Source organism: Pipistrellus kuhlii, unplaced genomic scaffold, assembly GCF_014108245.1.
Source record: "Pipistrellus kuhlii isolate mPipKuh1 unplaced genomic scaffold, mPipKuh1.p scaffold_m20_p_12, whole genome shotgun sequence".
NCBI lineage: Eukaryota > Metazoa > Chordata > Mammalia > Chiroptera > Vespertilionidae > Pipistrellus > Pipistrellus kuhlii.
The window spans coordinates 46789878-46861966 of NW_023425427.1; positions in this window are offsets into that span (position 1 = coordinate 46789878).

The following is a 72089-nucleotide window of genomic DNA, read 5'->3' on the forward strand; positions in this document are numbered from 1 at the left end:
ATCTGCAGTGGGAAGCGCAGGGAAGGGAAGGGAGATGCCTTAAAGAGGAAAAGTAACAATGCTGACGATCTCACCATGAGCCCTTCCAGTTAATAATTGAACATAAGCTATCATGAATTTGCGTTACAAGACCACCTGCTGGCAAGACCCCCTTGTTGTGTGTTGTTTTATTGAACTATGGGGTGGTCTCCATTAGTGGATTTCACCGTACAGATTTAGTCAAAGTCATTATTATATTTAAATTTGTGAAGCTGGAGTTTTAGAAAAGATTTATCCCCAAAGGAAATCGACTTAACTTTGTGTATATGTTCATTTCAAAATACAGTATCTTGTCTCATTAAATCCCAAAGAATGAGGGATTATAACAAAACAAAGCACGCCCTGCTTTTAGTAAGCAGGCCCAACACTGCACGGTGAAGACAATGAGTTTCCTTTTCTTCCTTTGGGATTGCATAATTGGACCTGAGCTGATGTAAAGAAAAAGATTTCTGAATGAGGCAAACTTGAAAACAGTATAATTTTTTTTAAAGAAGTTTTTTTTTCTCTCTTTTTTTAAAGTTCTGATATTAAATAAGAGATTTTCTTTCTAGTGCTCCAATCTGCTATTACAATGAAATAATTTCCAAAAGACATCTCTTGTTGTTGGTTGTCATGAAAATAGCTGTGCTCCACCCAAAATTGAGCATTAAAATGTCACAATAAAATTCACAGAGAAAAGAGTACCTGGAGAAGTCTCTTTAATTTTAATCTGTGTGCATCTGGTATTCACCACAAAGATAAATGGTTACCATTCCCTTTATCTACAATTGACCTCAAAGTTGGGCAAATCAGAAGGCCCTCTTCTCTTTTGTACAAATTGTTGGGCCAGAAAATGATCTCATTTAAATAACTGAGACAAAGACATTCAATCAGCAGATGATGCTGAAAGTAAATGAGTGTAGGAAATAATAATTAAGGAAACACATTTTGAGGGCTGGTTTTGTGCTAAACACTGTATTAAGGCTTTTGCATATTTCATCTTCATTTCATCTTCACAGTAGCTCAAGGAGTGGACATTGATATTGTACCCACTTCACAGACGAGGAAATACATAATAAGTCCAGCATCTTGCTTAAAGTCACAAAGCTATTAAGTAGTTGAGCAAAGACTTGGAATTGGGTCTCTGAGATTCTCTGGCATTTCTTTGGTATTTCAAAGGAGGCTTCTCCCAGAAAGAAGTTCTACTGGGTAGGGGTGGAGGAAATGATTTTACATTGTTTACAGAATGTAAAATTATTATATAAAACCCAGAATTGGTGATTTAATCAGGTGCTAGAGGTGGAGTGGAGATGGGAAAAACATAAAATCAGAAATTAGGAACTCTAGGATCTCACTCCCTAATTCTTAAAAAACACCAAGAATGTTAGGGTTATTTGTTATATGAAAATGACCTGAAAGTTGGTGGTGAAGGCATAGGATCAGCTGGTATTTAGCATTTCAATAGCATCTCTTAAGACATTTATAGATATCCTAGAGGCCTGGTGCATGAAATTTGTGCACTTGGGGAGGGGGAGATGGGGTCCTCAGCCCAGCCTGCACCCGCTCACTGTCTGGGAGCTCTTGGGAGATGTCTGACTTAGACCCGCGCCCCACAGGTCTAAGAGACATCCTTAGCTCCTAAGTGCTGACGCAGAGGCGGGAGAGGTTCCCACCCCCGCTACTGGGCTTGCCAGTGTGAGGCTCAGGGCTTCTGTCTGAGTGGCACTCCCCCTGTGGGAGCACACTGACCATCAGGGGGCAGCTCCTGCATTGAACGTCTGTCTCCTGGTGGTCAGTATGTATCATAATGACTGGTAGTTTCACCATTTGGTTAATTTGCATATTAGCCTTTTATTATATAGGATTGTCACATTACATACTTGAGCTTAAACACACATAAATGCAATTTATCTGGCTTAATAGTGGGCTACTGATATGCTATATATAGTGCAATCAATATATTCACATAATAGACTTTTAAATAATATTTTAAAGCATTTCACTTAAAAAATTAAAAATATATTTCACATTTACCTATCATCCTTGTTTACAGAATATATTAATTTAATATTTCCTTAATGACTCCGGTAATCATCAGAAACATTATGTATTACCATATTTAAAAATTTATATCTTGCCCTAACTGGTTTGGCTTAGTGGATAGAGTGTCAGCCTGTGAACTAAAAAGTCCCAGGTTCAATCCTGGTCAAGAGCATGTACCTTGGTTGCAGGCACATCCCCAAAAGGAGGTGTGCAGGAGGCAGCTGATCAATGTTTCTAACTCTCTGTCCCTCTCCCTTCCTCTCTGTAAAAAATCAATCAAATATATTTTTAAAAAATTCATGCCTTTACGTCTCATTGATCCAGGGGACTCTCTGCTCCTACATTGTACACCAGGAGGAGACTGTGCTCTTGGAAACTTGCATATAATTTTGCAGGAGGGGTTGGGGTTGGAGCTGGAGCTTTAAAGACCTGGAATTGACTCCCAACTGCGTGTTCTTGTTTAAGTCACTTAAGTTCTGTGAGCTTTTCTCATCTATAAAATGGAGGTAAATGGTAATATTTACCTTAGAGCATTGTTGTAAGGATAAAAGAAAATGTGGATAAAGTGCCTGGAACAAAGTTAAAAATACTTAGTAAATGGAAATTATTTTAATTCTCCCCCCCCCCTCCCTCTCTCTCTCTCTTGTCAGTATCCTGGCTTCCTACTGTTAGTGCTGTTTACTCCAGTAAAATCCCAACTCTTAATTAGCTTACTCTTTCATGCTGTGGAGTGATAAATCAGATGGCAGCTGATAAAGCTTACTGGAATTAAGCGCACAGTAAGAATAAATAGGCTGTGAGCAAATAAAAGGCATAGTTTTCATGACTGCTCAAAACCAGACTCCCTGCTCCCAGTCAGTGTTCTAGAATCTGGGACAGGGATGATAAACAGTTTCATCTTGGATGCCAACTCTCATCTCTTGCAAGTGGCTGCCGGAATGTTGGGTTGAAGGGATTCTGTGCCTGATTCCTGGGTCAGCGCGAAAGAGGGCAGTGGCGGATGCGTAATGTCGGCCTTGGGCAAGGGATGGGGTGAGGTGAGTGGCACATGTGCATATATTTGCTAAACCTCATGTAGGTTCTCAAGCTTTCCAATTCAGTTACTTTCATGTAAATGAGGGGGCTATTCATGTGTGAATATATGTGTGTATAAATCCATATACATATGTGTTCATAGAAGTATCCACTTTACTGAAAAACCTAAATACAATAGGAATTCTAACATGAAATGGTTTTATTTTTCACTAATTGCTGCTCTCAACTGTTATGTCAGAGGCCTCTTTGGGCATACTCCATTACTCCTTGTTAAAACTTACTTAAAAAAAAAATTAGTTCTGTCCAGTTTGAAAGTTTAATACCCAAACTCTTACAAATCTCCTCTCCTTTTTCTCTGCAGCACAGGTTTGATCCATATTTCAAAAGACTTGCAGAAGTCAGCGCAAGCAGGCTTCTCCTTGAACCCCTCTCTTTCCTTCCTCTCCTAGGTCAGACTCTGGGATGCCATTTCCTCCATACCCACATCCGCTTCCAGGTCTCTGGATCCTCTTGGAGGGGGAATGGGGAGAAGAGCAGGACCCTGGCTACCTGTCTGAAATGGGAGGCATCTCTGGTCTCATTGTGGCTTGGCCTCGTTCTGTTTCCACTGGTGCCCTGTGTGAGGGATATTCTACACATGGTTTTACAGGTGATGTTCACCTCTACTCTCTATTGCTCAAGGGTAGCTGCATCTCACTTTGTAGACACAGTTTTACATCTCCAGCCTCAGCTCCAGATGGGGCAACCTTCGTTGGTAGCCATCTGGGAAGCTTCATGCCTTCTGCCTAAGGAAGTTCTCTCTGTACTCTCAAAGGTAAGGTGGTGGGAGTTTGTTGCCATCTTCTTCTCAAACACGCTAAACAGTTGTGGGCCAGCCGTTATCAGAGGAGGTCTGTCATTATCAGAGACCTCCAGGAAAGAGATGGGCTACATGTTCACTCTTGCCCCAAACTTCAGAGGATACAGCAAGTTCTCCCATTGACTCCCTCTCTTCCCTTTGCTCCCCCACAGAGGCAGGAGCAAGGACAGTCTTCAGGTTCCCAGTTCAAAAGAGCTTGCAGTCAGGGTGGAGAAATGGTGGTCTTCCCTTCATGAGGGCATTCTCAATCTCTAAGTAATTCTCTTGAATGTCCCTTCTTTCTGTTTATATGGTTTACCTACAGCTGTGGTTTCTGCAGCTGGTGCTAGCCCTAACATCAGCAGACCAGGCAGTCAGAAGGGAAAGATGGATGTAAAGTGGGCAAAAACAGGGGAAAGCTTGCAACCCACCAGGATGGACTGGAAACCTGTGTCAGTCTCTCACTGCCTCAAGTCTCCAGCATCTTGTAGAAGCTGGCTCCTTTGTCACAGAGATAAGCACACATCTGACTGAGGAGTTGAGCTGAAGGAGGAAAGCTAATGAGAAATTAAAGGGCTCTGGGTGGGACTGCTGCCTTATACCTGTCATAAGCTAGTAGGTTCCCAAGGATATATTTGAGTTGCCAGAGTGTCTGGCCTTTGGAGAGCTAAGATAGCTGCTGCTTCACTTGTGCCTTCATGTTCTCATGAGAAGTTTGCTCGTGGCCAACCTGAGCCCAGACCATACTGAGAAGAGAATTCTGGGAAACACAGTTCCAACTTGTCTAGGCTGACATAGTCCCAAATATCCTAAGGCCTACAACTTCTAACTCCAGTGGTTCTTTCTTTCCCACCCAATTCTAGTCTTCTCATATAAACTCAGATGCTGATCAAAATTGGGGTGAATAGTGACAGCAAAGTTAATCTCTTAGTAGTCCTGGATAGGAATTTAGCCCCAGTTGTTTGAATGTGGGAGGTCCCTCATTCCTCCTATTCTTAGCCTCGGGCCCTCATCACCATTTCCAAGGCAATAGAAAATGTCCCACTGCACAAGATTATATTTACATAAATTGTATTTTATTAGATTATATGAGATGCTATTTTACAATCCTTTTACATAAGATTACATTTTAAATGAACCATCTGAGAGGGAAGGGATCAGAACTGGACCATGCTTGTGTAGTGTTAGCTGTCCAGACATTTATTTCTGTCATTGCCTGAAATATGTTCACAACAGTAATGAGGACTATGAGAGGAGTGTACAAATGATACCAAGTAGGCCTGTGTTTATCTTAATTATATAATCCATCCCTTTCTTAGAAATATCATGTTTCTCTGGGACTAAAATGTTATTCTTAGCTTGATTTTATTGTATTATTAAAGAACTCAGAATCCTTTCACTATTCTTATTAGAAAAAACATGAAAATTTAATGTATACGGTATTGATTGATACATACAATATCTAATTCTAAGGCTTGGATTAGAAAGGCATCTACTCAGGACATAAACATAGATGTACAATAGCAAAACTTATGAAATAGTTTATAAGGTTAAATGAACTGTGTTCTACATTGACTCAAAAGTGATTTCCTGAATGTGTTTTGCTTGTAATTTATGCTGCATTTACCCATACCCATGCACTACCAAAAGGCTCTGAGGTGACTGATTTTCTAGATTTAACCTAATCCTATGAATAATTCAAGATAAATAAACTATGAACTGTGTATGATTTATTTTATTCTTCAACTAAAGCTGTATAAATATTTTCTCTAAGTACTAAATATTTCCAAATCATAGAGGATATATTTAAATTCAGTGACTGATTTGCAGGAAAAAAAAAAGTAATAAAAAACTACTACACATGCACGTTCACACACACACACACACACACACACACGTTTAGAAAAGTGTGTGGGAGGATGTAGTCCCTAATATGAGCAGAAGTTCATTCTATAGCAAGTGAGACTGCAGATGGAGGAGGAAGAGGGATAATCTGGTATTAGGGGAGATAAAAAAGGGCTTTACTTGCAATTTTTATAATAAGTGTGTGTTTATGTACTACTTGTATATTTAAAGAAACAAACACTATTTTAATTAAAAGATGATAGATTTTAATTTGAAAAGGCATATAGATTGGGGTAAAAATAAAATTAATCAAAACATTTATAATACTGTATGCATGTTAATAGTTATAGTCATAATGAGCTTTTCTATTTTGGGCCATGAAAAGATCTTGATCATACATTTTAAGTGAAAAAAAGAATTGAAAGCATGTTTTGGGTGATTGCAGTTTTACAAGTCTATCCTTTCTCTCTCTACCTAAAAAGTGTGTCTGTTCTTGTGTTTTGTATGCATGGGTAGAGTAACTGGCACAAGGATAGTCCATGCACTGAAACATTAAAGTCATCATCTCTATGTGAAGATTGCAGCTGGTCTTTCTCCTCTTATGCTGCTTTTATCTTTAAAGTTTAGGAAGTTCAAATGAGACATTGAAATCAAAGAGTCTGTTAAAATCAACATCATTTAAATAAGAATATATTGAAAGAATATCATGCATGGCTCTTTCCCACTAGTCTTTATTTTTTATTAAAGGCCCAATGCACAGAATTCACTCATGGGTAGAGTCCCTAGGCCTAGCTGGCAATCAGGGCTCATCAGGTTCCCTGCCTCCTGGCCTCCCCACCCCCTCCTTCCCTCACTCCCTCAGTTTCCAGCCATAGCCACTGGTAGCCTGCCATGTTCTGTGTTGCCCCTTGGTGGTTAGCACACATCATAGCAAGCGATCGAACTCCTGTTCTCCTGGGCTAACTCTCCGGGAGACACTTTGCATATTAGCCTTTTATATATATAGATTTGTCCTCTTGGAGTTCAGGAGTTTATCCATCTCATGTACACTAATATGCTTTTGAGATCACATATTGTATGCATAGACATAATATATAAATATATATATATTTATATGCTATATGTATATATGTATACACAGATCCAAATACAGAAGTAGTAGCCTAAAAAATAAACAAATTTACATTAAAATAAGTAACCATATTTACACAAATAACTGAATAATTTTCATTTTTTAGTTACAGAAACTAAAAAAGAAGTGTGTATGTGCATTATATTTGTTCTTAAAGTATTTAATAGATTGTGGAGATTTCCCCCTCTTATTTATATATTAAAGCTTTTATGAGTGACTGTGGGAAGCATATATCACCAAAGCCGCAGCACGAGGAGAATGAGCTCTGGGTTTCCTTGTCCTGATTGTTTTCCATGGTGCAAAGGCCATCAGATAAAACGGACGAAGTGATGAGGCAACATGGGTTAACACAGAACTTTCTAGCATACGGTAGGTTCAGTACAATCTCCTGTATGGACAATCCCTTGTGCTGTCTTCCGTCTACTTTCTAACCCTCTCCCTAACTCCAGCTCAGCTTGTCCTCCAGTGTGTTGGGCTACTCCTAATAGCCATTTACTTGTTTCACACCTGTTATATCTCATTACATTATTATTAGTGAGGAGCCACTGGTCCCCAGTGCATCAGCATCACCTCCCACCATGTCTGGCAGGAGCTGGGAGAGAACAGTCCATGCCAAAGCCCGCCTCCCCCCCACCCCAGTCTCAGAGGACTCTGCCTCAGTTGGCCAAACACCAACCATGACTCAAACTCACCTCACTCTGGAGATCCCAGGATGAAAACAGTCTATATTCATGGCCTGCTAGTTCCTCCCAATCTTCCCTAAAAGACAGGATTTAATTTATTTATTCTATATATATACCATGGAAACCTGATACATCTTCCTCTTCTTCAGCATTACTATATTTAAAGTATCTTTTTTGGCCAATACCTCCCAATACTTTATTCAACAATTGCTTATGTTTCTAACATGTCCTTCCTCTCTGCCTCTAAAAGGAAGCGCATCTCTGTTTTTCTTTACATTCTTTTCTTCTCCATATAACCTATCAAATTTCCTTCCACTATTTACCACAGAGATGAGGGCAATTGAAAAAGATAATAATATAACAAATGTACGCAATCCTTAGCATACCACAGGTGTTTTATGTGCATATTAACTTATTTAATCTGTATTCAGAAACCCTCATGGTAAGTACATGATTAGCCACAGTTTATAGATGAGGGACTGAGGCACAGAACCATTAGACAACTTGCCCAAGTTTTCACAGCTTTTAAATGGCAAAGGGGGGATTTGAGCCAAGTCAGTCTAGGACCAGAGGCCAAATGCTCAATGACTGCACCTCCCTCCCTCTCACAGTCCACGGACGTGTGGTCCCTCATCCACATGATCACTTTCACACACAAGGGAATTGTGATGGCTAAGTTATATTCCTAAAGAAGAGGTTTCTGCTGCTTCTCTGTTACCAATTCCTTCCTGAGATCTTAGTCCAAGAACTTGGTGGTAAGAAATATGATTGACTGTTCCTAAAAACAAAAGGTCAAATCAACTAACCAACCAACCTGGTCCATTACTACTATCCAACCTTGACATTCCCTCGAATGACCATCTACTTGCTAGTAAGAGGATCACATTACAGATATGCAAGGGATAAAAGCATGCACTGAAATACCTACTACGTAGCAGTCATTATTCTAGGCATGTTGACTTGAATTAACTGGTTTGATTCAAGATGATGATCAGGTACAGGTATGACTGTGGAAAGAGTAGAGATCTGGAGTCAACAGCAGGAATAATAGAGAGAAAAAGAATATTAAACCAAATTTAAATGGGGATAAATAGTTTAGTTACTAACCTAAGAGAAAATGAAACGACGGGGTGGATCTATTGCCATTTAGACACTGAGTCTGAAAAAACCAGTCCACTCAGTTATAAAAGCTACAAGGAACTATAAATCACATCCAGTATATATTTTCACAATAGATTTGAGTGAAGACCTAGAAATAAAATGCATGGTTCAAAGGTTTGAAGTGATTCATTTAACCTGATATCAAGCTGGTACAACAGAATGTAGTTAATAAGATCAACACACAAAGGATAGATTTCCCAAGCCTGCTTTTAAAGAATATGTCATGTAAACCACTCTCAATTACCATGGAAACACAAAGGGAATTCTATACTGAGGTGAGCAGGAGGTAGTAGAGAAGGGGACAGAATTAGCAGCCTTGGTTACTGTTAATAATTACCTGTGTAGCAATTGACTGCTTTTGGAAATTGTACATTCTTTGCAGCTGTCACTCATTCATGACCTCAGATTTCACTAGGGCTGGAAACAAGGGGTTTAGCTTATTTATTTTGCTTCCAGAAAATCCACCACCAATCCAAGATACGTTTCACTACCTTTTCTCTGATCTTGCTGAGAAAGAACACTCATCTGTTAGAGAAAACACACAATCTGTTTAGCCTTAAGGTTCCTACTTTCCATTTACCTAGCTCTTGACTCCTAGTGATTTTGTTCAGATTAGAGTTCTCCAAATGTCCAGAGAGGCAGCTGTTCCTCAAGAACAAGCCGAAAAGGAAAACAATTGGCCCTCCTGCCCCTCAACTGAAAAAGGCAAATGGCTGGCAGACATGTTCAAAAATGAAGTCTTTTAGGAGTGCCTGCCACTCTATTTGATAAAATATTTCCCAACAAGTTAAAACCACATGGACATTCTGGAGTTGGGAACTTCTGTCCTGTAAAGGAATATGGTGCTCAGGCATAAGGAAGAGCCAAAGAAGGCCGAGCTGGTCACTCTAGCCTTTAATTAGCTGCATCTCCACAGAAACGCTTTCCCATTTTCCCAATTGTCTCTGTAAATCAATTTAGAGCCTCTCTGCTCTGGCTCCAGGCAGTCAGAGTGGAATCGCAGCCCTTCCCAGAGGTGTGAGTTTCTCCCATTTATCATCCCAGAGTGCGTGCTTCAAAGCCAGGTTGGAGGACTACTTAAAGGAAAACAATTCTAAACAAAACAGAACTTTGCTGTCTGGATTTGGTTGAAAATCTTGAGCATGTGTGGCAGAAAATTCCAAACATAGACCTGGAAAATGATTTGCAAGAGTCTGCACAGAGGGCTTAGAAAAAATAAACAATCGATGAACACACACACAGATACACACAAGTGATGAGACTGGAATAGAAACATAAACTTGGTTGGAACCCACATTTGGCACAGGAATTGGTTTTCCTGGCTTTGGTCTTCAGTAAGAAGGTTACTACTGAATTATTGACAATGCTGCCAAGCTTGACAGCCTTTTTGCATTTACTGGTTCCCTCTCAACCCTGTAAATATTTAAACTATCTGTGATAGTGGGAATGTGATTACGTGATTAAATTGGTAGACTCTCTAATAAGAAAGCCTTGGAGCTTACACATTTTTTAAAATTATAAAAACAATGCGTATGTGTGAGTGTGTGTGTGTGTGTGTGTGTGTGTGTGTGTGTGGCTAATTTCAGGCATTATCAAAGGGAGGGAGAAGGCTTGAAGGCCAGAAAATAGTTCTAGTCCCAAAGCATAAAGCATCTGAAGTTTGGACTAGTGTTTTCAAGTGTTTTTCAATCTGTGGATGTCTGTTGATTTACGGAGAAACACCTGAGGGGCAAAGGAAACCCTGGTAAGGCAGCCATCTGGTCATCTTCTATTCAAGCATCTGTTCTTCTGTGTCATCCTCTCTGGACCATCAGACCAGCGGCTTTCAGTGCTGTTTGATCTTTCAGCCTATTGTAAGAAATGCTCTTTCCGATGCCACTCAGGATATTCATAATGCATTCATAGATGTTATGGAAATCAATTCATAATACAATACCTGAAGTTCAGTTTAGTACTTTCTATTCTATTCTCTCTCCTTTTTTTTTTTAAATTCTTGTCATGATTCACTAAATTAATCTTATGTCTCACTACTGAGTTGTGTCCTGCTGTTTGAAAACACGGCATAAGAATGTATTAACCTTAAGTACTGAAATTCTAATCTCTCTGTATCCCAGCTCCTAATATTGGTCATTTCAATAAGTATTTGTTGATTAAATGAGTGGTAAATAAATCAATGAATACACTGGAGCTAATATTCTATATTCAATATATAAAACAGAAATATTGGCCAACCTGGGAAATTATTTCATTTACAAATTAATTGGAAAAGATACTCATAAAATAAGAGGAAAATGTCACTCTCAAGTGGTAGTTTTAGGTATTTGGGTGAATGTTACTATCTGTTAGTTCCTTGATAGTAATAGCAACAATAATAATAACAATAGCAATAGTGATGGCTCACACTTGTTGACCAGCTGCCATGTACCAGTTTCAAGGCCAGGGATGGAGTTATGAAGGTGGATGCCACTAGTTCCTGTTCTTTTATTTATTTATTTATTTATTTATTTATTTATTTATTTATTTATTTATTTATTTTTATTGATTTCAGAGAAAGAAAGGAAGGGGGAGAGAGGAGAGAGGGAGGGAGAGAGAAAGGGAAGGAGAGAGGGAAAGAGAGATATCAATGATGAGAGGGAATTATTATTGGCTGCCTTCTGCATGCCCCCTACTGGGGATCAAGCTCGAAACCTGGGTATGTGCCCTGATTTGGAATCAAACAATGACCTCCTGGTTCATAGATCAATGCTCAATCACTGTCATGCTAGCCAGGCCTAGTTTCTGTTCTTCTTCTTCTATGTCATACTTCTCAAGCATCTCCCAATCCAGAAACCAAATGCCCTAGAACTCTACTCACAAGTGAGATGAGAGAGAGAGCCTTTGGTAAAGTATAGAAAAATGGAAATGATCCTTATAAGAGAGGTAAAGATAGGAGGGATATCACCCACATGCTAATAGTTTTTAATAGCTGTTCAGTGAACAGAGAAATGGAAAGATGAATGATGCAGGACAACTTTTCTTGTTCCTAAAGGAACACACTATATCATCCTGTGGAAACCTCACCATGGTAGTAAGGAAATGTAGAACATTGGTAATGAGCTTGTTCTCTGGTAAAAAGAGCTTTTTCAAATCCTAGCCTACTCACTAACTTTGGTCAGGGTGCCTTTGGTCAGGTTGCATATTCTTTTTTTGTCTCAGCAATAAAATGGGGGTCATATATGATCAATGTCACCAGGCTGTTTTAAAGCAGATGTCACCAATACAACAGCCAATAAGGGCCTGGTTATAAAATAAATGAATCAGGGGATCAAAATTAGGGAGTGGTGTGCATTGCAGAAAATCAAAGAGCACAGAGCCCATTTCAAGACATTCAAATTTATAGTTAGAAAAGAAAATTTCAGGAACACTTTTAACCTCTTTTATGAGGACAGCATTATCCTAAATCCAAAACCAGATAAAGACATCACAAAGAAAAAAAATTATAGGTCAATAAACATAGATGTACTGTATAAAATTCTCAGCAAAATATTAGCAAATGAGATCCAGTAATATAGTAAAAAGATCATACACCATGACCAAGTGGGATTTATTCCAGGGATGCGGGACTGGTACAATATTTAAAAATGAATAAATGTTATACATCATGTAAACAAATTAAAAGACAAAAATCACATGATCATATCAATAAATGAAAAAAAGCATTAGACAAAAATCCAACACCAATTTTTGATAAAATCTCTCAGCAAAGTGGGAACAGGGGGATCATACCTCAACATAATAAAGACAATATATGATAAACCTACAGCCATCATACTCAATAGGTAAAAAACTAAAACTATTTTCCCTAAGAACAAGAACAAGACAGGGATATCCACTTTCACCACTCTAATTTAAAACTGGAGGCCTAGTGCATGAATATGGGCCAGGCTGGCTGGGGGGAGGGGCCAAGGGCAGTTGGCTGGCCCTGCCCCCTGGTTGAATTCCTGGTGGAACCCCCAGGTTGAGGGGACTCCTGGGTGAGGGGACAATCTGCATATTAGCCTTTTATTATATAGGATAGTACTGGATGTGCTAGCTACAGAGATCAAACAAGAAGAAAACATAAAAGGCATCCAAATAGAAAAGTAGAAAGTAAAACTCTCATTATTCATAGACGACACAGAAAACCCTAAAGACTCCACCAAAAAACTATTAGATTTAATAAATGAATTCAGCAATGTAGCAGGATACAAAATTAAAACCAACAAATTGATAGCATTTTTATACACCAATAATGAATTCTCAGAAAGAGAAACTAAACAAACAATCCCTTTTATCATTGCAATAAAAATTTAAAATATTTAGGAATAAACTTAATCAAGGAGGTAAAAGACTTGTACTCAGAAAAGTACAGAATGTTGAAAAAAGACATAGAGGAAGGTATAAACAAGTGATTATGGATTGGTAGAATTAATATCATTAAAATGTCCATACTAGCCATGGCAATCTATAGATTCAATGCAATCCCTATTAAAATACCAACAGCATATTCCAGAACAAAGACTCCAAAAAATTATATGGAACCAAAAAAGACCCCAAATAGCCATGGCAACCTTGAGAAAGAAGAACAAAATGGAGATGTCACAAAATCAGATATCAAGTTATACTACAAAGCAACTGTAATCACATCAGCCTAGTACTGGCACAAGAACAGACACATAGATCAATGGAACAGAATAGAGACCCCCAGAAATTGGCCCAAGCCAGTGTGACAAAGGAGGCAAGAGTATACAGTGGAGTCAAGAGAGTCTTTTCAGTAAATGGTGTTGGGAAAATTGGACTGCAGCATGCAAAAAAATAGTCCACCAACTTATACCACACACAAGAATAAACTTAAATGGATAAATGATTTAAATGTAATATATGAAACCATAAAAACCCTGGAAGAAACCATGGCAGCAAAATCTCAGACATCTGTCAAAGCAATGTGCTCATGGATACATCTCTTAGGGCAAAGGAAACTAAGGAGAAAATAAACAAATGGAACTATGTCAAAATAAAAAGTTTCTGCACAGCAAAAAAAAAAAAAAAAAAAAAAGGGGGGGGGAGTTCTCTGTATGAGAGAACATATTTGCCAATGATATGTCTGATAAAGGTTTAACATTCAAAATATATAAGGAACTCATACAACTAACAAAATGAAGACATACAATCCAATTAAAAAACGGGACTTAATTAGACACTTCTCCAAAGTAGACATACAGATGGCCAAGAAGCATATGAAAAAAATGCTCAAAGTCACTGATCATCAGAGAAATGCAAATTAAAACATCCATGAGATATCACCTCACACCTGTCAGAATGGCTACCTTCAGCAAAGCAACAAATGACAAGTGCTGGAAAAGATATGAAGAAAAGGGAGCCCTAGTAGTTCACTGCTGGTGGGAATGCAGACTGGTGCAACCATTACGGAAAAACAGTATGGAGTTTCCTCAAAAAATTAAATATGAACTGCCTTTTGACCCAGTGATCCCACTTCTAGGAATATATCTTAAGAAACACCAATCAGAAAGACTGTATGCACCCTTATGTTCATAGAAGTCACTTTATAATAGCTAAGATTTGGAAACAGCCCACATGCCCATCAGCAGATGAGTGATTAAAAAAAAAGTGTTACATTTATATCATGGAATACTATGCAACATTAAAAAAATGATCTTTTACCCTTTGAGACAGCATGGAGGGACCTGGAGAACATTATGCTAAGTGAAATAAGTCAGTCAGAGAAAGACAGTATCACATGATATCACTCATATGTGGAATCTAATGGACAAAATAAACTGTCGAACAGAAAAGATCCAGAGACATAGAAGCACAGAACAGACTGAGGGATCTCAGAGGGAAAGCTGGGGAGTGTGGGTGTGTGGAAGGAGATCAAAGAACTTTTATGCATGTATGAATAACCCATTGACACAGATGATAGGGGAGAAAGGCTTTGGGAGGGTAGGTAGAGGTGGGCTAGAAGGAGTTAATGGAGGAGGAAAGGGGACATTTGTAATACTCGCAACACTAACGATTTAAAAAAACAAAACACCAAAACAGATTTTAACTTACAGTCTAGATTTTCCTGCATGCCTCCAGTACCAGTTTGCAATCAATAAGACAGTGATCATAAAACACTTCTCACAGTGCCTAGCACATAGTAAGCACTCCGTAAACTGGAGCTATTATTAGCATTTTATCACATTTTAAAATCTCTGGAACCATTTGCAGATTCTCTTTAAAAGACAAAATAAACGACCTCAGAATCACTTCTTTGCATGCCTCAATTAAAGGCATCATTAAAAATAAGTGGGCTTTAGGCCGATGCAGGGACAGAAGAGCCTGCTGTCGATTGCTTGCAGATGAGAGGATGTGAATAGACTCATGTTTAGTGTGCCAGAATCAACCTTGGGGTGAAGGAAAATCAAGAGGAGACCCTTGATCCCACACTTTGAGTATCCCCCTACCATTGCAACAAGCAACAGCAAGGCAGTCACTTAAAAGAATCAGAGAGGAGCAAATTCCTGCCAGCTGGTATTAAATTCCAGCCCATCCCATCCCAAAGCCAAGTATTAGAAGGCCTTGGAGTCAGGTGGACTTGGGTACAATCTTCATTTCCACCTCTTGCAACATACAAGATGGAGGAACCAGTCTGTACTTCAGGCATCTCCTCTGTTAAGGGTGGTAATGGGTTAGCACAGTGGTAGGCAAACTGCGGCCCGCGAACCTCCTGCGGCTCTTTGGCCTCTTGAGTGTGGCTCTTCCACAAAATACTGTGGCCTGGGCAAGTCTGTTTTGAAGAAGTGGCGTTGGAGGAAGTTTAAGTTAAAAAAATTTGGCTCTCAAAAGAAATTTTAATCAGTTGTACTGTTGATATTTGGCTCTGTTGACTAATGAGTTTGCTGACCACTGGGTTAGCATTAATTGTCCAGCAGGCACTCAACAGCATAAGAGGAACTCAATACTTTCAACCTTTCTTTCTCTCCCTTTCCTGTGAGTGGTTTTAAATTGTTAAAGGTTATTTTGTGCTCAAACATCTCGATTTCCATCTGCCTAAATATGGGGGCCGGATGGTGCTCGAAGTCTTATTTATCCTGCAATCCTCACCCCTGATTAATTCCCCTGAACTCTAAATGGCTCTCCCATACCCTCCCCTCTGCTGTCCTTCACAGAAATAGCTCAAGTTCCCACCCTCACCCAACAGGGTCCATGGGGCTTACTAGAAAGTTTCCCAAAGGGCAATAAAAAGTTTATGTCAAGCTCAGGCCCACCTGCAGCATCTTCAGTACACATCCTCCTGTCCATCCTCCTCCTTTGATTCCGGGCTTTGTAAATCTTTTACCACATGTTGTCAAAAGCCTGGCAGATCTCCAAATCCTTCCCCGATAACACTCATTCTCTTTAAACAACCTGGCAGCACTTCTAAGTGAGAAAAAGCCCTAAAATAAAATGCACAGTGTTTAGTCTCTAAGGTCATTTCCTGGCTTTGTCCTGCAGTTTCTGTTTCCTCCGACTAATCACCAAGCGACAGTCCTGGATTTATTGTGGGGGCTACTTGAAAGTTTGGGTGAACCTCTCAGCCAGACTACACATGCCCTCCATCACTCTCTCTCCCCAGCAGTTTACCACTCGCTGTGATTTAGTGTGGGGGCTCTAGGTGCAAATGTAGCAGGAGCCAGCTCTTTGTCACCAAATCTCTTCAGGAGGCAAAGGGGCCAAACCAGCATGACCTGCACAGCTGAGCACTGTGGTCACAGTGGAGCCCATGGGTCACTGCCTGGTCAGGGGGCAGCGCCTCTATGTCTCAAGCAGTCAATGACAGGGGGAGCTGTGTATCCACCTTGGTGAGCTTCAACTTTATAATGATACTTTTACTAAGTAATTGAAAGGACAAGGCGAATTGCTGTACTTCATTTGCTATTCACACCAATCCTATGAGATTAGAACTTTTGTTATACAACTAGACACCCAATGCACGAAATTCATGCAAGGAGCTCGGCCCTCGCAGCCATGGTGGCTTGCCTTGGTCCTCGCAGCCCTGGCTTTGTCCAGAAGGTCGTTGTGCAGAGAGACATCCAGAAGGAGGTCAAGAAGGTCATTTGTCTTTCCAGTCTAATTAGCATATTACACTTTTGTTATTATAGATTTTTAGAGTTGTCCCAGCTCAGCCCTGCAAGCCAAGCCCGGGTAATTACAGAGTCTACACTCTTAAAAATATAGATAGTTTTATTGATTTCAGAGAGGAAGGGAGTGGGATAGAAAGGTAGAAACATCAATGATGAAAGAGAATCATTCATCTACTGCCTACTGCACACCCCCTATTGGGGATCAAGCCCATAACCCAGGCATGTGCTCTTGGCCAGAATTGAACCTGGGACTCTTCAGTCCACAGGCCAATGTTCTCTCCACTGAGCCAAACCAGCTAGGGATTTATACTCTTAATCCCATTCTTTGTTGAGCTGGGCTATCCTTAACCCATAGTGTTGATCCTACAGAGTTGAATGGTTCCTGATCACAAGGAAAACAATCATCAAATTTACTGAGCACTTATAAAATGTCAGGTAGCATTTAGAAACCTACATATATTATTGCATTTAACCCTCACAATAATCCTAGGAGTGATTACTCTTATGAGCTCCATTCTATAAATGCGGAAAAGTGATTCCATCTAGAAGGGAATTTGAACCCAGACAATATGACCTTTATTTCTGATGTTGGCTAAATTGCTAGGACGTACGTGTGTGTGTGTGTGTGTGTGTGTGTGTGTGTGTGTGTGTAGGGGAGTGGGCTGAAACAAGCAAACAGTGTGACAAATTTAACAGGTGGCAAACACCATGCTAAAAGTTATACAAAGGGTGTTTTTGATGCATAGAAAATAGGCCTATTGTTTAGTTCGTTCTGGCTACTAGAACAAAATACTGTAGACCGGGTGGGTTATAAACAACAGAAATTTATTAAAAAATTCTCACAGTTCTGGAGGCCAGGAAATTCAGGATCAAGGTGCTGGCAGATTCCATGACTGGTAAGGGCCCACCTCCTGGTTCATTAGCTGCCTCCTTGATGTGTCTCCCATGGTAGAAGGGGTATCTTTTCTAAGGACATCAATCCCAGTCAAGAGGGCACCATCCTCATGATCTACTCACTTCCCAAAGGCTCCACCTCCAACTGCTATCACATTGGAAGTTAGGTTTCAACATATCAAGTTGAAAAAGACAAACATTCAACCTACAGAACCTATATTAACCTGGAGGATTTTTGGATTGGCATCACAGAGTAGGTGATGTTGGAGGTGAACTTGGAAGGAGGAGGAAATTCACCACTTTCAAATGTGCAATAGGGCTCTCTGGAGAGCACATTCCAGGCCAAGGGAAGAGCATGTGCAAAGGCATAAGGCACCTTGGGCAGGATTAAGATGAAGCACAGGTGCAGTGTGGCTGGAGGGAGGAGCATGGCACAAAGTGGCTTTAGAGTGGATCAGAGGCCAGATGAGAAAGGCCTTTTCATTCTGAAACTTATCAGGAGCTTTGAAGGGTTTGTAGGAGAGGAGTCAGGTGGTCACATGTATGTCTCAGAAAAATCATGATCTAAGGAGTAGACCCGAGAGGAAGCCGTATCTGAGGTCTGGGGAGAGAAGCAAGGAAGCAGCTGCTGCAGGGACGGCTTAGCAGTGGGAGGAGGACCTGAGCTTCTCTTACACAGTCACACAGAAATGCCTTGGGACAGCACAATAGCTTCCCTTAGACGGACTTCAAAGTCCATGTGATGAGTGGGGAGGGACCAACAGGCTGCACCCACATGGTAAGCCAGTCCTCTGGCCGCTCATTGCATTTCCTATGCTCCTGTGAGATCTGAGGGCCTTATACAATGTCTTGGACAAGCCTTATTCTTTCTAGCCCCATACCTTTGCTTAGGCTGACTTCTTTGCTTATCATTGCTCATAGAGCTGTCAGTATGTGCAGGCACTGTTGTCAGAGCTCTGCAAACATTAACTCATCTAATTCTTAGAAGGTAGGTATGAGGTAGGTGTGATCATAATCACGACTGTATATAGTCAACCAAGCACTAGCAGAGGAATAGAGGAGGGAGACTGGCAGCAGCAGACATATGACCTCTTAGAATGCGATGCAGTGTAGCTAAGTGACAAGTTCACCCAGTGGAAACCTACTCCCTCCTATGTCCTCACTAGCACTTCTTGCCAAAGGAAACCCCTTCTGTGAGGAAAACGTTTGTTAGACTGCTCCATTAGTCCTCAACCCCTACAGAAACATTATGGCTGCTGTTTTCATGCCACTGAGATGGGCTGCAAAGAGCTGCCACAAGACTGCTCATAGAGCAGACTCAGTTAACGCGATCTCTGTTCCCAGGTTCCCAGAGACACAACACCAGTTTGCAGGCCAGCCTAAAGCTGAGAAAGATTCAAGCACTTGCAGATAGATAACCTAGAACTCAGTCACAAGCAGCCTCTGCTGCTCTAGTATAACAATAAGCACTTGACAGACATTTTCTTAATGAAAAAGAAAAGGCTTTGATTTGTAGTGTGTCCAGTTTCCATGGTGTAAATTCTCCCACAGTGACTGCAAGCTGGGAAAGTGATGTTAAAGAATAAAGTTGGAAACAGCATCATAAAATTATCTCTTTTGAGCCATACAACTCGCTCCCTCAGACTCTGCTTATGTATTCAGTTTGATGGGCTCCTGCATGGCTCCAAGGACCTAATTGATACCTTGAACAGCCTTCTGTCAATTAACCACCTTGTCAGGTTCTTTAGTGTGTGTTACCCTGGATTGAATGAATTCTTTGAATGGATGTTGAGGCTGGAGCTGCTCTTGTCTCTTTCACATGGGTCATACTTCAATTTCAATTCCCTACCATAATTCTCCTTATTACAATGATTTCAAATCTTTTCACTGTTTAATTAAGAGAGGAGAACTTTCTTGTATATTTGGCCCAGAGCAATTAAGCCACCAGCAACGTTAACAGGGAAAGGAAGGATGATCATTTAATTAGACATTAAATAATGAATTATTAATTATTGAATTGAGTTAGTATTCATTAATTAGTTTATAAAGTGCAATAATTACATCTTTTGTGTTCTAATCCAGAGCTGTGTTTTATAATTATCTACTAAGTCAATTATGTAGCCATTAGCAGTTTGCCCAAGGGTCAGGTTACTATTGGTTTTTTTTTGTTCTCTGCAGACCGCCAATTACAAATACCGTAACTGAGTTCTTTCACAGAAATGGCATCCTGTTTACAGTAAAATATGAAACAACGTGGGTCACTGAGTCAAGTAACTCAGTGCAGTTAATGGAGACAAGGGAACAGAGCATTCTGCTTGTGCTATAGAAGAAATTCTGTCAATAGGGATACTTTCCTGCTGTAATGAGGTGGCACTGGGAGCTGGTCCTGCTAGGGACCAGGAAGGGTCCAGCCAGGGGGCTGTGGGGTGAAATGGGGTAAGAATAGGTGTCAGGATGGGGCAATACACACAATGTGAAGACTGCTTCTATTTCAAGCTTCCTTAGCCATTTTTCATTCCCAGTAGTAGATAAAAAACTAAAAAAAAACGACAAGACACAATTCCAGTTTTTTTTTCTTTCAGAGCTGGTGTTCTTTGCCTTTCTAGGGTCAAGAACCCTTTTGAGAATTCAATGAAACATATTCTCTCAATAAAGGTAGAGAGGGCACTTGCACAAAAGATTGAATATATTGTAATTTCAGAGATCATAGACCCTAGTAATCCATTTGTGAACCCCAATTTAATGATTCTCAAGCTTTAGTGTAAATGGGGGTTGTTTGAGGACTCATATTAAAATGCAAACTCCCAAGCCCCACATCCAGAGATCAGGATTTCCTGGGTTTTGGAATCTGCATTTTAAATAAGCACTTAAGGGAATTTTGATGTGTCTGAGAAACATGACCAGTGGTTCTGCATGTTAAAAACCCCTCCTAGTGTTTCAAAAAGACCTTGAGCAGAATGTTAATAGTTAAAAAAATAACAACAGAGCATCCAACTCAGACAGACCTGGCTCTGAAGCCAAGCTTCTCCACTTAATTGCTGAGCATGTCATTTAATGTTCTTGGGCCCAATTTTTTCATCTGTGAAGTGGTTATAATACCTAACTTAGCAGCAATAAATGAGAAAATGAATTGGAAAATGCTGCCATAATAAATGTTTGTGATCTCCCTCAAGCTGGATACTTGATCGAAAGCGTTTATAACGATGGAAAGAATTCTCATTTCAGAGCCTGTGAAAAACTGCATAGTTGCTGAAGACACACATGACTTTTAGTGTGTGTTGGCAGCATCTGCTGTCCGAGTAAATCATTCTCGCCTTGATACAGTAAATTATAACTATGCAGGCCAAGGAGAAATGGCATTAAGTTGGAAAAATTAGGAAACATCTTAGCACGGTAGATATTTTGCTAAACCAGACTGGAATAGTGAGAATACATTGACCAAAGGACTAAGTTACTGACATGGGAGTGCTTTTGTCAAAGATATAAATACCTCAGAAGCAATTTCAACTCTCTGCCTGCAGTTTTCTATTTGGTTAACAACATGGTCCTTCCTTACAATTTTTTTCTTTACTATGGGAATATTGGTCAGGTTTCATAACATAACTTGATGTAAAAGCATAAGATTTGCTCTACATGAGTTTTATTTGTGAACTACATCTTAGATGAAATCAAAGATGCCTGTATTAATCTTGGGACCACGCTTTATTTAAGGCCTTGCATTACATTTGTCTTCATCCCATTCAAAATGTTTATAAGTTGACACAACTGCTGGGAAAATGTGCTTATACCTAAGCACTTTGGCCCTTTAAGATTTAAGAACTTAGTAGATAGTGTTTAAAATGGAACTAGCATTGATCCTACAATTGTCTGTGAATGCTCAATAGGAAAAAAAAATCTCCATGTTAAGGGAGCTTTATGGTGGAAATGGATATTTAAAATTCATACTACATTTCCTCTAAGGACTATCATACATCATGATATTTTCCAGGTGTTCTCAAATAATTCATTTTTTTCTAGAATTTAGTTAAAATATACTCTATGAGGGGCACGTAGCAACATGGATTTAGTGGAATACTGATGACCAGGGCTTGAATCTTCGGTCCAACTTTTCCTGACTTTGTGAAAATCATTTAAGATCTCAGAATGTCCACAATGCTTAGCTATGTAAAACTTAACTCAATGTCTGGAATGACATAATTTCTGGGAAACTTTATTAAGTTAAATCTTGATGATTAAATAAGACAGTACTTGTAAAGCACCTGGAGTGCTCATTGTACCAATATTATTCATTTTGTTTTGTTGAAAATTTAATTATGATGTGTAGGTTTGCTATGAATATGCTAGAGCCTATAAAAGAAGACTTGCAATGAAAAATGAAACTGCAGGAAACACTTCTATCAAGGTATTAAAAGGGAAACCTATCCACTTTCCAAAGGTTTAAAGCTTGATGATGCTAGGGTGTTCATCTCACCCAATTTCATGTCAAAAACATCTGCCTTTCCTTTTCCTGGAAAGGGAGTTATTAATTGCAGGACAGTTATTCCTGATCCCAAATGGCTAGGCTATATTTGAGCTCAGATAGGAATAGAGAGGGAGAAGAAAAAGGAAGGAAAGGGGAGAAATAAAATGACTTATAAAGTAATTAGAAAAGTGTCAGAAGAGAAAAAGGGGCACACATCTACACAATGGAATACTATGCTACAGTAAAAAAGAAGGAATTCTTACCATTTGCAAAAGCATGGATGGAACTGGAGAGCATTATGCTAAGTGAAATAAGCCTGTTAGAGAAAGACAAATATCACATATCTCACTCATTTATGGAATATAATGAGCAACAAACTGATGAACAAAAACTGATCCAGAGACAGAGAAGCATTGATCAGACTGTCAAACTTCAGAGGGAAGGTAGGGGAGGGTGGGGGTAAGGGGAAGAGAACAGCCAAAGGACTTGCATGCATGCATATAAGCCTAACCAATGGACATAGACAACAGGGAGGTGAAAGCATGAGTGAGGGGGTTGGGAGGTAATGGAGGGATATGGACACATGTAATACCTTAATTAATAGAGAATTAAAAAAAAAGAACAGAAAAAGGGAAAGGATGTGGGGCCAGCAAGAGGTTGGTGAGAGCTGAGTCTCTCTGAGGTGCAGAAATTGTGAAAAGCAAGAGAAATAGATGGAAACAGCTGTGCACACCATATCCCAAGTGGAAAGAACATTTTGGTTAAGCTCTGGGCAAGGATGAGTAAGGCACCAGTCCCGTACAGACCATATCCAAATTAAGACCATGATTGGGGCAAGGTCTAACACAATAGTTCTCAACTGCGATGACTTTACCCCCGTCCCCAGGTGATATTTGACAATATGTGGAGACATTTTTATTATGATGACTTCATGACTGTGGGAGCAGGGAAAAGAAGGGTAGGGGATGGGGTGTGTTCCTGGCCTCTAGTGGGTAGAGGCCAAGGTTGCTGCTAAACACCCCACAATAAGCCCAGCCTTTCACAACAAAGAACATCAAGAAAAAATGTCAGCAGTGGCAAGCTCAGAAGTCCTGACCAAATGCAACCTCAAAATATTACTTTTGGCTTATTCATATATGTAATATCACCCAATTAAAAGACGAGGTCTCAAAATATGGAGCAAATATGATAATTCTCCATTGTCTGGTAATGTAAAGGTTGGATCCTGCAGGGTTACAGCTCTTGGGTCTCATCTTAACTCCAAAGTATGGTAAACTATTTAAAATCAAGTCTCCCCAAAGCATTCTTGTATGATTAGGGGCACTGGCTCTGGACTAGGCTTTCCAGCACTTGAATACCAGCTCTGCCTTTTACTAGCTGTCCAAATTTGGACAAGTCTCTTAAACTCTAAGACTCAACTTCGTCAGTTACATGGATTTAATGAGAAGACAGCCCTTAGGAGGTCATGAGAGAAGAACAAGCTAATCAAAGTTCTTGGCCTTATATCTAGTAGAGTATAAGTGCACCTGCAATATGAGCTATGACCCTTTTCATTATAAAAGTGCCTTTGTGTTCAATACCCTGGTAAGGACTTTGTCTGTTCCTTGGTTGCTTCTAAGGCTAGAACTATGCAGGGTTGAAGGTGGAAGGCCAAGCCTGGCAGCTTGACTCTGAATGCAGAGCCCAAGGCAGTGGCCCCATGAAAAAAACACCCCAACAATGCATGTTTCAGAAATGCTGAGTGTGGGGCACTTTCACAGTAGAATCAGTAAAGATACCAGAAAAAAGGGCTTTTCTCCAACATAAAACCAGGAATTAAACTAAAACCACCAGTCTCCTCATTTGCATTGAAAAACTACGAATTTCACAAATAATAAGCTAAAATGAATTGTTAGATTATAGGCCTGATATTATAGGGCACGGATAACAGGAGCAAAAACCACATGGAAGCAGAGAATAATTTGTGCTGCTGAGGAGGTAGGAAAGATAAGCCAAGAAAGGTGCTAGAATGAAAGAATCAAACTGAATTTTAAAAAGTTATATAAAAATTTTTTAAAAGCAGACTCAGAATGTGTTTTTTTTTAAGTACAAAAAAATGAGTGGGTCTTAAATGGAAATGGAAATTCAACATAATATAAAATGTCACAGAAATAATGGACTAAAAGAGAACAGATGTTAAAACTTAAATTAAAAAGGTGTGGGCTAGGGAGAAAATGAAAGCAAGAGGAAACTAGAGACAGAGTGAGGAAAGGAAGCAGCATGGTGTGGTGGGAAGATGCTGAACCAGAGGCTGGACCCCTGAGTCCTAGCTCTGGTGGGTGTCCCTCTGTGACCTTGACAAAATCCCTGAATTTCCTTGGCCTTTGATTCAAATGAAGGGGGACTAGATGGGTTCTGCTATGTCTAGAGATACCCTGTGCCTGTCCTGGTTAATTTCAGGAGTGTTGGTGAGATCCAGTAGGAGCTATAATCTGGAATTGGGCTAGAGTGGGGCAACTAGGGAAAGGTTTGCATGAAAGGGTAGAAAGGAAGTACAGTCTGGGGTGGAATCAGGAATATCGAGAGTGCAAGAACAATGAGGGGCACTAGGAGGCAGAAGGTGCAATAACAAAGATGTTCCTACAGGTAATCCAACTTTAGAGCAGGTGAAACAGACAATTAGGGGGTTGACATTGTGGTAATTGGCAGCAAGACCCCAGTTCCTGGGTTTGGAGGCACATTTTCACTACCTAGAGGTGGCTTACTGGATCTCTGTGCTGGCAAAAACAGAGGTACTGAATTCAGGGGAAGAAAATGGTGACCTAGTTAAAGAATGAGATAGGTACTAAGTCATAGAAATGACTATCCCACACCAGGATATGGCCAGGGCTAGAACTATAGGGAAGAAATAGCAAGGAACCTGGGTGACTTACATGGGGATGTTGACAAAGTTCTGCCAAGCTGTAATATTCATCCATCCTTCACTCAGAATAGGGCAAACATAAAATATTGTGCTGACTTGCAGTCAAGTCTCATATCCTCCATGTTTCCAGCTTTGTGACATTGGGGCTAGTGATTTTACATTTCTTTCTATTTATTTATTAGAGGCCTGGTGCATGAAATTCGTGCATGGGGGTATGTGACCCTCAGCCCAGCCTGCACCCTCTCAATCTGGGACATCCCTCTCATAATCCAGGACTGCTGGCTCCAATTGCTCCCCTGCCAGTCTGATTGCCCCTAACTTCCTTCCCCTGCAGGCCTGGTCACCCCAACTTCCCTCCTCTACCAGCCAGGTCACACCTAACTGCCTTCCCCTGCAGGCTTGATCACCCCAAACTGCCCTCCCTTGCAGACCTGGTCCCTCCCAACTGCCCCCTCCTGCTGGCCATCTGGTGGCAGCCATCTTGTGTCCACATTGGGGCAGCCATCTTTGACCACATGAAGGCAGCCATCTTGTGTTGGAGTGATGGTCAATTTGCATATTACTCTTTTATTAGATAGGATTTATATTTTAAAAATATACTCTTATTGATTTCAGAAAGAAAGGGAAAGGGAGAAATATAGATAGATATATCAATGATGACAGGAAATCATTATTTGATTGCTTCTTGCATGCCCCCTACAGAGAATGGAGCCAGCAACCTGGGCATATACCCTGAACAGGAATCCAATCATGACCTCTTGGTTCATAGGTGGACACACAACCCTGGAGCCACACTGCCAGGATTATTGAACATTTGTAACACTCAATTGTATAATATGTTGAAAGTATCTCATAAAGTTGTTTTGAAATTTCTAAATATGTGCTTGGCACAATCCCTAACACAAAGTATGTGCTTAATAAATGTAAGCTATCATCATTCATTCTGTCCAGATTTACTCAACACTTACCAGCTCATGAGTCTAAGTCAAGAGAGATGGAACAATTTTGTAGTTTTTACTTTAGAGAAATATTGATGCTATATACAATAAAAACAGGTAAATGTGAGAAGTTTTAGTGATATTTTGCTCTTGATGAATGTGAAAAGCAGCCAGAGGAACACATGCTAATGCATACAGTACAGAATGATTCCAGGTTTAGGGTGGGAACGAGGGTGGGTTACGATGAAATAATGAATCAAATGTTGGCTGTGCTGTTGCCAGGAGCTCAGAGCTGACAGCAAGACAATGAGAGGGCCTTGCCGGCTCCATCCCAACGTGCGTCATCCAGTTCCTTTGAACTCCCACCAAATGACGGAGGCAAAACATGCTTAAAGGACAGGAATCTGAGTTCTGTTTGGGTCAGCTTCCCAGAGTCCCACTTTCATGATTGTTCTTCATGGTTGCAGGAAAATATACAAAGTCCAGAGGTTCTAAGTGGTTCCAGAACTATCCAGGGATTGTCCAGTATTCCCCATGGCATGTACTCATCATTGAAGATGCAGGTCAAGTCTAACATCAGGACTCTTCACTATCGTCCTTCCTGGCAAGCTGAGCTGGGGAAGGGACAGGAGGACTCTATTTGGAGCTACCTGAGGTGCTTTCCACATGCACTTGCTTGTTTCATTCTCAAAACACACCTGAGAGTTAAGTCTTTTGGCCACCGGTGGCAGGTGAAGTGTACAGGTGTAATCATTTTCTCTCAGTCAGACAGCCTATAACATTGGGAGACAGGACTTGAGCACTAGCTTAACTCCCATGGTGGTGCTTTCATTGTCTCCCACAAAAGACATTTCTAAATTTTTAGGACACTTACATTTTTAGAAGCAACATCTAAAGGTGTGTGCATGTGAGCATGAGGTGTGTGCGTGTGTGTGTGTGTGAGAGAGAGATTTCTTTCATGTATACAACAGCCCCTCCACACTCTGTTTTACTTCAGTGTAATCTATGCACATGCAAAATAATTACTTCTTCCTGTAGGAAGTGTCAGTCCTCCAAGCAAAGAAGAAAAGACTACAGCATATGTTACCGACACATGTTTTTGCTAGTCTTGTCTCTGTTCTGCCTGCTGTGGCAATCAGCTTTTGCAAATACTGTCACTTACCAAATACAAAAAGCATGTGAATGCCCAGCCAATGGCCTGGGCTAAACACAACCAGGCTTTCTGACTTGGAACATCCACCCAGAACAGAGGCTTTGTTTCAAAAGAACAAAACCAGCCTTGTATCATCAAAACCGTTGGTGGGGAGAGAGGGGGCAGTGAGGGCAGGGGGAAGACATGGACCCAACCCAACACACTGCTTCAGGGTCAGCCTCATGCATATGAAGGAAAATGGATAGTATTTGATAGTGGGTCTGCTCAATCCAGCCAAGCCAACGATGGGTGGGGTTCAAAAACACTGCTGGAAACCTTGGTATCTGGCCAAGTGGCTAAGTAGCCAGTTGGGGGTCTGAGAAGCACATGCACAGAAGGGCTTTGAGCTCTGCCTCTTGGCAAGATGCCCACCCATCAAGTTCTTCCAGGGGGAGTGCTGGCAATGGGCACTTCTAATCCTAGAAGCGCTTGACAGGTAGGCTGGCTGCCGAGAGCCCCCCCCCCCCCCATTCCTCCTCAGATGCCAGACTCAGTACTTTGGCCACAGCAGCTCTGAGCATGATGCTGAGACAAAGGAGGGGTGTCTGGCACTTATTGTGAGGAGCCTGTTGTTTTGTGGTGGGGCATTTGTTTGTGCTTCCTGGCTTGGCGAGTGTGGCCCCAAGGGGTGCCCTGTCCCTGGTGGGCAGATGGTGACAGGAATTGGCTGGGGTCAAGAGGGCACAGCTCTGGGCATCTCCAACTAGTGCTCCACTAGTCCAGCATGATGATCTTGAGGGCAGCCTCTGAGCATACTTACATAGTGAACAAGGAAGAGATGGTGTAAATCTGTAGTGTCAGCGAAAGGAAAAGCTCGAGCTAATTTATGGATAGGGACCCAGGAGACATCAGAACTAAGCTTGCCCCCTGCAGAGCTCTGGGAAATTGAGAAGGCATCCGAGATTCCATTTGTATAATGGACATTTGAATCCAACACTGGGGGGCACTTTTGGAGCCAACTCTTAAGTTCTACAACCCCTAGAACTAAGGTCCCTGAAGAAAGAGAAGAACCAAAATTTCCTAACCCTTGGGGACTGAGTTCTGGGAGGAGGTCCCCCTTCTTCCAGGTAGGAGGAAAATGTTGCAGACTTCCTTCTGGATCCAAGGACTCATTGAAGAGGTCTTTCAACACCCCTTACTTCAGTAATGGGTAATGTGTTAAGGACTGAATGTTTGCGTCCTCTCCTCCTCCCCATTCATACACTGAAACCTTAATTCCAAGGGGGATGGTATTAGGAGGTAGGGCCTTTGGGAGGTAAATAGGTCATGAGGGTGGAACCCCAATGAATGGTATTACTGCCCTTATAATAAGCAGTCAAGAGATCTATCTAGCTCCCCTTCCACATCTGAGGATACAGTGAGAAGTGAGCAGGCTGCAATAAAAAAGAGGGCCCTCCCCAGAACCCTGACATGCTGGCCCCTGAACTTGGACTTCCAGCCTCCAGAACTTTGAGAAAGAAGTGTTTGTTATTGAAGCCACCCAGTCCATGGTGTCCTTTGTTATTTTCAGCCCAAAGTGACTAAGGCAATATGCCAAGCTTTCGCAGAAAGGCCTTTAGGGCCTAATGAGCTAAAGCCACAGAGGGGAAGCCTACCATCTCTGGCCCTGGCAGGAGCAAGACTTGTGAGAGCAGGATCCTGAGCAGGCAAGGAGGCAGGGTATGCTGCGGCATGCGGAGCCATCTCTTCCCCAAGCCAAATTCTGTTTGCTGGGTCCCAAGAGGCCAGTTGGTCTAAGAGGAGAAGTCTGGCCTTAAATCTTCACTGAATTCTTGAGAAAGTTTTCTCCCATAAAAAAAGATCATAAGAAAAAACTGATGTGGAACTACAAAGCTATACTCCAAAGAAACCCAAATTATTATGTTTTTACTACACAATTAGAATTCTCCTGATGGTTCTGCTTTATTTGTTTGTGTACTTGCCGTCATGCCACCACACATACATCTACGAGTAACACATTAGGCTTTCATAATGTTCAGTGAAGCAAAAATTATCCCAACAACTCCTACTCCTATCTGGCTGTTGTTAGGACAACTTGCACACGGTGGAGACACGCCTTCTACAGGCTTCATCGCAGGGTGCTGCGATTTACCTGATGTATGGCCCTTTAGCTCAGACTGGGTGTTTTGAGGGCAGGAACCATCTTTTCTATCTCTGTCTGTCCAGCTTCTAGCACAAAGCCTGGTATAGAGCACATGCTCAGTGCATTTTTGTTGATTAGATAAAAGTTACTGATTTAGTTGCTTTAACATGTCTATGGGTGGATCATTTACTCTTATATTTGGTAAGAGTTTGTTAAGAACCTAGAATGTGCTAAACACTGTGCCAGGCACTGGGTATATAACGATCAAAGGGAGCTCACAGCCCAGTGGAGAAGACAGGTACACACTGAGTTCATTTAGAAACATAAGATTGCAAAGCAGGACAGATTTCTGAAAGCGTGTAGCAAGTGAGGTGGGAGATTTCCTCTAGGAAGTGACACTTACCCGGGGATCCTAAGGAAGGGTGAGGACTGACATGATTAAGGGAGACATAAAAAGGAACAATTACATGCCATCCCTACGTGCCACCCATTGTTCCATTTGCTTTACATAATCCTCATTTCATTCTCACAGGACCCTGGGATGAAATGACTATCATTAGGCCTAATTACACAGGTGAGAAAATCAAGGTGCAAGAGGTTAAAAACTCGCCTGAGGTCACAGAGTCAGTGAGTCATGGAGTTTAAAGCTGGTAGGCTGGCCCTGGGGGCATGCTTCCCACAGGTGGAGAGAACAGCTTGTGCCAAGGGCCTGTGCCCTAGCGGGCAACATGGAACAGGTCCACTCACCTCCAGGCTAGATGGGCTCCCAGCTGCTATCATATCAAGTCTTTCCCAATATTGACAACGCTCCTCTCCTGAGAATAATTCTGGCGTGGGCAACGGCCTCCACCGTGTTCTATCTGAAAGGCACCATTCACAGTGCTAACCAACACGGGTTTTCAGAGCCAAGGCGGTGAGGATGAATGGCCAAGAATGAAAGAGTAAAGACAAGTGCCCGCTGTGTGGAGTGGCCAGGAAGTATCTCAAAAGGAGGCTTGTTTGCATCCATCTCCATATGTCTAATCGCTTCTGGAGAAAAGAGAGGGAAGAACAGGAAAGGAAAGGGCTGAACCAGCAGGTTTCTCTGTTCCATCTGGTGCCTGTGAGCCACAGAGTAAGGAAGTACTTAGGCGGACAAAGCAGGACCTTCAGCCAAGATGGCAGCACCAAGGGCTTTTTCATGGGCACTTAAAATGGGCTGTCAACAGACATGCAAATGGAGCCCGTCTTTGTCTGGAGCCATATGTCCTCTGGGCAGGAACATCATTTTTCCTGCTGGGAATGCTGCTCAGGATTTGCGTGGTTACAGCTGAGCAAGTCCTGGATGGTAATTGAGGGGGGCAGTCAAGGAAAAAGAGAACACCCAAAGAGTTACAAGGGAGCCTCCACAATCTTTAGAAAGAGAGAAAGGATTTGCAAGCTGAGAAGCAGCCTATGTCACCCCTGGTGAGAGAGGGAAAAGCTACTTTGCAGTAATCTCCACTCTACTTCCGTTCCCAGAGTCTCGTCTGCTATTTGACCTCACTTTTGCCTTACAATTTCTTCAGGTTTTCTCTCTTCTGAAAACAGGGTGTCTTCACAGTAAATCTGTGGGTTAAATGTTAGCCATTATGCTTATTAAGATAAGGGGATTAAAGGCAGTAACTGAAACCAAGGTTTAAGTAGATAGGTTAGTTAGTAGATAGATAATAGTCAGTGTTAATATAAAAATAAGGTAGATAGGTTGGTTAGAAGTTAGGTTAAAGTGGAGAATATAGGAAGAGAACATAGGTAGGGGCAGAATCATGTGGCACAAATGCTTAGCCCAACTTGATTACTTAGAGCAGGGAAAACCCATGATCTGGATATAAGACCCCAGATTATTAACAAAAACAACATGCCAGGAAGAATGATAAGTGATTTCAGTAATTCATTTAAGCATAATCTCCATCATACTGTTATATACTTGGAATGCCTAGCATAGTGCTTGGCACATAATAGATGCTCACTAAGTATTTGTTGATTTTGAAACATTTGGCAGCATTCTTAGATTATCCCTTTTGAATACGTGTAATTTGCTTGGCAATTCAAACACGGAAGCAATATTACAGGCATTTGCTTTTTAACCACCTGAAGCACCAGAGGACATATAAAATATACTAAGATCTTTCTATATTGGTGAGAAGGCTTTTCAACATTAGCCTGGATTAAAAAGAAAAAAAAAAAAAGCAACACAGGCCAGTAATGTGTCAAAGAGGATATTATTTAGAGAGACCGCTTCAAGTTTTACAGTAACACAGGCCTAGACTGAAAAATGTTCTTTTTGGCAAATGAATAGCAGAATAATTAAAGGAGTCAACATTCAAAACAGGGAAGTGAAATTGTGTAGTGGGCACTGAGACAAATAAAACCTGAGTGCAGCTTCGCCTGGGCAGGGAAATGCCAGTTAACAGCGCTATCCCTAAAAGAAAAAATGGACTTCTCTAACGTGATTCCTCTCAGTACATTTGTCTTTAAACGGGATCTCAGTATTTCTAATGGCAGAGAATTTTATAAGGGGCAAAAAAAGGTCTAACAATCCTCCCAGAATAATTTAAGTTTGGCCTTTCCCCCACCTCAGGCCTATTTTAACTATTTAATAATCTTTCATCAGCAACCCCAGGTGCCCAGTTGGAATTTATCTTCTATCCCAGTTAAATGACAGCTGTCAGTGAAAAGCAAGGGCTTCCCTGGGATTATCTAGCAGTAGAAACAGTATTAGTATGAACATCAAATTCTATTTTCTTTCAGAGAATGAGGGGATAGTTCAAGCAGAAAAGGGACTGTTTTCTATTTATAATAGTTATTGTTCTAGAACCATCATATCAACCAATCAAGAACTGTATGTTTGAGCCTATGAAACTGTTCATCAATTCATGGTGTCATCCTTCACTAAATGGGGACGTTAGTAGCTTTCATTTTTTGGGAGTGCATAGGAAGACACAGTTAAAAGTGGGTGACTCTAATTTAACTTACCCCTAAATATAATCTCTCTCTCTCTCTCTCTCTCTCTCTCTCTCTCTCTCTCTCTCTCTCTCTCTCTCTCTCTCTCTCTCTCTCTCTCTCTCTTTCTCTCTACACACACACACACACACACACACACACCCTCTCACATGGTTTTGATCCTGGCACAATCAGGAAAACTGAAGCCACAGTATTTATAAGTACCGCGTGCTAACCGATTGCGCCACTGGAGCTCCCACAGTGAGTATTTATACAAGAGGGTGACAGGTTATAAATATGAAGGAATACTTGAGAAGTCACATGGGTGACATGGAGACATCCAGAGATTAGCAATAGGAGGAAGTTGCTGCCATTCTAAACTGGAGGAATTAAAGGAGGCTTACCAGAGACCAGAGGGAGAAATCACCAAGTGGAAGCTAGAAATGTACTGCATCTGTTCAGAGGCCATCTGAGCAATGGCATAGATGCCACCAGGGGAGATGGTTCCAGATGCAAAGACAGAGGGGAAAGCACTACATCTCCTTCCTTCCTTCTGCCCACAATCTCATTGGTCTAACCTAGCAAGAAACCAGCTGACAGGGGATGCTGAGAAAGGCAGCTTTCCGTTATTAGTCACCATACAGGACAAAGCAGAGCAGGAAAGGGGCATGGGACATACCTGGTATCAAAAAGCCAAGAACTGACATAAGCATATGTGTGCACATTCACACACAGACATACACACACACACACACACACACACACACACACACGCACACACCTTGGTTCCCATATCAGAATTCTCCCTTTTTAAATTTGAATCTAATTGAATCAATATAAAATAAATAAGGCCAGCCATTTACAAAATCATTTAACTTTTCAGGTCTACTTGACTCTATGAATTCAGGGTTTTGTCTTTCACTATGATCAGGAATCAGCTTAGAAAAAAGAAAAGGGAGAATAGAAATCTAATGCTTACCATGTGTTAGAATCAGTGTTTGATGCTTTTCAAACATTATCTCACTTTACACCAACCCCATTAGTTTATTATGGAGTTGAAGATTATAATGCTACATCAACTTTATTGCATAAGTGAAGAAACTCAAGGAAGTGACTACATTGTTCAGGAAAATACAAGTAAATATTAGAGCCCATTATATAGGTGAGTCTGACTTAAAATTTTCACTGACAACATACACCTTGAGATGCAACCGATACAAAGCTGAAACCTATTCACTTGCTTTGTGTTCTGCTACTTATTGTCATGTTAAAGTGATTGAAAAGAGAAAAAGAAAACTTGAATAAAATAATAAAAGGATATATGACTTTTAAGTTAACAGAAAAATGAAAAACTTTTTTTAATAATCAAAATAAGAGAAGAAAAGGTAAAGAAAATAAGTAAGATAATAAATTTTAGAAAGTACAAAGTGAGATTATAGATTTAATCCCTAATCACATTAACTGTAAATGGACTAATATACCTACTAAAAGATAAAGATTATCAAAGTAGCTAAAAACACAAAACTCAGCAATATGCTGTTTATTAATAACACAGAGAAAAGACTGAAATAGTTTAAATCTGAAAGGATAGAAAAGGGTATACCATGCAAATACTAATCAAAATAATAATAATAATATTAAGCAAAAGGCATTATTAAAAATAAAGACTACTTCATGATAACATTTTAATCAGTATTAGAGATCAGTCTAATTTTTTGTATACTTACCATAAACCCTCAGAATTATGTAGATGAAAGTTGACAGAAGTAAAAGAAGAAATGGACAATAATAGAAACCCTAACAGGGGTCTTCAAACTACGGCCCTCAGGCCACATGAGGCCCGCAGAGGAGTCTGATCCGGCCCGCCAGGTTTTTTGGGCAGTGAGCGCAGCCGAGGTGTTACAGTAGGAATTAGTAGTTCATATAGTCCGGCCCTCCAGCTCTCTGAGGGACCGTGATCTGGCCCCCACTTTAAAAAGTTTGAGGACCCCTGCCTAGGACATTTATCCATCTGAATAATTGATAGGACAGACAACAAATGAGTATGGATAGGAAGATTTATCCTAGAACATGATTCAAAAATGGAACAGTATGATTAACAAACATGACATAATGGACATAGAAAGAACAGTATTGCCAACAACTGTAACACACCCATCACAGTAAAGCACACGTGAAAGCTTTACTAAAAGTTCCTCTATACTAAACCATAAATAAGACAAAGGCACTCTGATCTCTGTTACTGTGGTTTTCTGTCTTCTTTTTCTTTTTTCTCTCTCTTCTTTTTAAAAATTTTACATAACCTCCAACCAATTTTCTTGTCTGGGTCTTTGTATTGCATTTTGGAGAATTTCTGAACTGTCTGGTAATCTTTGGCATTCTGTTAAAATATGTAAGAGTGAAACACGGGAGAGCTGGTTTTAAGCTCTGAGTATGGGAGGCAGGGGACTCATCACTCACTAAGTGACCCCCCATGCTTTTTTTTTTTTTTTCTGGGATGATTTGGTTTCACTGAGAAGAATCCTTTAATCCCCGTTTTCTCATATGTAAACTCAGGATGTCAACTGTTCCTAGCTCACAGGGTTATTGTAAGGATTAATGAGATAATCCATATCAAGTGCTTAAAATAGTTCCTGACACATTGCAGCATTCAGTATATACTACTATTAGCTACTATTATGTGAAGTTTTCAACTACTTTCATGGTTTCAATATTGTTGATTCTCTATGTGGATGGTACCTGAAGGTATATTCCAATCACCTCTTTAACATCTCCACATGGATGGATGTATCTTAGCCAACTCAAAAGGAACATGTCTGCTCTTCTCTATCTCAGTAAAGAACCACAGAGTTAATTATCACTGTCTCATCAGACTACCATGACAAAATATCATGGACTGGTTGGCTTACACAAACAGAGATTTACCTACCACACTCCTGGAGGGTGACAGTCTAAGACCAGGGTGTCAGCACGGTTGGGTTCTAGTGAGAATCCTTTTCCTGGCTTGCAGATGGTCACTTTCTCATCACACTGTGTCCTCACACAGCAGAGAGAGAGTGAAGTCCAGTCTCTTCCTCTTCTTATAAGGCCACTAATCCCATCATAAAGGTCTCACCCTTACGCACTCACCTAAACCTAATTATGTCTCAAAGGCTCTCCCTACAAATCCCATTCCATTGGGGAATAGGGCTTCAAAATATAAATTTTTTGGAGGGTGAAGAAATAAGAACATTAAGGCCCTTATAACCAACAACTTTTGCAATGGCTCAAATCAGAATCTGAACTCGTCCTTGAATGTCCTCCTGTGTTTATTGCTTATCTCCCCAATTACGTGGAAGCTATTAGGTTATTTGAAGTATGGAAAGTGTGTCTGCACTGACTGTATCGGAACCAGTGTGTAAAATAGAGGCACTGACCTAAATAATGTCAGTTCACGACACTGCAGTTGTGAAGCTTTAGTCATTAGAGGCTGGAGATGTTTCTAACTTCATTTGTCCTCATGTTTTCTGTTTTGTTTGTTTGTTTTTCTTTGCTTTAATACACTTCCAAATAGTATCAGATAGAGCCTCACTCTCTCCTCTGTTTGGATTTTGCTCCTTTTCTTCTATTAACTCTCCCCTGAAACATTTGCTGCTGAGAACTCTACTTTGTTCCCACTTGTCCCGCCATGACTGCCACTTCCTGGACTCCCGGACATCATAAAATAACCTTGGATTCTTCACGGAAGACTGTTGAATTTGGAAATGTAGACCCTCTTTCAGATATTTTTGGCTTTCTCTTTCAGGCAGCACTGTTAGGCCTTTGGGGCTTCCTACTGTTTATTCTTGCAGACTTCCTGGAGTGTCAAAAATGGCTTAAAATGATTACTATGCTGTGCATGGGCATACATGACATTCAATCTCCCTACACTGAGCTGAATTTCAATGAGATTTGTGTAAATGAATCAGAAACACATGGATTTCATCCTCCCTAACTACCTCTACTTTTTTTTAAAAAGTAGGAACTCAGCATTTGAGTTTTGCTGGATAGGAAATGTTTGAAACTAAATGAAAGATTTCAAATTAGAGTGAGGCTTTCCTATGCCTGCTAACCATTTTGTCTCTTATATCATTCTAGTTAGCGATGATGCATTTGCTACTATCTGCTCAGCTTCACTGTCCTCCTCTTGCCTTTAGATTTTCCCTTCTTTCTGTAAATCCCTACTAACCTCCCTATCTCCCCCCACCTTCTGTCCTACAAATAGCTACCTGTTAGCCAGTGCTCTGCCCTTCCTATGATCACACCCCAGAGAGGCAACAGAGGTATTAATAACCAAGGAACCCCAACACCTTGTGAAAGTGACACAATAGAGGAACACAAACTTAGAGAATAGCTTTTGAGGGCATTCTGTATCCTCCTACCTTTGGTTAGCTGTACTTTTCACTCTCTTCACAAAGGCACTCTCCCTTTTACTTCATTTCCTTGCCCTGGTCTCCATTTCTACTCTCTTTTCTCCCACCTGAGTTCTCAACAGCCAGCCTTGTGGGCTCTTCCTGGTTCCCCATAGTGAAAGTGCTTTATCTGCATCTGCTACTGTATATGCATGAGGGTTGCTGCTTTCCTCTCCCAGACCCTGGCCCATTGTCCTGGGTGGAATCCTCACAGTTGGAGCCTTTTGCTATTCTTAGGTGGCCTCAGTCCGTGAGGGCTCCAGAGAGCAGAGCCAGGTCCTGGTGGGGCATAGCTGAGTGATTACATTGAGATCTCCGATTGCACAGCACAGAATATGTGGCCATGAGAAGACAGGACTGATGAAATTGTATCACCGTGAGGAAGCTAAACGAAGTGCTGGATTACACAGATTCCCACAACAGATACAGTCCATAGGCAAGACAGCAACCCTGATTAATATTGCCTCCCTTCCTGACCATCATTGCATTGACTTAGTCCTCTATGTAATTTTTCTTGTACTGTCTCAATGAATTCATGTCGTTTTTGCTCACCCTCAGCACATTTGAAGCATTCTGCTAAAAAGTGATATTATCAATTATGAATATATATCAAGCTAGATATGAGATATTTGGGGGCTAGGACTGTTGCAGATCTGAATATGCTGATAAGTTCAGATGCTCATCAAACTCCTTTCCATTCACCTACACATTTTCTACCTGAATCAAGCCCTTTATCATCCCATAATGAACCCTTTAAACGTCTATAGATCAAGTGTTCTATGGGAGAGTAAAAGAGAAAATGCTACTTCTTCTGCTAAATTTCCACGATGTGATTCTCAAATAAAAATTAGGTAAAACTAAAGGAAAAAATATAGTATGAGAGGGGTAAGTTACATTTTATTGTATTTTTAACATTTTAGCTATAAATAATTAATATAGTGCTCAGCTATTTGGAGGCACTATTCTAAGCATCTTACAAACATTAATATGTGTGATTTTCATAACAACCCTTCAATGGGGGTACTGCTATCATCCATGATTTAGAAATGAGAAACCTGAGATAGGGCAAGATTAAGAGATTTGCACATAGTCACACATTTTAAGGATTAGAAGCCAGGATTTGAACCTAGACATACCAACTACAAAATTTATGTTCTTACCACTCCACTATATACTACTATGCTATCTTGGAGAGAGTAGATATGTGAAGTATTTAAATGTTTGGAAACTGAGATGTAGTGTCCAAATTCTAAAGTGAATTAGACACAATCTAGAAGGTATCTACCCCAAAACAGTCAGATGTAAAATGGGAATAGTATCCATCAAAAAGGAAATTGTGAGATTTAAATTATTTAAATATTTAGCAAGAATCCTGGCATTTGATATAGTGTCTATTTCTCTCTTCCTCCCTACCCCCCAAGAAACAAAAGGCAAACTGTACTGTATATATGCATTAATGGATGGATGAATAGCTGTCTGGCTGACTGGATAATTATATAAGCAAATAAATAAGCATTTCTTTCAGATTCAAATGGAGGAAGGAAAATACTCAACTATCAATGAGATGAGTGTCAAGGTCACATTGTTTTACAAGGATGGGGATGGAAAATATCTGCAAAATACTATCTGCCACACAATGTTCTAGTCCCAATTTTATGAACAGACGAACAGATGCTGGGATTTGTCACTTAAAGGTCTCCTAGTATCTGTTTATCCTTTTCTTATCAAATTAATTATGTAATAAGTAATGTGTAATTTTTTGGCTCATTGGTATCCAAAAGTTTTTTAATTTGGGGCCATTCCCATTGAATATATCTAAGTGGGAATCAGCTCTTTACCCTCCACTATTAAATCTGCTGCCAATCAAAGCAAGGGCACATGATATGATTTCAGGCAATTCAAGCTTTCTTGTTTTTTTTTTTAAGCTTGATTGGGTGGCATTAAAACCTAGGGATAGAAGTGGCCATATGACTTCATTCCTGCATGGAATGCCAGTATGTGGCATGTGTCCTTGAGTAACTCTAATGAAAAAAGAAAGTATATTTTTCTCTTTTTTCAAATAAAATGGAAACAACAAATCTTTCTCTATTATAGCATTACATTCTTTGTAAGTCCTCTTAAATTATTTGGAGAGAGTCATTTCCCTTAGTTCTTTTTGGTGGCATTGGGAAAAATTATCTCTCTCTAGAGCACTGATTTTCATTTCTAACCTACAATGGATATTAAAGACATCATTTTAAAATAATAACTATTTGTTCACCCAACTGAACAAAACATACAAGTGTATGTATCGAACATATTTTTACAAGAAGATTCATATTTTTAGTGGATATATAAATTGCTCATGCCATTTAAAAAAATATTTTATTGATTTTTTACAGAGAGGAAGGGAGAAGGATAGAGAGTTAGAAACATCGATCAGCTGCCTCCTGCACAACCCCCACTGGGCATGTGACTGCAACTAAAGTATATGCCCTTGACCGGAATTGAACCTGGGACCTTTCAGTAGGCAGACTGACACTCTATCGACTGAGCCAAACCAGTTTCAGTGTTTATGCCATTTTTAATACTACCATTTAAAAAAGACTAAATTTGAGAATGTGACAGTTTTTATCATTTATAAATTACTAGAGGTTCAGTGCACAAAATTCATGCACTGGGGGGCGGGGGGGGATATCCCTCAGACCGGCCTGCACCCTCTTGCAGTCCAGGAGCCCTCAGGGGATGTCTGACTGATGGGGAATGGGCCTAAGCCAGCAGTCAGACATCCTTAGTGCAGTCATGGAGGCAGAAGAGGCTCCCAACATTGCCGCTGTGCTAGTTAGCCATGAGCCCGGCTCAGGCCTTCTGGCTAAGTGGTGCTTTCCCTGTGGGGGAGCACACTAGCAACCAGGGGGCAGCTCTTGAATTGAGCATCTGCCCCCTGGTGGTGAGTGCATGTCATAGTGATCAGTCATTCCACCATTAAGTCAATTTACATATTGGCCTTTTTATTATATAGGTCTAGAGGCCTGGTGCATGAAATTTGTGCATGGGGGTGTGTGTCCCTCAGCCCAGTCTACACCCTCTCCAATCTGGGACCCCTTGAGGGATGTCCAACTGCCCAGTAGGATCGGGCTTAAATGGGCAGTCAGACATCCTTCTCACAATTCAGGACTGCTGGCTTTCAACTGCTCACCTGCCTGCCTTCCTGATTGCCACTAATCACTTCTGCCTGCCAGCCTGATCACCCCTAACCACTCCCCAGCCAGCCTGTTTGCCCCTAACTGCCCTACCCTACAGGCCTGGTCACCCCTAACTGCCCTCTGTTGCAGCCCTGGTTTCCCCCCCAACTACCTTCCCATGCAGGCCTGGGTCCTCCCCAACTGTCCTTCCCTGCAGCCTTGGTCACCCTCAACTTCCGTCCTCTGTCGGCATGCTCACCCCTAACTGCCCTCTCCTGCAGGCTTGATTGCCCCAACAGCCTTCCTTTGCAGGCCTGGTCCCTCATAACTGCCTTTCCCTACTGGCCACCTTATGGCGGCCATATTGTGTCCACATGGGAATAGCCATCTTGTGTGTTGGAGTGATGGTCAATTTGCATATTACTCTTTTATTAGATAGGAGGATAGAAGCCTGGTGCATGGGTGGGGGTTTGCCCTGAAGGGTGTCCTGGATCAGGGTGGGGGTTCCCTTGGGGCATGTGGTGGCCTGGGCAAGGAGCCTGTGGTGGTTTGCAGGCCAGCCATCCCCCTGGCGATCCAAGTGGAGGCCCTGGTATATGGGATTTATTTATCTTCTATAATTGAAACTTTGTAGCCTGGAGTGGAGCCAAGACTCCTGCTTGCTCAGTGGCCACAGCCATTTTTGTTGTGATTCAATTATCTTCTATAACTGAAACTTTGTAGCCTTAAGTGGAGGCCTTGGTCCACCAGGTTGTGCAGAAAGCTTAGCTTCTTCCATCACTGGGGAAACCCAAGCCTCCTGTTCGCTCCATGGCCACAGCCATATTGGTTGGGTTAATTTGCATACTTGCTCCTGATTGGCTGGTGGTCATGGTTTGTGAGTATAGCAGAGTGATGGGTAATTTGCATGTTACTCTTTTATTAGATAGTATCATAATTATCTATAAATATTAGTGACCATATCCCTGGCCTTTGGAGTACCTGACAAAGTATTTTGTTTTACTGGCATGAACACAGCACATATGACTTATCAGTAAAGAAGTTTATTTCTTCAGTAACTCTCTTTTGTAGTAGGGGTAGACTTGCCAGATCCACACAGACTTGGTAACCAGACACCAGTGATTTGTGAGATGGCTGGTCAGAGTTGGTGCTGTGGGAAAACAGTAGAGGGAAATCATATTTGCTCACAAGGAGATAAATGGAAATAAATGTTTGCATTTGTCCCATTGGCCCCATAATCTGGATATATGAAACCAATCATATGCTTGGATAGAGCACTTGTTCCCACAAAATACATTCTTGATTATGACAATTCAATTATGTATAACTTCATTATTACTACTTAAGATGAGTTTGTTTTTCATTTGAAAGAAATGTTAATCCATTTAGTATTAGTTTAGTTCATAACGCTTTTCAAAGCACGGTCTTATAACTCTCAAAACCATCTGAGGTAAATATTATTATTCTTTTCTACAGGTGAGAAAACTGACCCTCAAAGAGATTATTTGACTTCCCTCAGGGTTACATTGGTTGCAAATATCAGAACCAGGACATGAAACCATATCATTTGACTGTACTCCAGTAGGTTATCAAAAATATTCCTGTGTTATTTTCTATCAAACTTTTCAGTTATCCTTTAAAAGTCCTCATTTAGTGAACAAAAATGTTAGACTAAAATATAACAAGGGAGCTCTCAACATTGACCATTAAATTTACTGGTCAGAAACTTCTTGGCTTACAGCTAGAGATTTCCAAATGATGGAAAGAGGGCAGTTAACATGTTGTGATGTTCTGTTTTTCAGCCATAACTTTCTTCTAGGTTTATAGTTATGGTTTGGCTTTAGAGTACAAAGCAGTAAAACTTAATTGAATAGAAGTCAGATCAAGGTCTTTTCAAGTTGGATATAATGTGAGTAACAGAAATACAGATGAATCAACATTTAAAAAAAAATTCAGTTACAAAGACCCCAAAGGAAAACATAACTCCTAATTTATAAAATCTCCTAACCATGAAACATATTTTGTGTGATATACAAGGAATAGGCACAGCTTATTATTTCTGGAAAGAAAACGATACCATAAAATTCCTATCTAGAGGCTCAACATGTACTTCTGATACAAACCCATGCCCTTAAAAAATAAAAATAAAAAACAGAAATATTTGCAGTTGACTCAGATCACCTCTGTCTTAGAGCAAAGTAAAAACAATTCCCCCAATGTAAAACCAAGTCACATGAAGTATATTTAATTCAATAAATACATTAAGTAAAATTTTCCAGCCTAAGTTCCTCTGCTCTATAAGTTAAAGCTCCATTTTATTCTGGTGGAATAATATCCATCATTCTGACAAATTTGAAATTCTTCAAAATGCAACTTTGATGTGATGTTTTGCCCCATGCTATTGAAGTTGCTTACTCTTTTCCCTATCAGTGGTGTCCTACTCTAGAGGTTGGGAGTGTGCTAACTGTAGGTAAGTAGTTAAACCAATACCATAGAGTTACAGTGGTATGCTGAATAATGGCCTTCCAAACAGATCCACTTCCTAATCCCTAGAATTTGTAAATATGTTCCCCTAAAAGGAAAAGAGGTTGCAGATGTGATTAAGTTAAGAATTCTGAGATGGGAAGATTATCATGGATTATTCAAGTGGACCCAATGTACTGTAAACCAACTAGATCTAACAGATATGTATGGAACACTTTATCCAAAAACAACAAAATGCACATTTTTCTCACATGCACATGGAATATCTTCCAGTATAGACCAGCAAGCCACAAAGCAGGTTTCCACAAAATTTAAAAGATAGAAATCATACAAAATAACTTTTAAAACCACCATGGAATGAAACTAGAAAGCAAAAATGTAAGGAAAGCTGGAAATTTTACAAATATGTGAAAATTAAACAACACACGACTAAATAAGCAATGGATCAAAAAAGAAATCAAAAGGAAATTTAGAAATACTTTCAGAAGAATGAAAATAAAAACACAAATTATGGGATGCAGCAAAAGCAGTGCTCTGAGGGAAATTTATAGTTATAAAATGCTTACAATAAAAAGGAAGATTTCTCTCAAATCAATAACCTTACTTTACACTTCAAAGAACTAGAAACAAAATAAACCCAAAGCTAGTAGAATGAAGGGACTCATAAAGCTCAGAGCAGAGATAAATGAAATAGAGAATAGGAGAAAATTTTTTTAAGGAAATTAAGAATAAAATACAAAGTTGGTTCTTTAAAAAGATAAACAAATTTTTAGCTAGACTGACTAGGGTAAAAAGGAGAAGATATAAATAACTAAAATCAGAAATAAAAGTGGGAGCATTACTATCTACTTACAGAAATAAAAGGGATTATAAGAGAATACTATCAATAATTGTAAGCCAACACATTTCACAATGTAGATAAAATGGACAAATTCTAAAAACACAAATTACCAATGAAACAATTGAAAATCTAAACAGAATTATAACAAGTAGCGAGATTAAATCAGTAATCAAAAGGCATTCAACAAAAAAGAGTTCAGGACCAGATGGCTTTGCTGGTGAATTCTATAAACATTTAAAGAAGTAACCTTAATTCTTTTCAAAATCTTCCAAAAAATAAAAGCAGTGGGAATACTTCCTAACTCATTCTAAGAGGCCAGATTATGTTACCAAAGCTAGAAAAGAAAACTATAAACCAATATTTCTTATAACCATATATATAAAAATCTTTAAAGTATTAGCAAACCAAATTCAGCAACATATAAAAGGAATTATAGTCTATGGCCAAGTGAAATTTATCCTAAGAATGCAAAGTTGGCTTAATATATGAAATAATTACTATAATAAAGGACAAAACCCACACAGTGCTCTAATAGATGCAGAAAAAAACATTTCACAAAATTCAACACCCATTAATGATTAAAATCTTCCAGCAAACCAGAACTATAAGGACATTTTTTTCAACTTGATAAATGACATCTATGAAAAATCTTCAGACTAAAATCTGTGTACCAAAGCAATTAAAGGCAACTAGATTTGAAAGGAAGAAGTAAACTCTATATTTGCAGGTAATATATATGACCCTATATGTAGAATTAATAAGGAATAAACACACATGTGCACACATAATACTAGAACAACTGTAAGCAAGGTCTCAGATGCAAATACAATATACAAAACTCATATTTCTACACACAATTCTTTAAAAACGTAAATTGAAGAAAATAATTATATCCACAAAGAAAGAAACAGGAATGCTATATTTAGCTGTAAATTTAGCAAAAGTTCAATATTGGTACAATAAAAGCAAAAATATTGCTGAAAGTAATAAGAACATATTAATAAGTGAAGATAAATTATATGTGCCTTAGAAGATTTAAGAATCTTTTGTAGAAATTGACAAGATAATACTAAAATTTATATGCATACAAAAAGACCTAGAAGAGTCAAATCAATTTTGAAAACCCCCCACAAAGTGTAGTTACTATAGAGCTGTAGTATCAATATAGTATGATGTTTGTATAAAAATGGCCCTATGGATCAATGAAATAGAATTGAGTCCAGTAATAAACCCTGGCAGTTATGGTCAATTGATTTTTAACAAAGGCATCAGGACAACTCAATGAGAAAAAGATACTCTTTTCAACCAACAGTTGTACTAGCACCGTAAACTAAAATTAATTCAAATGGATCATAGATATCAATGTAAGAGCTAAAGGTATAAAACATCTAATAGAAAACACAAGAGAAAATCTTCATGAACTCAATGCTTAATAATATGTCAAAGACAAATCTAATTATAAAATGAGCAAAGTGTCATACGAATGGCTAACAAATATATTAAAAACTGTTCCCTATTAATAGTCATTGGAGAAAGTAAAACCACTTTAAATTACCATTGGATAAGCACTACAATGGCTCTATCGATAATTAAAAAGGCAGACAACATCAAATGTTCATGAGCATGTGATGAAACTGGAAAGTGGATCCTCATAAATTGTTGGTGGAAACACACACCTGCTTTGCAAAAACAGTTTGGCAGTATCTTAAAAAGTTACATAAACTTACCAAAGGCTCAGAAATCTCATTCTTAAGAATCTACTCAAACAATGAAAACATATGCACAAAGACCTGAACATAAATGTTCATAGAATCACTACCATAATAGCCTCTAACTGAAACCAATGCAAATGGCGATGAACCTGACGAATGGATAAGTAAAATGTGGTATAGCCATAGAAGGGGATATTATTCAACAATCAAAAGAAATTAAAGAATGTTATAATACATACTAAAGTATGATGAACCTCAAAAACATTAGGGTAGATGAAAGAAGCCAGCTCCACAAGGATACATACTATGTGATTCAATTTATATGAAATGTACAAAAACACCTATTTATAGAGACAGAAAATAAATCAATAATTGTTGGGGCCAGGGTGTGTGAGTAGGAATTGTCTACAAATAGGCTTGTGGAAAGTTTGGAGGGGTGATGGAAAATTTCTAAAATCAGATCATGCTGATGACTGCACAACTTTATACATTTGTTAAAAAATCACTGAGTTGTACACTTATTTATGGTGTATCCCAGTAAAGATTTTAGATTGTTAGAGGAGGGGGGGGGGAATTAGCCAAGAAAAAATAATTAGGCTTAAGCTGTTTTTAAATATTTTTTTTTATTGATTTTTTAGAGAGGAAGGGAGAGAGAGAGCTAGAAATGTCAATGAGAGAGAAACATCGACCAGCTGCCTCCTGCACATCCCCACCGGGAATGTGCCCGCAACCAACATACATGCCCCTGACCGGAATTGAACCTGGGACCCTTCAGTCCGCAGACCGAAGCTCTACCACTGAGCCAAACCGGTTTCGGCTTAAGCTGTTTTTAAACACATGGCCTGCTTGTTTCCTTTTATTGTAGCTCTTAATTATACTCATTTCAAATCAGCTGCCTTATTCTCCGATTTACATTCCCCACTGGAAATGTAAACAGAAGCATAATTGATTAACTTGGTAACTATTCAGCATCAGGTGGAGTGTATCTGTCTTGCCCAACTGACATCTCAAGCACCTGGCACTGAAACCAGAGGCAGAAATCCGGAAGTGCCAGGGGACCAGAGAGAACAAAGGCATGATTCTGGGAGGTGTGCTTCCAGGAACTCTCTCAAATGCACCGGCCCCTGTAAGAACCCTATAGTGTATCTGCCCAACCGCCCAGGCCAGGGAAGGGGTACCAGCCTAGAGTAGAAAAGAATGAGAGAGGACAGGAGGAAGTGAGGAGAGCGAACAAATAACCTTGTTATCAGCCATTTCTTTTTATTCTCAAATGGCATCCAACAGATGAGCTGCTAGACACGTGTGAGGGCCATTTTTATTATCAGATAAACTGAAACACTCGGTTTATGGCCCTCAGCAACGAATCCTAGAAACTTACTATCTCACATTTCATAGCTTTGGGGAAAACCAGAAGAGGAAGAGGGTGGGCAGGGGTTCAAAGAGGAAATGCCTTTGTCACACCAGGTTGCAGCGCTTCCTCTCTGCACAGCCCCCTGCCCAGAGTGGGGTCTGAGGCTGCCTTCCTGCACAGTCTCCCCATCAGAGGGTCTTATTCATGAATCATAGACAGCATCAACAGTGTGACAGGCTGCGACAGGCTCTCATCTCATCCATATTCTTCCCTGTCAAAGGCAGAGAATAAAATGAGATGCCAGCTCCACGTGTGCGCATATGGATGTGTATGTGGTTGGGCAGAGAGGAAGGAAGGGGAAAATAGGAGGTGACCCTCAGAGGAAGATAATGCTTCTAAGGCCCCACAGGACAAACACTTTTAGGCACCTGTCTTTCATTTAGTCCTTCCAACAACTTTTTGAGATGGATATTATCATATCTATCTTACAGATAAGAAATAGAGGCTCAAAAATCTCTCCTACTTATCAAGTAGGTAACATTACTCATTATGTACATTACAGACAGGTAAGAACTTAAGATGCAAAATCTGGAGTGACCAGTGTTATGTATTTAGTGAAAGGCAGAGCTGGGATTTTATTTTTATTTATTTTTAAAAATAATTTTATTGATTTTTTACAGAGAGGAAGAGAGTTAAAAACATCGATGAGAGAGAGACATCGATCAGCTGCCTCCAGCACACCCCCTACTGGTGATGTGCCCGCAACCAAGGTACATGCCCTTGACCGAAATCAAACCTGGGACTTTTCAGTCCGCAGGCGGACACTCTATCCACTGAGCCAAACCGGTTTTGGCCAGAGCTGGGATTTTAATTCAGGTCCATGTGAGCCCCTAGCTCCCTGCTCTTTCTATTATACCACACTGCCCATTCAGGTTTACACAGTTTAAAAAATGTTCAGCCTTTCAATTTAGGGCGCTCTGATTTCTTGTTTCTGGAAGATAATAAGCCTTCCTGGGAATTCTTTTCTCCCCCAGGGCTAGAAGAATAGAAAAACACCAGCTCGCCCTTGGAGCTTCAGGAACAATCACAACTCTAAAGGCCGGAGTCACTGCTGGGAGGATATTACTAACAAATGGCTTAAGGAAAACCGTCAGAGGGTTTGCAGCCACCCACACCATTTGTAATCTTAGGGAAGAAACCTGACCGGAAAATGGTTGGCAAGAAACAAGGGCCAGCATCAGAAATATAAGAGGAGGATCATTGCCTTTAGGCAACTTGCGTTGTCGTGGACAGTAAACGCGTTCCAATTGATTCAACAAGAAATAACCCCCAGACAAGGCTGTTTTTAAAAAGACATGTTCTAGGACTGCGGGTTTCATTTCCTTTGCCTTTAGATCTTTCGCCTCTCATTCTGAGCAGCAGATGCTGCCAGAGAAGGAAGACCACCTGCCTGCCAGGGCATCGCTGCAACAAATAGCTCTGAGGCAGAGCAAAGAAAGATCACAGGATGAAAAGGAAAGAATCAGAAAGGGGGAAACGGGGAAATTAAGAAGTTGGCTTACTGCACACTTCTGCATTATTCAATGGCTAAGAAGCTGACAGATTTCTTTTGACACTTGACTGTCTCACTGTGTCTATATCCATATTCCACTTTTTAAGGGCCTACTTGAAGAGAATTCTGTCCATCTGCACAGCCCAGTTTTGTGACATATTTATCTTTATTCACACAGTGGAGGCATAAAAATTTTAAAGAACATGGGTATTAATTAAATAGTGTTTTAGCCTACGGAAGTTGCTCAGCTTTAAAAAGACTCCCAGGGGTGAATCCTCTTTGTAAAAACAAAACAAAACAGAAAGAAAAAAAAGCCCCTCTCTTGTAATTTAAAATTGCCCATAACTCATTCACTCCTTCTCCCCAATAAAATGACTTAGAAAGTATTTTTGAGTTCCAAAGTTTCTAAAAATGTCATAAACTCTCACTTGATGCAACAGGTGTGGCTTGAGTCACTTGAAATTATGATCTCAAAGGCTAATTGTTTGGAGAGAGCTGGTCCCCTACATGCCAAGAAAAATAAGACATTACGGAAATTATTCATATGATTCCAACCAAGTCAACACACTCACCTGAAACCCACCAGTAATAAAATAACAGGAAAACGTCTACAGTTTGAAAGTCTCAGGAAATATTTAGAAAGCTGTATTTTCCATAGATTGAGGGTTTTCCTTTTATTAAATGCCCAAATTTTGTTATTTTAAATTTTCACCGGTTTTAAGATCTTTCTCAAATATACATTGCTTCACCTTCTTAAACAGTATTTATTTAGTTATAGTTTATTCTATTAATACTTTCAAAAATATATTCAAAATATAAATTGAACTCTTTTTGATCCCAGGACCTCCATATCAAACACCAGTGACAGTATGAGGCTATAATATGGAAATACCCTTGGGAAGAAAAGCATACTTGATCCTCTTAAGCTGTGGTGCTCACATGTTCTCCTCCTGTGGTGTTTTAATTCCAATGTGTATTTTTCAGAGTTGTTCTGTCTCTTCCCTGGCTGCCAAGCAATCACTTACACACACACACACACACACACACACACACACACACACAATTGATTTCAGATTGAAAGAGAAAGGGAGAGAGAGATAGAAACAATAATGATGAGAGAGGATCATTGATCAGCTACCTTCTACATGCCTCATACTGGGGATCAAGCCTACAACCTGGGCATGTGCCCTGACTAGGAAACGAACTGTGACCTCCTGGTTCATAGGTCAGTGCTCAACCACTGAGCCATGCCAGCAGGGCAAAGCAATCACTTTCTGTTCATATTACAGGGCTATCTACCCAAGAGTCCCCTTCCTCTTGCAGAGTAATACTTCTAACATTCCACAAGCTTGGCGACCAAATGACCCATTCGGATAAAAATGTACTAAGCCAGGGCTCAAGAGAGACTCTGTTAGCAGTAATATATAAGCACATTAGAGCTCTTCTAAAGTGTAGCCCAGGGACCAGAAAAGCACAGACAACAAAAACAGTTTGCAATAGCATTCTCTAAGAGCAGGGATGGCAGATGAATTTCAGGGTGCAGAATTTGGGACAGACTTATACTAGGAAATTACTTGTTCTTTATCTGAATTCAAATCAAACAGGACATTCACCTCCCAGAGGTGCTGCTCACCTGCTTCAGCCTAGTCCAACCACCAGGCTCTTGACTGTAACGGTTAAATAGAATTAACCCCACCCACATATCTTTTATAGAATTCTTTAACTCTAGATATTATGGCAACAAACATATTCATTGAGAAATAACTAAAATCAGACTCTCTATAGAGAACCATATACTTTTTAAATATAGTTAATATGTACAAAACCAGGTTAATAAATAATAAAGATCATCCACCAGTCCTCAGCTTCTTTTTGTGATGTAACACTGCATCCCGCATGACTGAAGGAGGGTCTCTGGGGTAGGCTGGATCTTTGTTCTTAGATGTTGTTGATATTTTTATGCCCGTGTTGTCTGTGCTTGGGCATTCGAAGAATTTGAAGCTAGCTGAAAAGTATTTTTAGTCTCTGCTAATTTATTCTATAAACACATCTTCAAGTATTGATTTTCCTGGGATAGTTAACCTCCTGGAAACTACTCTGCAACATGACCATTAAAACTCACATTTTTAACTTGGACAGCTTATTTTGGCCTTATTCCGAGACACTGCCAAGTTATAGGAGTTAATAGTCTAAACCCTTTGGCAGGGAGATTCTTTCATTGGCACACACTTCCTATATAATAACATTGATAGCTCTTCCCTCCTCCGCTGCTACACACACAATCCAGTCACAGTCACTAAACATCTGAGATACATGAATGATATAACACTGATGCTGGTGGCACATATGCCATTTTAAACTTCACTTTAATTATTGAATGTATTCCAGGTAAAATAGTTGGCTCAATAGTTGAGATCTGGCTAAGATGCTTTAGCACTAGAGCAGACCAAATAAATTAGGATAATTCTCAACTTCAAAATTTAAAAAAACAGATGAGTTCATCACTTCTGTGGTATTTCTAAAGTGTAGAATCCAACTTCAATCATAAGGAAATAGACAAACCCAAATTGAGGGATATTCTATAGAATAATTGTTCTATACTCTAAAAATATCAAGATCAAGAAAGATAAAATCTTAAGAACTCTTTCAGACTAAAGACTTGGGAAACATGACAATAAACGCACTCTGTATGTGTAACCCTCCATTAACCTGCTCAAATAATATATATAGGGAATTTCATTGGGATAATTAATGAAATTTGAATGTAGATGGAAGATTAAATAATAATATTGTATCAAGTTAGACTTTTCTTGTTTTGACAACTAAACTATGGTTATTTAAGAAAATGGCCACATTAAGAAATATATAGTTCAGTGTTTAGGGACAGATGGCATGATATGTAAGGAGAGAGAATGATAAAGCAAATTGAAGCAAAAATTAAACAACTGGTGAATCTGGATAAAGGGTATACAAGAGTTTTTTATTGTAGAGAGCAGGTATGGTGTTTGGACAGGTTCAAGCCTTAGACCAGGGGTCTTCAAACTTCTCATTATGAGAATCACCTGGTGGAGGTGTTAAAACACAGATTCCTGATAGCACTTCTTATAGTTGGGATCCGGGAATCTGTGTTTTAACAACTCCACCAGGTGATTCTCATAATGAGAGAAGTTTGAAGACCCCTGCCTTAGACTAATGAGAGGGCACAGTCCTCTCATGGTCACGGGTAAGTCCCAGCTTGAAGGGCAGAGCCCTCCCAGCACAATTATAGCCAACAGCTGTAGTTGTAAGCTTGAACAAGTGGCCCCACATGCCTAAGTGATATAGGCTGCAAGTAAATAAAACTTGATCAGGTGCATGTAGTTGAGTAGGATTGAAATCCATGAGAATGTTGTAAACATCTTGATCACACCCTTACTTTGCCTGTGGCATCTGCTGTGAAATAAAGACACGGCTTGTGGGCGCTGTCTCTAGCCCCCAGAGAAGCTGCATCCCACTGAAAGCCAGCTTTCCTTCTCTTCTCTCTCTTTTCTAAGCCTTTCAGCCCTCCCCCACTCAGGTTCACCCTTGGCCGTGCTGGTGCGGCACACTTTATACTATGCTTGAAACTTTCGTATGTTTAATGTTCTAACAAAATAACACAAAAAGCAAGGTACCTAACATGTATCTTACTTAAGGACTCTTTTAAAATGTGGAAAATAATACTGTATGCAGTTGTACTACCAAAGTGAAATGTCACTTGTCCATTAAAAAAAGACATAGACTTAATGTTTCTGACATGTCCATGAAGTAAAGTCTCCATCTTAACTAGAGGCTCAACAGAAGAATCTGTTAGGAATTATATTACACAAGTACCGTAAACAAATCCCTTAACAAAGGAATAGGAAGAAATATCTAGGGTAGCGAAATGGGAGAAATATGATAGAGGAAAATGCATGATGACCAATTCTGTCTGCTGGTACTATAGTCCAAGTTGCTTAGAATTTGTTATTCAGAATCTAAAAAACTTAATAGATGTGGGTAAACAGTACATTAAATAACACACTGGTTTTCTTCATAATGAATGATAAACCCCAAATTATAGAGATTCCTAGTTTTCTTGAAGAATTCTTTTATCTAAGTATCTTTAAAAAGGACCTGTTTGCGGGCCTTCCAGTTTCCAACTCAAATAAGGATCTTGAAAGTCACCACTTCATTCTAACTAGTAAAATAATGAACAGACGAGGAAATCAGCAAGTCTTCTTGGATCCTCTAGACCAGTGGTCGGCAAACTCATTAGTCAACAGAGCCAAATATCAACAGTACAATGATTGAAATTTCTTTTGAGAGCCAAATTTTTTAAACTTCTTCTAACACCACCTCTTCAAAATAGACTCGCCCAGGCTGTGGTATTTTGTGGAAAAGCCACACATGGCTTGTGAGCCGCAGTTTGCCGACCACGTTTCTAGACTCTAGAGGAGACAAGGACAGACCACTACGCCCATGACTGGGGACACAGACAGGTGAACACAGGGAGTCACAATTTACCTGGAGTAGAATCGTGAGTGGAAACGTCTGACTGGAAACCACTGGAGCAGAACTACTGCAGGAACAGCTCAGGGGTAGAAACATCTAAACTGTCATTGACAAATCCTGAGAGTTAGTGTGCACAGCGCAGAGAGTTAAAAGCTCGGAGAGGAGCCCTAGCCGGTTTGGCTCAGTGGATAGAGTGTCGGTCTGCGAACTGAAGGGCCCCAGGTTTGTTTGATTTTGGTCGGGCGCATGTGACCGGATTGCAGGGATGGGCAGGAGGTAGCCAAACTGATTCTCTCTCATCATTGATGTTTCGATCTCTCTCTTCCCCTCTCCCTTCCTCTCTGAAAAATAAATAAATAAATAAATAAATAAATAAATAAATAAATAAGCAAACAACCCAACTCCAAGAGGAGCCAATAATTGTCCCTCCACTTTCTTTGGTTTTGTAAGATTTATCTCCAGGAGTTCAAAAAATATTCGTTGTGAAAACCAAAATCATCTATACCTACACTGCCTACTTTAACATAACTTTATTATGCCACCATGTTAATCAATATTACTCGGTTATTCCAGGAAAATCTTGCGCAGGACAATAAAAGTTATAAGTAACTATTTTTTATTTTATAATTTCTACAGCAGACAGCATGAAACGGCTGAAAACTGTTTACTCTCTATAGTAATTTGAGCACTTAGCTCTACAGCTTTGCCTTGTTGTGCTCAACAAGGCTAAACTGTTATATCACAATTGTCTCTCAAGCCTAACCAAGCTCCCACACTGAAAGACTGGCCTTAAACCAGACTCCACAACTCCATTGTCCTGATTTTGCCCTCTGCCCTGGGAGGTGCACTACAATTCTGACAAGATAGCGGCTGGCAATTTCACGAGTGTTTGCTCTATAACTGCTACGTTTGGCATGGTGAGAATAAACTTTGCTTTGTCTCATGAACAGGTTGTTTTGAGGATATTTTCAGGGAGCCATCATCACACATTTGATTGAGTTTGTAAATGAACCAAAGAAACCACAGGCAGCATATTCAGTTAGTTAGAGAGTCGGTGTGCTTTGGCACTACACAGCATTCCTGCTAGCTGCTTGAGCATCCAGTACTTTGCAAAGAATAATGGAGGCGAATATTTTCACAGACATCAGTTTATAAAAGCCTGGTACTTAAAGCTTTTGCTTTCTGCAAGATCATTAGGAAAGTCTAAAAATAGATCCTTAGGACAAGGCATTAATGATGCTCAGCAGTTTTCAAAGGAGTTACAAATAGACCTTCCAAATAAGACCACTTAGCCCACACTTCACACTTTCTAAGAAAAGGTGTACTCTCAGGGTGTCTGAGAAAATAGGTTTCATGGCCAATAAGCTTTCCAATGCCTCAAGAATACTGATCTGGAGAAACTGGAGTTCTGTTCATTGGAAGAAGCACAAAAGGTCCAGAGTTTCTAACAATTGCCATGACTGTTACCATCAACGACACCTCATCCTCATCTCGCTGTGATCTCAGGACAAAACAACAGTGCTGCGGCTCAGCGTTTTGGGGATCTTAGGGCGGAATGGATGTAGCTTGCTCTTGGGAGTGATGTAAAACTTTGGGGACCAGAAATGGACCAGGAGCGTATTCTGTTTTATTGATTAGAAATCTAGGTCAGAGAACAACAAATTGAGTTACCTAGAACTATGAAACAAGCAAGTCATTGGAGGCCTGGGATCAAAATCCAGCTTTCAACAATTCTTATTTAAAGCTCTGTCCACTGAACCCGTATTTGCTCCTCAGAAAACACACAATGAGCTCAGTATTAGAATTCAAATTGATATGCTATTGATGTCAACAATTTCCAGCAGGAACCTATAACACAAGTTTTCACAAATGCCGGTGTTTCCCCTCATACCCCTAGGGAAGCTTTAATCTTCCAATACTATCAACTAAGCACTAATACTGTGCTCTCTTTGCCTTGTGTGTGTGTTTAAAAACTGACATGGCTTCATTGCTCAATGCACAATACTATTTATAAGGTTCATGCCCTTACCATTTAATCATGAAGTGCAATAATTTCTTATTCATTACACTTAGAACCATTCATTGGTTGTGTTGGCAATCATTTTTTAGCTACAATTGGCAGTCCTGATTAAGTCATGCCTCATGAAAATAAGAGAAAGAAAAAAGGAAGGAAGGAAAACCTTTATTTTTGGTCTTTTCATTCAGAGCTTTTTCTGCTGACAGCCATAGGTCATTATAGACCAAGTTTTTATTCAATATTCTGACCCTCTAATGCCAGTAGGAAATTAGTATGATAAGGGTTTTATCTAACATTTCTTATTATAAATAATGCTCCCCCCTTCTCTTTTGCCTAGTCCTAGAAATCAGAATTTCTACCATGATGGACAAAACTCTAGGATAGAAGCTAGACTTTTTGCTCCAGGTTTCCCTCTTATAAGTTATGCAATTTTGGCAAGTTATTCCAGGCCTTGGTTTTGCATCTAAGAAGTAACAGATGATTTGTGAGCTCCATGCAGCTCGAACATTCTATAATTCTCTATGGAATGAAATCCAAATGGAATTCAGTATCTTTTTTCATGAAATATTATTTTGTGTCAGTACTTTGGTCTTACTACTTTTAACGCTTTTTAATAGCTTGGAAACAACTCTCATGAACTATCACAGCAAAGTGGAAATGAAATTTGGAACAAAAAATAATGTTAAAACTGCCATCTAATGAGTACTTAGTATGTGCTTCACTCCCTGCTAAGTGCTTACACCTTTTATTTAATCCCTGGACAATGCTCTGATAGGATGAGTAGCTCCATTTTTCAGATGAGGACTTGGAGGCTTAGAATGGGAAGATGACTCCCCAAGGTCACATAATCAATTTAGCAGCAGAGCTCAAACAGTAGGTACTACCAACAATTTCAACCACTACTGGCCTATATTTTTGCTATTCTTCAGATGCTATTGGGTGGGGGTGGGGGTGGGGTTGGGAGAGAAAACTTCTATGCCTGACTTATGACCTAAACCTCAACTAAAATTCCAAGTAATGTAATTTCTCTCATCTAAGGGAAAATATCCTCCCCATGGTTGTAGCTTTGCTCTCTCAATCCTGATATGGAGTGTTGGGTTAATCCCAGCCTTCCCTCATCACCTTCATGATCTGAAAAATATTTTGAATTTCCAACTCTTGGCTTGATGACTTAAGTGAATTTCATGCTGCTCCATTAATCGTATGCCAGATGCATTTGGCTGCAGCACATTGTACCTTAGGTCTCTGTTTTAATTGACTCAGATTTTACTTTGTGATTGTCTGACATTGATTGACAACAATCCAGGAAATGAAGATACAAACTGGACACCCTCGACCAGAGTGCCTGCTGGAGCAGGCTGCTGTATTTATTTGGGGTCACTCATCTCCTTTTAACCCCAATTTTGTGCCCACTGACTTCTCAGAGGCATGACTGATCCAGGCCCTGAAACCTCTCTTTTTGTCCATAGGAAAGTCATATGGAAAGTCATGTTGGAGGGACCCACATGACCTTATCCCAGTGAATTTGCTATCCGGGTGCCGAGCTCTGTGACTGACACCCAAACATCAGATCTGCTGTTCTGCAAACCCACCGTTCTCATCTCATCCTTGCCAGGACCTGCAGCCTGCCATCCCAGCAGCTCAGACTCCGGGCTCCGCTCTGCAGTGGTTCTCTCTCTGCAGGGCAGCTCCAGGGCACCAGCACGAGCTGGCTGCCTGTCAGCAGCGTAAGATGCAAATACCCCCGCACTTCCAGTGGCCTTCAGCGTTTCTTGACATTTTGCTATGATCTGGAAGATGCTCTGAATTCCCCACCTCTATGCCTCATGGTGGGGCAGGGAGAGGGGGCTGCAGGCTGTCTCTTGGGTTGAAATTTTAATTCTTTCTAAAAGCAAATTAAAAAATGTATGTTAGGCAAATTTGACCACAGTAAAAAGGAAAAAAAAAAATAACACCCCTTATCCCCCCCACAAAAAAAAAAAAAAAATTAAGAGCTGAGAGCATTCCATTATTTTCCTTCCCCAAAAGCCATCTACGAAAATATTTACCAAAGGGGGCCTCTCCCCTGCTTTGTTGTATGTCTCCATGGAGAAGCATGAGGGGGCCTGTGCCTCTCCTTGGCCTGATCCCCTGACCCCAGAGCGTTGCCAAGCTGCCAGGGGTGTAGCTGGTGCGGGTGTGGGGGTATCTGACATGTCCTCTACATCTCACTTGGGCAGCACGTGCTTAGGCCATGCATTTAAGCTTCTGAAAGCTTTGTCTCACGGTTCCAGTGGCCTTAGGGGTATTTCCTCTTCTGGATTTCATCTGCCCACCCATTCTGTGGAACTGCATGTTCCGGGAGCACACGGAGTCAAATGAACCAAGTGCCTGTCCAAACTGCTTATCCCGATGCACTCCACAGCCGGGCCCCTGCTTTCTGGGACCCCGGGGAAGGCTGCCTGGTCTCCCATGTCCCCTGCCCAGCAGCTCTGCAGTGGCTCAGCCCTGACCCAGCCTCACTGTGAGGCAATGGCACACACCGCCCTTGTCCTTCTCATCCCACAGCCCAGGTCTGGGCTGGGACCTGAAAAAGGGGAAACCAGTGAGAAGGGAAGCAGACAGAGTACCCCAAACTGGATTGGCTTACAGATGGAAGCGGAGAGCATCACAGAGAGGATTTTGGTCTCAGCGATGTGACCTGATCGCTGCTGTGTGAGAGATGCATTAGCCTCCGAATTGCCACTCGCTCGCGCCTGCCAGTATCTGGAAATCATTTAAAGTGCCATTTAGTAGCATTTAGATTCTTTTATAATATGATAACGCAGTGCCCATGGAAAGGATTATTAAGCTCCTATTTGCAGTTGCCTGGGGAAAAAAATAATAAAATTTATCTCTTCGAAAGATGACTCCCCCAATTGCCCCTTCGGCTCCTTTAGGAGCCACTCTGCCTCTGCTGGAGCCTCAGACAAACTGGCTCCTGCAGGCTCTGCTGTGGGTTCCTCCTTTAGCATCTCAGGCCCTCATTACCCGCCAATTGATGCGCAGGATCCTGGAGCCCATCTCCCTCGCTTCGGTGTCGCCGTTACATCGTTTGCTCTGAGCCAAAGTAATTTCCCTTCCCTCTCCTTCCCTATTCCTATTGCTCCTTTGATAATGGGTCCCCAGAGCAATATTGCAAATAATAAGCCAATGGCCAGAGCTCGTTTGCTTGCCTCCAAAAATAATACCTCATTAAGCAGCAGATCTGCGCTTTTCACTGTGGCATGGGGACATTTTATTAAAAAAGCACCTGTGTTCCTGGCTCACAGAAGCCCTTCCTCACCCGAGGAAGATAAAGGTGCGAAGTTAAACTCGGTGAGCACCGGGATGATGAAACAGGTCAGCAGTGTGCTGGAGCTGACTTGGCCTGGGAGAGCCAGTGTTATTCATCTCCTCCCGACTCCAAGTTCAGTGCCTGGATGTCAGGGTGGTAGCCTGCAATTGGCCATGGAAATTGGGAAATGCCACAAATCAGAATTTCCCCTCTCCCTCTCTTGCCTCTCTCTCAGCCTTCTCTGTTTTGTATTTGTTTGTTTGTTTGTTGTACAGAGCTGATTATTAAACATTTGCCACACCCCACCACCTCCTTGGACTCTCCAGACACAGCCGGGTAAAAACCAAGTCTTATTCCTGGCTGGAGGCTGACCATGGAAGGGAGTCGGCCTGCTTCCTGGAGAGCGCCAGCCCTGGCACCAGGCTCATTATTTCTCTGCAACTTATTCAACCCAATGCCTACGACTTCAGCGTCTCCCATGTACCCTGGGATCATCGCTAAGAAATTCCTGCAGTGAAAGGGCCAGGAGCCTGAGGATACTTGGTTTTGAAAGGGGGAGAACAATCTTCTGTTCAATGGGTTAGTTATGCTAAAGATGGAGGGTTGGGTGCAGAGCTAAGGGTTTTGAGAGCTGGAGGCGAATGGAGAAGGAAGGCTTCTATTATTTTAGCTATTGTTTTCCTAAAACACTGAAAGCAGGACATGTGCCTACACCTGTTCTTAATTCCTTTAGCTTAACACTTTAATTACCATTGGATCAAAATGTCATTATTGAAACTCATCATTAGTATGTTCTAATGGAAGAGAAAAGATTTTGGTGGGGATAACAGACATCGGGGAATGAGAGTTCATGAGAATGGAGTTTCCAAATAAAAATTTTCTCAGTTTGCTAGTATTTCTAGACGTAGCCGAGACAAATAGTTTTAGTCAACGGATATTTTAATTATACAAGCACATAGTTAAAAAAAAATACTTAAGTAGTACAAAGGATACAAAGTGAAAAGTAAAGTTCTTTCCTTACCCACATAGCTCCCCATCGCGCTGTTTGTGGTTAATTATTGGCACAATTTTACTGTGCACCTTCCCAATTTAAAATCATATATTTGAATGCTAAGTACACTGTGTGTTCATTATTACATGTTCATTTCACAAAAGTTAAAATTTCTCTCCAAATGTGCTTTTACTCAAACAAACATCAAATAATGCTCATTCCTATTAAAAACATGGCTAGTTTGCTGCATTAATGACAAAAACCTGTGGTTTTATTGCTTTCCCTTTGGAACTGTTTTTCAACTTAACCTGAATACAGCAAAGAGAATGCTTGGGAGGTGAGAATTCAAGGCTGACTTAGCTTCCACTGGTAGGATTTCTGCCTAGAAAGACATGATGCCAGAAGAATACCCATGCCCGCCTCTCGTGTCCTCCTATGTCACAGCTGGCTGGACTCAGAAAACCAAACACCATACTGCCCCTCCCCCTCAGGGTAAGGGACTCTTTGGTAGAGTCACATCCATCAAATCTCACAAAAGCTCTGCCTGGCTCCCCCCACCTACCCCCTTTGCCTCCCCTCCAGCAATATCAGTGGCCTGGATTTCCTGGTTAGTGTCCTCAAATACTCCCCTGTCTCACTGATTGGACCACAGGCCCATATTGCCAGGGCATCTGTTTCAGGGCCTCTCACCTGGGTCTCCCAGGGCCCTGAAACTTGAGATTCATCACAATTCCCAGGGAGTCCAGCCTCCAGCCTGAACCACTCACTGCCTGGCACTTGCCTGTTTCTGACTTCTGGCTGAAGAGGAAAGGGTGGAATCCTGATCTTGTAGAGGGTCTTCTCTGCATTGACTTGCCACCATTAAGGAGAAGTGGGTGTACCCAAGTCCCTTGCTAAATGCTTTTCTGGGGCTGGGAGACCTCCCATCACAGACCTTGTTTCCATTGTTATAGCTCAGTCTTGTCTCAGCAGGAAGCACTGTTTTCTGGTTTTTAGTCTCTGCTCCTCTTTCACCCCCCCTCCTTTTTTGTGTGCCTCTCAGCCTCCTTGTGCCACACAGCTCCTAAAGCCTAAACAGTCCTAACCTATTTCAGAGGAGTATTATTTTAATCTTTTCACTCATGCCCATAATCAGCTTAACCCTAGAACCATATCATGGAACAGCTGGGAAGACACTGGCAGGGATTGTGGTTGCTGTATGCATATGCCACATTTGCAGAATATGGCATATACATACAGTTGATTTATAGCCTTACTCTTCCCCCCACCATTCTCCCAGTATTTGCTCTTCCCTAGAATGATGTTGCAAGTGAATGGCCACCTTCCTGAATAAAATACACCTCCAAGGGTGGCCATGCAGATTAAATTCCCCACGTGGAAAAAGGTAGCTGGACCACAGATGTCTGGCTCTTGTATGGATTTTTCACTGCTTTGCTTCCTCCATGTAATGCTAGTCTAAGTATCTGAACTTAGAGAGAGATCCTCTTTCATTCTGCTCCCAAATGCTGACATTCATTCACTCAATAAATGTTTACTGAGAACCTACTACATGCCAGATATTGTTCTAAATGCTGGCGACATCAAAAAATATTCCTGATCTTCAGCTTCCATATAGTACAACTAAAACAGGAATAGAATGTTTACATAAGGATGGATGTTAATAACTGGGACATAAATAAAGAGAACCCAAGAAATTGAAATTATCTGGCTTATAGGATACACTTGATCTCTGGGGCTCATATGTCAGGCCACATGTGAAATCTCGGCCTTAATATTCACTTCACCACTCAGGAAACCAGTCACATAAATCTCTTACCCTCAAAGCATGGACGCCACTGCTCGAGTCTCTAGAATTCCTCTTCCTACAGCTTGAAGTCTGCCTTGTTCTGCAGGAGGTAAAGTAGATATAAAATCCGCATGCCTTATTTGGATGCCATGTAGTCTGCCTTTCTTTGTTTTCTGCTTGATCTAAGAAAGATTTTTTTAAAAAGATGTGTTATTTTACCACTTGTACTATTGTCCTTTCAACTTCTACTTGTATTACAATGCTTGTTTATATTTTATTTTACTGTGTAACATTTTTGATGCATAAAGGTCTAGGGAAGCAGTTCCTTCTTTGTAGAATGAAACCATGGCCATTGTCAATAACTGTTTTCTATTTAATGAGTTTTGATGTCAATTGCACTTGGATAATTCGATTTTTACTTCCTTTATATTTTTAGTTTCAGTTTTTTGTTTTTTTGTAAATTATGCATCTTTTCCTTTTTACTTCAAGTTACTTTTTGTAGGTCTATCTCTTTAAAATAGTTTACAAATGAATTTTGGTTTTTGGTCCGCATGAAATACAAACTTTGTCTCTCAAAATGTCGATTGCTCCATTATAGTCTCACATTTACTATGACAGAGGCAACCTGATTTTTTAAAATTCCTTTGTAGAATAAAATACCTATTTTATCTGTCTAGATGCTTACAGAGCAGGAGTTTTAAAAGTGTGTTCTGGCTGAGACCGGTTTGGCTCGGTGGTAGAGCGTCGGTCGGTGGACTGAAAGGTCCTGGGTTCGATTCCGGTCAAGGGCATGTACGTTGATTGCGGGCACATCCCCAGTAGGGGGTGTGCAAAGGCAGCTGATCGTTGATTCTCTCTCATCAATGTTTCTAACTCTCTATTCCTCTCTCTTCCTCTCTGTAAATAAATCAATAAAATATATTAAAAAATAAAAAATAAAAGTGTGTTCTGTAGACCTACAGGTCTCAGGACCCTCAGGGAGTCCATGAAGTGAAAACTATTTTATCATATTATTAAGATATTATTTTCTTTTATAGTGTTAACATTTGCATTAACAGCACAAAAGCAATGATGCCTTAGGAAGAAGCAAGGTAACTGGCACCAAATTGCTCTAGGCATTGTATATCCTATTTGGTACTAAGAGGAGGCACACGTAAGGCACTTTGCCACACACCTACATACAATGACTCTCTTGAAGAAAACCATTTGGGCAATTGTTTGAGTTGTAAACTGAACTAGTCCATTGTCATGGAACACTTTTTTTTTTGTCTAAAAAAATAAGTAATAGACAAACTGTGCTAAATCAAATATAGATATTTCTTAAACATTTTCTTAAAATTGGACTGAGGCCACCACCTCAAGGGAAAGAACTGACTAGATTTGTTGTCACTGGTGATATTCAAGCTTCCGGGTAAAATTATAGGTTTGGAAATCTTTTAACCACTATGTGAACTTGCTAGCTTTCCAATATTTAGACTTTTCTTTCAAAAGTATATAATGAAATGTATCCACATTTGGGTTGTCTGAATAACTCAGGAAAATAATATATTTCCAAATTACCAATTTATTATGATATATAGGTAAAGATCTATTCAAAGTTTCAGATTGACTAATGAACTTTACTGTAACTAAGCATGAAAAGTTATATAATATGTTTTTAGTCCCCATAGTATAATTAACCTTTAAAATCTACACTTTTCTAATTTTATATTATCTCATTATTTTTTTCTGTCACCATTTATCCCCCATGTACCTTTAAAAGTAACTACACTTATCCACAAAAGGTGTTAAAATACTCTCCTTTTCAACTACATCTCTGTATAATACTAGATATTTTTCACATATTTCAACCAAAATAACATATTAAAACAAATTGAATGCAGAAATAAATATTACTTCTGCCTTCTAGTAAGGCAGACACTGATGGATATGTAAAAATGTAAAAACAATGTTAGTTTTTCCACATTTTTTGTTTTGGAAAATATTGGATTTTCCACCCAAAAATATGCTGTTTATGTTAATATGTAATGGTTTTAATATTTTAATGAATACATAAATATTTTCTTTAAATTCTCTATTTTAATTTCTAATGTGGTAAACATAGATAGATACAATCTATATAAACCAAGATATTTAGGGTCCTTTTTAAAATAATTGTTAAGAGTGTAAAGGCCTTGTGATACCAAGAAGTTTGTAGAGTATACAACCTTATAACAAAAGTATTTCCAGCAGGTGGACTGTAAGTGAATCTTTATTGACTTTGCCCCAGTAAGCCACCTTAATCCATAAATCATTTTTCTATATATATATATTTTCATATATATAGCATCGGTTATTAATTGTTATCTATTTACTCTGCTTTAGAAACACCAATTATCCACATGTTAACTCTTCATTCTCTTTGTCAATCATCTTCTCTCTTATCAGTTTTGTTTACTTTTTATTTAGTGATAGCATTTTATATCCTTGTGGCATTCTATTTCTGTTTTATAGAGGCAGTGTCTTCTTCTATATTGTTCATTCCAAATGGTTTCCTGATAGTTTCTTCTGGTTTGACAGGAAAATGTTATTTTAGAAATGTACCTTTTCTCTAAGTCTTTTTTTTATTAGGGACTATTATTTCTTTGGTGTTAGCTGGATTTTCTTTTTTCCTCTTCTTTTTAAATGTTTTTTGCTAATCTTTTAATTAGAAAATTCTTTTCAAATTTGTTTATTTTGTTGCAAGATGACATTGACCCTGCTCACTGCCTCTAGTGTAGCAATCCCTCCTCTTTCCAAAGCTACATCTGGAAGATAGACTAAGGTGCACTGAGTTCATTAGGGCTTTCATCTAGTTCAAATCTACTTTACCACGGTGATATCTTCTCTTTCCTCCACAACTTGATTCTTGTATCTGTGAACCAATATGATACATGAGAAACTATAATTCTTGGCTTACCATCATGCTCACTTGCTTTTTTTCCAGATCATAATCTTAACCTTTATCTCTGATAGGTATAATCTGATAATTGGGAACTAAGAAGATTAACAGAGTGCTCAAGTTACCTCATAATCCATCATACCTTGAGGTGAATTCTAGGAAACTTGTTTTCAATACACTCAACCTGACATATTTATAGTCAGCAAAGATTCACTGCCAATATTTGGCAGTGGGTTGTCTACTAAATTTAGTTTTCAGTATTGATATGATTTTCTTCTTTTTTTCCTGTATCTTTGCAAATACTTTGTTTGGATGTTGGGAGACAATATAATGGAGACTAATAGACAATTGCCATTTTGAGTTCATTAGTGATATTAAACCAATTTCTAAGATATTAGAATTCTGTGAACCCTATGGAATAGCCATATATATGCTTTCTTCTACTAAGAATACAGATTAAACTTCTTAGAGGATAAATGAGACATCTAATTCCTCTTTAAGGTGGTTGAGGCAGTCCCATGTAAATGTCAACTAAGTAGACAATTGGCAAGGTTGGGTCCAGGCTTTCAAGATCTTGAAGGAACAGTCTAAAGGAGATAGCCCTGGGATATAAATATTATTGTTGGAGGATAAACTCAAAGTTCAAGGCAGAGAAGGCTACTTTAGCCCAAGAAATATGGCTAATGACACTCATGGTTATTCACTAATATTCAGTAAGTAAACATTATACTATTATTGCTCAAGCCAAGGAAAAGCAGAAATCAAGCAGGAAGAAGGAATAAAGTGAATGGGGAATGTCTAGAGCTTCTGTGGAAATAAGGCTATGATAGCCAAAACCCTTTCTTCTCAGGTGCTGGGTTTCCTAATTTTAAAGAAACAGGATGAAAAGAGATATTGAGAAATATTTCAGTGGCATAATACACTTCTCATGTATCTTTCCTTTTGATCTCCTACTAAAGCTAAATGGGCTTGGAACAAACCCAATTTGTTCAACGAAGCTACTGGCCTTATGTTCTAAATCTAAGGAACACAGCGTTAAGTTCTTCCAAAAGGCCTCTTGTTAGCTTCCCAGAGATACTGGCTGGCTACATTCTCTTTGTGCCTAAAGTGGGAAGAAACCTGGAGGCACATTATATCCCTTGAATAAACATGTCAGGTTATAAGTCTGTCTGCAAGTGAGTTTTAGAGAATTTATGTTCCACTTGTGACTGTCTCTTAGCAAAAGGCAGGATGAAGGGGAAGATGTGGTTCAATCCAAGTCAAGCTCCCTTGGAGAACTCTCTCATTGCTTCTTTACTTACTCAAGGAGTAGCTCTGACTGGGCATTCTCAGAGGTGCTCCTAGCTTACTCTCTGGGTTTCCCTGCCCTGGATTTTGGACAATGCTTTCCTTTTCAAGCATCGATTTCGGATATGAGCAATTTCATGAAGAGAAAGCCAAAGAGGAAGAAAAGCTCTAAAGCACATCATTATGCAGATGGTAATGCATTTGCTGCTTCCACTGCCAACAGAGAAAGAAATAATGGTAGATGTAGCAGCAGACAGACAAATTTAGGGTAGAGACCAGAGGAAACTAGCCACTACTAATCAAAGGATGAAAATAATGTATTGTAGGTTTCCCAATGGAGAGTGTGTAGCTGCCCCAGTAGGTTTCTGAAAGGAATGGTTAACAGTGATATTTCTTGAAATATCCAGAGATAGGAGAAAGTACTAGTTCATTGTCCCCTACCACCAATATTATAAATCATATAACTGTAATAATTCATTCACCTGGAAAAGGACACTTTCCTTTATTTCCTTCTCCCTTAAGCAATAAAATCATTACCCTTTCCAAGTTGAAATCTGCTCAAGGGTTGCTTTTTTGTCCTGATTTTGTTGTTCATTTATCAAGCTGATGAAAATGTGTATACCCCATAAGGCCTTTTAATTGTAATGAAATCCTAGAAATATTCCATTGAACAAATAAACAAACAAAAGAAAGAAAGGAAAAGTAGGTTTTAGCAGGATGGAATAAAGACAAACTTTTGTACTTGTGTTAGAGACCAGGTCCCAAAAGCTTTCCGATACTTTTCAGAATCTATCCAGGGTCAGACCAAACATCAACCCTACATCAAACAGTCAGAGCTTGGAGCCACCATCTTTTCTGTCTCCAAAGTAGATGGACAAGGTACTAGGATTCTATGATTTGTTCTATTTTATTTTCATGTAGAAAAGAGCTGTGATATTTAAGGCCTTGATAATAGAGAAATGTTAACAGGATTTTTTTCCTCAAGTCCTCTCCTACCCATATCTGTCCAAATCCAACTCTCCTGACAACTGCATAAGTCTCCTTCAGTAACCAATTACCTCTGAGCATGCCATGAAGACAGTTTGTGCTGTGCTGACTAATTGCCTTACTGTCTCAGGCAAAATTTTCCCGATGTTTCAGATTTGATTAAATACCCTTGCTACACACTCTATACCCAGTTGTTGTTTTTTTGTTTTTTTGTTTTTTCAAATCTTTAGTCATAAAAGCATGAGATTTGTGCAAGGTCTATTTCTCACTAGATTCAAAGTTCATGAAGGTGGGAACCTTGTCCAACTTCACTCTCTATTTCCAACATAATAACTAAAATATAGCAGGTATTCAACAAATATTTTGTTAGTTTATTCATTCATTAATGCATTTTAAATATACCGATGCAACTATTAATACTCAAAAAGGTTAATAATACTTCTTTTTTATTACTACGTATTCAAGTTTTCAGTCTTAATGTTTTATTTAACAATTAGTATTTATCTAAAATTCCTTCTGCCCTAATCATTTTCTCTTTTCAGGGATGGTTTCTGTTTTTGATTTGTTGTTTCTTCTCTTTTTCATTCCCTTCCACTCATACTCATCCTCCTTGTGCTTTAGAAAGAAGCAACACTCTCATAGACACACTCTTCCTGGAGATACTGTGGTCTCTCTAGAACCTAACTACCCAACAGGAGTAGGTCTATAGAGGCGACACATTTGTGGGGTGTGGAAAACTGAGATTTCTTGGAGCCATGATCTCATTTCTGGAACTTTGAGAAAGTCCTGCATATACTTCACCTCATTCAGATGCTGACAATTCCATTAGCAGGTGGGATGTTGAATTTCACAACCAGAACTCTGGCTTTGAATGTAAGTCCTTACTAGAGAAATTGAACTTCCATCCAAAAGTGTTTTAGAACTATAAAGCTGGGGCCCCTGCCAGCCCTACTGAAACCGAATCTTAATTTTAACAGGATCCTCAGATGACTTGCGTGTACATTAAAGTTTAAAAAGTGCTGGTTTAACACTTCAGTGGATATAATCAATCTGGCATCAAAATTCTAATGTCTTATTAAGAGACTATTTATTATCTGCTCCTCAGCATCCACTGAGGGATATTTCTCCATCTCTTCTATCATTATTTAAACCAAAAAGAGAATACAATATCTAAAATGAAAATGTCCTTACTTGGCAAATCTAACAAACTTATGTAAAAAGTTATTGATTTTCATCTTAAAATAATTTTACATTAAAGTCAGTAGAGCATTTGGAAGGGGAAGCAGAGAATAACAGTGTTTACTGAAATAATTATGAATAATAACTACGTTCACCTATGCCAAACAACATTAAAATAAGAAAGCACTAGGGTTATCTGGTCGAAAATCTTTACCATATTACATACAACAATTGGTAATTGGAGCCTCATCTGTCAGCACTAAGCTATTCATATTGATTTTTCTACTTCTGCAAATTGGAAGTTTAGGATACAGAATGAAGAAATAATTGTAGCCAACATTTCTCTGAGTTGAAAAAAGAGAATATTTTGTCAAGCTAAGAAAGCAATCCTCGATAATTTTGACACTTGGTTAGACCAAAAGCAAGGCAGAATCCAAGGGAAGCTTTTGAGCCCTGGGAACTTGCCAGTCTGTTTAAACACTTCACACATCATCCGAGGAAAATCAGACACAGCATGTACGCAGAAAGCCTTAAAGACTTCCTTCCAGGTCAAAGAAACTTATAGGAATGCAGTGTAAGTTATTCATCCTTCTTACCATATGAGATTACCTCACTTTACACCAGGTGTTCTTGAAAATCATTGGAAACTTTCTTATATTTAAAGGAGAAATGCTTGATTTATAACTTGGGTTTAAACCTATAATGAGGCATTCCACCCTGAGTGATCTCATGTACCCAAAGCAATAATAAGCCCAGGGTGTCAGTGGATGGGAAGCGCTGCCTTGATGGACATTCTGCAGAGTATGTGTCAGCCCTTTTCCTCCCTGCTCAGAGCTGCTGGGAAGTGTGGTCTCCGGGGCTCTGGAGAGAACTTGGCTGAGGGTGAACCATCTCATTACACTTAGTGAGGCACAGTTCCCGTCCACCTCCACCTGCCACATCTTTCTTCTCTCTAGTTAATAGGGTGCAAGAAAAAGTTAGGCCTTCAACCTCCAGATGTCAAGCAACAGTCGTGGGGTGAGAGACATCTGGTTAGAACCACAAAGTCACAGATAAAACAGGTAGCTCTGGATTCAAATCATGACTCTATTGTATTAGCTGCTTGGCCTATAGGGGCTTAATCACAAGGAACAACAGCCTATAATTATTGGAATCTAGAGTTTATCAGTGGTCAGCAAACTCATTAGTCCACAGAGGGGCAAACTGAGGCTCTCAAGCTGCATATGGCTCGCGAGCTGCAATTTGCCGACCACTGGCCTTTGGCATGGCTGGTAAAAACCCCAAGATCTGCTCAATCCTCAGTTTTGGGGACACAGAGCCTTATCTCCCTGTCTTATTGCTGATGCCTCAGTATTCCAGTCACTTATAGCTCTTTGCCAGGTTTGGTCAAGAAAGCTTCTCTAGCCCAGTGGTCGGCAAATGCATTAGTCAACAGAGCCAAATATCAATACTAGTACAATGATTGAAATTTCTTTGGAGAGCCAAATTTTTTAAACCTAAACTTCTTCTAATGCCACTTCTTCAAAATAGACTCGTCTAGGCCGTGGTATTTTGTGGAAGAGCCACACTCAAGGGGCCAAAGAGCCACATGTGGCTCGAGAGCCACAGTTTGCCGACCACTGCTCTAGCCCTTTCTCCCCCATAGTTCTAGGGAGCAAGGCAGAATAGCATTGTGGTATAGCACAGACTCTGGCTTTGCAACTTAATAGCTGAGGAAAGTGACTTAAACTCTCAGTGTCACAGTTTCCTCAATAGGGACCTAATTATTACAATTTTAAAGGGTTGTTGTGAAGCTTAAATGATTAATATATATAAAAAACACTTGGAATAGTGCTTGTCAAATAAAAGGCTATTTATATTTATGATTATTATGTACATTAAAAATAGGTTCCCTAGTAAATATCTCAATTTATAGTAGGATTTCACTTTGTAGGTTCTTTATTGAAATCCCTAATTTTAAAAAGTTTGATTAACATTTTTACTTGATAATTATTATATATTGATTGTAAAAATTAGAAAAATATAGCACTTACCATTTTTATGTATTTGCTTTTAATTCTTATTTTCCATGAATATGTTTTTGGCCCATTATATTAAAGACTATATATATGTTCCTTTGGATCACACATATTAAAATATGTTTATATAAATATATATACTTCCATATATGTGGCATACATATGCATTTATATATTATATATTTATTATTTATATTAACAGAATAGACATTATATATTGTACATACTTATGTGATATTATGACATGTATTTATAATATAACTTGTATATTGAATATGACATTAAATTATATATAAAGTGTATATTTATATTACAGTATATATAATAAATATCTTTTTACAAATTGAAATTATAAGAATAAATATACATAAGCCCTTTTCAATAAATATAATATAAAAAATATATCCCTGTGTTAGTAAATATTCTTTGAAAATGTGGTTTTTCATGGTAGCACATTATGTGGACACCACCATACATATTATATGAATACCACATTGCACACACCCCATTATTTCTATTTTTGTCATGCTTTTTGCTTATTTCCAATTACTTTTCAGAAACAACAAAGTTTTGATGAGTGTTCTTGAACAGAAATTTTTACACACTGACTGCCTCTTTAAGCCAGGATGGAAAAACAGAGATCAGATTTACATTCCCACATCAAAAGGCTAAGACAATAAGAGAAAATATGAAACAGTGATTTCAGATAGTGAAACAGGTAGCATAGCACATGATCCCTGAGAGGGGAAACAAATAAGAGAAGTCCCAAGGTTGTCCCCTGGAAAGAGGTAACAGACCATATCCCAGGAAGGGAGAACCCAGGCAGAGGTCAGAGGCTTTATCCTGGTAGTAGAGATGGCTTTGGGACTTCAAGAACTCTAAGGTGGTGCCAACGAAGGGAGAACTGCCCTATTAGATGGGCTCTTAGAACATTGAAGAGGTCTGCACAGGAACTCTATCCCACTCCTTCCTGAACAGTGTGTGAGGAAACTCTGAGGCCAAAGGAACAGATGGAATGCCCATGCAGCCACACAGGGCCAGGAAAAGTCCATGGTCCCAATAAGCACCCCCACCGGAAAAGCTTCATATAACCTGGGGTATCCAGAGGAGTGCTCAGAGGCAATCTCCTCAGTTGTGGGGCAAAATTAGTCATACATGCCTACTCTGGCTCCACCTAATAATACCTCAAAGCAAAGATCACAAAAGACAAAATGCTTACCTGCATCACCTGGTATTATTTGCTCCTTGGGAAATCAGGGAGAAGTCCCAGAGAAATGCAGTGCATCATCACCAAAGGGCCATTCGGTACCTAAGGAGAGATGCTTGGAAGAAGACAAGCCCACTCTATAAGAGAGGAAGGGATATTCTGGTCCATTAATGTTCATTAATTATTCATTCATTCAAGTGTATAACGAGCACCTACCATGTACCATGAGCCTCCTTGGATTTTAGCATCAATTTGTACAGTCACCTCCTGATTCACAATCCATCCATAGAGCTGGTGCTCAGCTACTGTTTGGGGAAACAGAAGAAGATGGCCAATTTCATTGCACATTCTAGCTGGCTTCTCTGGAATATGCCTGTATGATAAAAAGAAATACAGCATCTGAAGAACACATCAAATCTAATTTCCTAAGATATGATCAAACTGCCCTCCCTCAGAAGGCTTGAGTTGATTTGTGCTAAGCCAACAAAAGGATCTGCTGGTCAAGACCACCCTGTCATGAAACTCATTGACACTCTATGTCTGAGGCAGGGGGAAAAAAGAGAGTTCTGCTTTTTTTCCTGTTCTTGGATCACACACTCAACATGCCTGTGACATGTTGCATTTCTCCCATTTTCTTCATTCCAAAATTGGCTATTAGATGGTTTCAAATTGAGAGAATTTTAAAGCAATCATTGCATCAAAGTAGAATCTAATTGGGGGAAAGTTATTTCTGGCAAAATCCTAAGCCAGGGGATTTTCTATCTCAGAAAATTATATACTGAATCTGCCAACGCAGAATGGAAAGCTTAGCAGCATTAAGCACAACTCTGCCATTGTTCATTTCTGTAGCCTGGATTTGGTGGAGCCATTTAGGACAAGGCAGAGCTCACTAGGATTTATTCTGCAGTTGTCTCAAAATCAAAGAATGAGATGTGTGCCATTTGAAGGACACCTAGTGATGGCTAGTTCATTTTCCCACTTTAGGAACTCAGCTCATGCCATGCCTTTGTTCAAACCGCTCCACCTTGGAATGCATGCCATTCTCATATCTCTAAATCAACCCACAATGTTCTTGAAACTCACCTTATCCAAAAGCTGTCTGCTCCAGCCCTCAAGGATTTCCTCTTTCTACATACCCGCTGGTCTTAGAACCCTTAAGCATTTAATGAGGTGTGATTCCAAAAAAGAGCATTCATTGTTTTCTGAGTGTTTTAATGGAGAGTGCCACATCCATCATAGCAATTAATTCAACTCAAGGGCCACCTCCTCCCTGTGTAGCAGTCTCCAATGGGCTCTCATCAGATCCTGGGCTTACTTCTTTCTCAGTGGCTACTTCATGGGCATGTGCTCTGGTCTTTTCAATGCTCATCTCTCTCAACCACTAAATAAGAGTTCATAAAGGCCTGAGGTCATGGCTAACATGCATTAACATTTCCAAAACATAGTACAAAGTGAAAACTCAATGGATACCTATGGAATGAGTAGAAGCGAGAGAGTGAATAAATGCACCCATAAACAAATGAATGCATTCCAGAAGCTCAGTAACTACTTGATCAATTCATTGACTCTGGGACATGAGAGCAGAAGGACTGTTTTTCTCTGTGCTGGATGAAAGCTGAAGATAATAAGTAACTTGTTCATAAGTTGTAATAAAGGGAAAAATGAGAAACAAAAGCAACCACTGTCGTGTTGAACCCTGTTAATACCCTAAATATAAGACCAGTTATGCAAGCATACCAGTCTCCATCTTTTGAACAATAGAACACAGACTTTTTCTATTCTCATTCCCCAGGAATCTCACCTCCACCACTTTAGAAGGAAACTAGGTAACTCAATCTCATTTCACCTGCAGGTTTAGGCTAGAAATATGTCTTGGCAGAGACTGTTAGCCTCACCTACAACCTACCATAACGCAGAGCCAAAGATAACACCTCCTTTCTTAGCAGCTAGGTGTTGTCAAATAACTAGGTTCCAGCCAGTGGGGTATGAGTTGAAGTGAGACATACGACTTCTGGACAATCTTTT